The following is a 65390-nucleotide window of genomic DNA, read 5'->3' on the forward strand; positions in this document are numbered from 1 at the left end:
GCACAAACCAGGCAGCTCTATGGAAAACACCTTGCACAAAACATGGGCATTTTGTATCCAACTGCAGACTGACTACTTTGACAATGGAGTAGTGCATGTGCTGGCAGCTGTTGCTGAACTTCCAGGGCTTCTCATGGAAATATGTGGTTTGAGGTGCTTTCTCACAGGGATAACCCATCCTTATCCCACTTGGTCTCATGATTAGAAGAGGCTGAACAGCACAGGAAGATGAGGATGCCCAGCAAATATTTCTCTCTCCTGCCTTCTCTCACACTTCTCTCTCTCTCTTCCTTTCTTTCTTTTTCTTTCTCCTTCAGAAGTCTCCCAGCACTGGGAATTCATCTCTTGATTGTTGTGCTGCTCTTCAGGCATTCTCTAGAACATGCCTACGCAGCCCAGCAAGTCCAGTGAGATGTGACAACACACCATCACAACAGAAGTAAGGAAAGGACACAAGCCAGGAAGGCACTGGCTTATTTACAATGCACTGTGCTGTGTCCTGTGCATGTGAGCAGTGTGCACTGCCACCAGTGTTATGGCATGTAGAACAAAGCCATGTTGCTTAATTCAGTGGCCCAAGAGATCAGGAGAGCCTATTCTTGTTCAGTACCTACAAGCATTTTGGATTCTCCCATTCCTTTGGTTTCTGCACAGTACCATTGCACTCCTCTGTAAGTTTTCCCACAGCAGTTTGCACTCCAACTGGCAGCGCATGCAGGATTCCAGTCCAATTTTCATATGGCTCTTCCTGCCTATCACTGTTAACACAAAGCCCTTTTCAGAAGAGCCAAAGCCAGATCCCCTGCTGAGGAAAATTCCCTTTGGTCTTCTCCTCCCAGCAAAGCTTTGCTTTCTCACACTAGCCTGGAGCCTGGCCTGTGCTGTGCTACAACTTCCTATCAGGTACTCCTCGTTGCAGATAAACGCTCCCTTCCCCTTCCCAAAGCCTTTGGGGGTATCACCTATGACATTTGGATGAAGGTAGATTTGGTTATGGTAGAAGCATGCTCCAGGCATGCAGCATGGAGCCAGTCAAGCCTCTCTCTGCTGCTGCCTCCCCCGGTGGGTTTGGCTGAGTGGCAGTGCTTGCCTGTGCCTCCTCATTCCTGCTTGTACACTGGAGCATTCCCTGAGCCCACAGGGCCAAGGTGATGGTGTAAGCCTCTGTAATTGTAAGACCGGGAGAAATGCTTAGAAGGAAAATGCCATAGAAACACAGCATTATTGTAATGGACATTCTTTGTTTTTCTCATGAAACAACTAAAATCTGCAGAAGTAGCTACTTTGTAGAAGGCGCTATCGCCATGAGTAAGTGCCAATGGGTATATATGGATACACGGGGGAGAGGGAGCAGTGACAGCAAGTGTACGTGAGGCTTTTAGCAAAGAACCAGCACAGAACCTCTCAGCCCAGGAGCCGTCGTGATCCTGGCAAGAGGCATGTCACGATTTCCTGTCCCCAAGAGCATCGAGACTTCCTGCAAGCTTTTAGGTGGATGGCTTCCCAGTGTATCCCCTCACGGCCACCTCACTGTGGCCGGAGGCACTGGAGTGGGGCTGACATCTCCATTCCAGTAATGAAATGTTCTTGGCATGGCTCCAGTCCCCTAGGAATTCCCATCAGAAATGCAGATAGGAGAGTGAGGGGGAGATCAGAGCTTGGGAGGGAATTACATGAGCTTGTTGTGCCTCAGTTTCTCCAACCCCCTGCTGGGATAACACAGTTTCCCTGCGCTCCTCTGTTTAGCCAGGTTTCCAGAGCGTTGCACGCTGATGGCTGTGGCAGAGCTGCATCGTGTTCTAATGATACTGTTTCTTATAGTGCTTTTCAACCCAGATTCTCACCGTTAACTCCTACGTAAAGGCAGCGACAGATCTCTTTAAGAACTGCCGGTGACTTTTCCCACGCCGTGCTTGTAACTGTGGCAGCAGAGGTCTCCTTCCTCAGAGCTCTCCCTACTTTCCCACTAGCGGAAAAGAGGGCAAGGCCAAGCCTGAAGAGCACGGGCGGCTCTCCTCACGTTGCCGGTGCTCTTCCACAGGTCAGGCACCGGGATCGGGTGGCCGGCAGCCCCGAGTGAGGGGAGCGTGCGGCTAGAAAGGGCCGGCCAGGGAAGATGGGGCTGGGGCTGCTGCCATCGAGGGGAGGTGCTGCTCATCCCAGGTTTAAATCCCGGGTTGAGGGGGGCTGAGCCCCGGTGGTGGCCTCATACCCTCCTCCCCTGGGAGGCCGGAGGGTGCGTGGGGGCTCCATAGGGGCAGGCTGGCCTCCTGCCATGTAGAGAGGCCAATAAGCGACCTGGTTCCCGCGGATGTGGGTCACCCGCTCCCGGCGCTCTGCGAACCAGGCCGCCCGGTGGGGCAGCCCCCGGGGGGGGGGGGGGGGTACGGGAGGGGAGCGCCTGCAGAGCCCCCCCTCGCCCTCCCTCCCGAGGGGTCCAACGCCGGCGCGGCGCGGTCCGGTCCGCGGGTGCGGAGCGGGGCCGGGGCCGGTGATTCGCAGCTCCGGGGGCGGCGGGTGCCCGGCTGATGCATATTCATGATGTGATGTCAGAGGGGGAGCACAGCGCGCCGTGACCGCCCGAGAGCGCCATTTCCTGGAGGAGGAGGCGGCGGCGGCGGTGGCTGAGGAGCGGCGGGCGGAACCGGGCGGGGGAGCCGCCGAGCGGCTGCGCGCCGGCAGGGGGAGACCGACCGGCGGCGGGGACCGGACCGGACCCAGCGGGACCGAACCGATCGCCCCTGCGGAGCCTCCCGGAGCTCGCCCCGGCCGGAGCTGCAGCCAGAAGTTTGGGTCCCCGCAGCCTCCCCGGGGAGCCCGTCGGAGGGAGGCGGTGCGGGGCTGCCGCTGTCGCCGTCGCCGCCTGCGCGGGCGGTGGGAGCCCCCCGCGGCGCGCCGGGAGCTGTGGGGAGGATGGTGGTGCGGGAGCGATGGAGCTGAAGCGGAGCATGGCGATCCCGCGGCTGCTCTTGCTGGGACTGTGGGCTGCGGCGCTCCGGGACGTCGCCACCGTGGCAGGTGAGCGGGGCTGACAGCCCGCCGGCGGCAGCGGGGAAGGGCGGCGGGGCAGTGCCCCCCGACACCCCTGGGCACGGCGGGACGAGCTGCGGGGCCGTGCGGGGAGACCGCTCCCAGCCCCCGGACGGGTTCCCCCGTGGGCAGCCCCCTCCTCGCCGCCTGTACAGGTGCCGGCGGCCCGCTGAAGGCGAGCACAGCGCCGGGGGACCGGGCACCGGTCTCCGGACAGGGCGTCCTGGAACAGCGCCGGGGTGCGGGGTCCGGCCGAAGTGGCGGCTGCGGACCCTTGGGCAGCCACAGGTGGGGATCGGGACGGTCCCGTCCCCTTTTCCCCCCGCCGGGTGCGGGGGGCTCTGCTGCATGTGCAGGTCCAGGGGCTGCTCGGGAGCCGGCAGTGCCCGGTGTGGAGCTCGGGCTGTGCGGGGTGCTGCGAGCCTCGCCCGCCCGCCTGCGAGTACGGAGGAGTGAGTCGCAGCCCAAGTAATCCTCCTGGCTGTTTGCGGTGGCATTACTCTGGTGTGTGCCCAGCGCGGACCGTCGCCGGGGGAAGCCGGGCGCTAGCGCATTCCTGAGTGGCTTTTGTCGGCTTTTCCCTCCTGAACTCCCTTTCCGAAGTTTCACCCCCGAGTCGGCAGCGAGAGGCAGCGTGCGGAGCCTCCTGCCGCTTCACCGGGAGCTGCGGCTCCGCGGGGAGCCTGCGGTGGCACCGGGAGGGAGAGGCGGCGGTGCGGGCTGCATCCCCAGGTCAGGGTCCTGAGGAAGCGAAAAGCCTTTTCCTTGGTGTGCTTGAGAGCATCTTCCTCTCGCTCTCTGCTCCCAGAATAACTTCACTAAAGGCATACTTCTGTTCTGAGGAATCAATACTCAGACGTGGCAAGTTTAAAAACCAAACAGATACATCACGTATCTGACAACCGGTATGTTTGCTCGCTGTCAGTTCTAACGACTGCTTGATAAGAAATTTACGCAATTATTTCCTATCTATCCATTTGAAGTCCTACAGGTAGGCTTGGAGGAGCCTATTTGCTTGAGCTTGTTGCACTGGCAAGAATGTTATCAGATGAGAAATCGTGAGTGGGAGAGTAGAAGGAGGAATAGGTGGAAATTAAAATCCATATTGGCATTCTATGTGCTTCTTCCTGATACCTGCAGGAAGAGATGCTGCAGCTAGAACTGAATTATTGGCAAAACCCTGTGAATTTATTAAAACCCCCTGATCTGTGTTTTCTTCGTTTCAGTTGACCTTATATTGTAGAGGGGTTATATTTGGGTGATGTGGAGAATTACAACTCGGGCTGAACACTTGTACTCTATGTTAATTTCCGACATCATTAATTCGTAAGGGAACCGAGAAGCATAAAGGGTCTCTAACAACTCTTCTTTGTTTAACGTGTGGATAACTCTTTCAGCAGGGCAGTCTGAGGCGAGCTGAGTAGTTTGCTCTTCCACTAAGGCACCTGCAATGACAGTGTCAGTCAGGCTGTGCATGTGTTCATCAGCCTGGCACCATCCGTTTGCTTTAACACAGAGCTACTGTGAAGCTTTTGTGTTTTATTCCAGTATTGTGAGTGGTGGAAGGGAGGGTGCTTTCTGGCATGCACTGGGACCTGTCACTCATGTTACCAATGAGTGAAGTAATGCAAGGTTAGATCATCCTCACCCAAAGTGATTAAATCCTTAACCCAGCAAACACGCTGTACCAACTAAACTGAAATGATCGTTTTACCAGTTTAACAGTGCTCTCTGTGAATCTGTTCAATTAACAACAGCAGATAGAGAGGGGAAAGACTCAACTTGTTGAAATCAGCCATTAATAGACTGGGGGGTCTCAGTAAGGAAAGGAGTAGGGGTCTTCTGCCTGCGTTCTGGGATTGCTCCCGGAGCAGTGGTACTCCACCAGGAGTTAAAGAGCACAGTGTTATTCCCGGGTACCAGCTGCCAGTGGCAGAGCTGCTCCCACAGTGCTGGTGTCCCTTCTCCAGCAGTTACACCCATGCTGTGTGTCCCTCTGCCCGGTGAGGAGGCTCCTCGTGGCTGTGTGAGGGTGGTGTTTGGGCAGGGAGGGAAGTGGCACATGAGAAATCTTGGTATTTGATCACTGGTAATGCTGTAACAGAGCAAGAGCAACAGGGCTGCTTGCTTTAGCAGCACTCTGCGTTTCACAACTGGTGTTTGGGCTCTGTAGGGTTGGTGAAACATCAGTGAGAAGCTGACCAGGCAGTGAACTGGGTGAAGTTGTCATGGGCTGTGATACGTTTCCGGACGAGAGTGATGGAGTTGTTTCTTTTTTGTCTGAAGGATGTGGAAGCCACTGCCAGGGCATAATATTGAACTTGGCCAGACCTGTTCTGGTCTGTCAGTCCTGTGCCACCGCATAGGAAATGGCCACTCTCCCTAACAAAACTGGCTTTACATTCATTTCCCACTTCCCACCTTCCTGCTTTCCCATGGTCTCCTTTGATCTTCTCGTTCCTCTTTTATATGCCTTTCTTTCTTAAATGCACTTACATAGCTGGCTTCCGTGTTTTCTCATGGTAATGCATTTCATATATTCACTTCTGCTTGAGGGAAACACTCCCTGTCCACCCACACATGCAGCAGTGCTCGAGGTCAAATCCTGATCGCTTCTGTGTCAACATCAACCCGAGCCGCTCCACCGACTCTGGCTCTGCTGCTGTGGGGTCTCGGCTCTGTAGCTCCGGGTACAACGTGGCCCTTTGGCTGGGCTGAAGGCTCAGGGAGTCTCATTGGAGAGCACACCCACATCACGCGATAGAAATATCTGTTCTGTAAACAGTTCTGCTCCTTGGCGGGACGTGCTGTGGAGTAGGCTTTGCTTTCATGGGTTTCACAAATTGCAGAGCTCGCTGTAGCGCAGGGGAACAGCGTACGCTGAATAATGAGATGTAATTGATTCTTCCTCCTGTCCCGGCTCTTTGCAAAGACATACAATGGAGCAAGCACAGTGATTTCTTAGCAGCGCAGGAACCCCGTAGTTGAAATTGCAGCCTGGGAAAGAGAGGGAGGTGTGGTACCGTGCTGAGGGAACACGCTTGGAGCTGTGGGATCACTGGCACAGCAAAGCTCCCAGTGTTTCCGTCCAGCTCCGCTCTGCAGAAGCTCGCTCTGCTGTTACACAACTTGAAAGAAGCCCCACGTGTACATTGACCCACGCTTTCCTCCAGTGTGCTTTCAGTGCTTGCTTTTAACTATTGCTTAGCAGGCGTAGTATAGCAGTGCCGAGACTAACAGACCCCTCTCTGCAGCGTGTGCTGGTAGGGTATGTAACCCCAGACCACCAACCTAGAGTAATGTGCTGTACTCCAACCCCCCTTCTTCTGGGGGTGGGGCGGAGTAGTATTTTTCTTTTAGGTATGAAATTTACAGGATCTCCAATCAAATTAAAGGTGTCCCAGGGCCAACCCGTGAAACTAAATTGCAGCCTCGAGGGAACGGAAGATCCCGAAATGTTGTGGATCAAGGACGGAGCAGTGGTGCAAAGCGTAGACCAGGTGTACATTCCAGTAGATGAAGAGCACTGGATCGGCTTCCTCAGGTACAACAGATGCAGGGAAGGAAGGATACTGTGGAAACTATTGCACAGTTTTCTGCTGTCAGCTATATCTGTGCAACTGCAGTGCCCTCGGCAGGGCAGGGCCCTTCGCTCTGCAGTTCAGCACGTGGCAAGGGCATAACTGAGAGCAGAACTGAAGCCACTTGAGGGCTGAGATTTTATGCACTAGATCCATATTGGTTTCCTGACTGCTGTGGTGACAGGCGCTTTGCTAATGCTTGTGGTGCTTGAGACGTGACTTCAAGGTGAAAGGATGTTCTTACCTTGTTTGTTCATCTTGTTCTGCTGTGCAGCAGGAAGACTAAGGTCTGACTTACATAAATAGGTTTTCTCTTTCGTACTCATTCCCTTCTCTTACTCACTCTCTTGAGCTCTCAGTCTGCCTAAAGAGTAAGGGTTGTTAATTGAAGTGAGACTCCTAGGATTACATCCCTTTCCTTTCTTTGGGGAGAAGGGCTGGTTACCTGAACCATCCCTGGGTCGTTTTGCAGAGACTTTCCTAATGCATTTACACTACATGGTATCAGTCCTGCCCTGCTCAGAGGCACAAAACTCTTCTGCAAAACAGCTCTCTGTGCCTTTGTTTCAGCAGAAGAGGGATGTCAGCTACTTACAGAAGTACCAAGTTAAACAAGACCCAGGGTTCTGCTCTGGCTTTTTCTATGCATAAAGAGAGCTTGTACAAGCAAACACACCATCACCATGAGGACTCAAAAGTGGTGATTGAGGATCAATCTTCCCTGAGCTCCAGCTTCATCTCCTGTTAGTTTTCTTGGACTGACATTGCACAGAGCTTCCAATTCAAGCAACTAAAGGTCTCTGTGCTAAAGCTTGTCTGCAAGAAACATTTTGATAGGGAAATAACCTGTGCCCAAGAAAATCATTGCCTTATAGTGTGTCTGTCTTGAAATGACACCATTTACTGCTCCCCTGTTCTATTCGCTAACTCTCTTTGCTCTCTGCAATCTCTCAACCTGATCTCCTTTTTCATCTCTCATTTTCCTGCACTGAGAACTTTCTGCAGCACCAGGGCTAAGTTAGGGTGCTAAATCCAGATGTGTCTGTATCTCTTTCTCCTTTTTTCTTTCTTCTCCTAAAGTGATAATTTCTACCACCCTCTGTGTAAGACTTTGCTGCACTTGCTGTGTTTCAGAACATGGGGCTGGATGGGCAGGACAGCTGATGCCATCTGAAGGTACCGCTCTGAAAACCAGGGTCCATTCTGTGCATTTTCAAACACTCTCCCTTTTCTGTCTTCCTTCCTGAGATGTTCTTTCCTTTCCTCAAGGCAAACTGCTAGCGTTAGAAAGGTGGGCATCAGATCTGCTGAGGATCCCTGCATGGCAGCAAGCACATGGGTGCACTTCCCATGGGGGGCAGTCCACTTCTGTACATTGACAAGCACTCAGAAGCACAGTGGTGCCTTGGGTAGCTGAGACCTTGTTGCTTTGGGACCACATTCTGCCCTAATTCACCACACTAGGCTTGTGCTGCTAACAGCAGTGAGGATGCTGCAGATTTCCAGCAGTGGAGCAAGGAGCAGAATTTCTACCCTGAGCTGGAGGTCTATGACCTGAATGCAAGTCCCCATGGCTGCCTTCCCCTGCTTGGGTGCATCTTCTCAGATGGGGAGCTGTTGCTGAGCAAGGGACAACACAAAAGTGTTCGTAGGGTGAGGTCCTGTGCTGGAATAAGCCAGCATAACCCCTTGAAATCATTAACCAAGAGGCCCAAGGAGCGTGAGGCGCTCTTGGGGTAAGAATAACACCAAGTGCAGCTGAGGTGAGGGGGGCTCTTTTCTGACCCATCTGCTGCTGTATGAGGCTGTCACCAGTCCTGTCACCTCACTGGGGCAGAGCAACCGGGCTGGTTGGAGGTTTGTGATTTGGAGCTTCTTGCTAGCTCAGACACTGCAGGTCAAGCTGCCACTCTTGAAGGCTAGCTAGAGTCGTGGTCCAGGATCCAGATGACCAACCCCTTCTGTTCTCGGAGGACACAAACGATGGGGTTTCTGCAAGGATGTTTCAGAGGAAGGCTGTCTGCTCTGCTGAGGATTCCTTCTACCCACTTGCCGCGTGCTTTGTGCTGGCTGGCTGTTGCCCCCCTCTCCAGAGCTGGCTGTGTCTCAGTAGGTGTTGTCCATGCTCCTGGTTTGCCAAACACTGAAGGGTCCTTTGGGGCAAAAACATGCTTTATCCACGTAAAATATCGATCTGGCTTTTGACTTTTTTCAGCTTGAAATCCGTCGAGCGGACAGATTCTGGGAAGTACTGGTGCCAGGTTGAGAACGGGGGGAAGAAGGAAGAATCACAGCAAGTGTGGCTCATAGTGGAAGGTAAGGAGGAGTAGTAGTGCTGGTTTCCTTTCAGGGCTGACCCACCAATATGCTCTAGGTGGAAGTGGTGAGAGCAGATTGCTCATGACAGGCTTCTTGGCTCTGAACCTTTGCTGCTAACTGCAGTGAGATTGCTACAGAGCAGGAGTAAGAATAGGAGAGCAGCTTCAAGGAGGGGAGCTGTTAGTTCTTATTCTGGTTTTGGCACGTTAGGAAACAAGATCCTTTCATGCACACACATTTCCTTCCAGCCCCTCAATCCATTGTTTTCATCTCCAAATAATTCATAGAATGATGGGATAGTTCAAGTTGACAGGGATCCATGGGGACTATGTGGTCCAACCCACTTCTCAAAGCAGAATCACTGCTTGGTTCTGTGTATCAGGCAAACAGGTCTTTGAGGGCAAGGAACTCTTTTAGCCCCGTTCTGAGTTTCAGAAGGGCTGTACATCAGCAGTTCATAGCTGTGACTGTTCCGTGTGGCACTGTTTCATCCAGTCTTATCTGATAAAGAATGACTTCTACATGGTTGCCCAAAAGTCACCTAGAGGAGCACGGGTTGGTGGCTTCTTACTGCCTCCAGTTTCATTTCCCTTGAGTCATGACTCTGTTAATAGTCATAGGATGGCTTAATATTTGATGAGGAAGTTAACAGTGCACTTGCAGGAAGAAGTGGCTTTTCGAATGTGATTGGTAATGTTTTGGTCCAGCGCTGAATCAGCAGTCTTAGAGAGGGGGAGCAAAGAGGGTGCTGTGGGAGGTGATGTGGTCTGGGTGCTGTACAGCAAAGCGCTCAGAGCACTGATAACATCCATAGCAGTTCTCACAGGAAGAGGGACTCTTACCTGGTGCAATTTCAACTGGAAATCATTGTTTACAGCTGAAAACTCTCTCTACTGTGTAGTGTTTCCATTTCTATTCCAGCCACCATGGCCTGCTCCAAAGGTGGCTGCGTTTGCATGGTGCGTGCATTGGGAGTGATGGGGTCGCTCAGTGTGCTAAGCCATCTGAAAAGACAGAGGAGCCCTGGAGGGCGCAGGCAGCAAGTGTCAGAGTCACAACAAGCAGCTGCAGCTATGTAAGGGGGAGTGTTAAGAACGAAGGCCAAAGCTTACAGCAGTTGACGAAATGCAACTAATGGCCTTTATGAGAAAAGCAAGCACAGCAGAAGCTGGTTAAACTTGAACTGAGCTTGTAAGGATCTGAAAAGGGAGTTACTGGGGAAAATTAATAAATAACAAATAGTGATAAGGGTCGGGTGTTTGAAAATGTGTCAGCTGTTAGCATGAGAAAGCACAGGGAATGCAAAAGCCTATCAGTCCCTTCACTGTTATCTGTGTGTGCTTCTTCTCTGGGCGTACCAGCTTTGTCTAGAGGTGGTTGCTGTATTGATAACAGCTGTTGACATCTCCCAGACTGGAGCTTTACTCTGATTGTTTGCACCCTTTAGTAGGTGCTGACACCCTGTTTGTGTGCCACAAACAAGTGTGAGCTATTGGTGAACTAATTTAAAGTGAGCTTAAATGGGTTTTGATGCTGTCTAATATCAGCCTTGAGATACACGTAGGTAGTCTGTATCAGGCAGAATTTGTAGTGATGGTGTTTGAACTGGCTTTGTAATACAGCTCAAATGTTTGCTCCTATGAAACACTCAGGATTTACAAAATAAACCCCAAATTAGTCTGAAACTGTTTTCTGGTTTAGAAAGGAGACTCTGGCCTTCCAAGGACATGACGGCATTTGATGCCCGGAGAGGTAATTGAAGAGGCACACTGCAGAGTGTGAACATCTTCAAAGCATGGATTATGTTTCTTACAGAGCTTGCCCTCTGAAATTACACCCCTGGCTGTGCCCTGTTCCTGAGCTGCTGGCCCCTGTTGTGGCTGCAGTCACACTTGTATGGACACGTCTCCATCCACAAACTGAGCTGTAGGAACAGAATCAGCCCTGTAGGTTGGATGCTGGTGTGGAACAGGGAACAGACAAGCTCATTTCCCTTCTTTGCCATTGATGTCCTGGTGGCTGCTCCTTGCCCCTATAGTGTATCTGTGAAGGGTGGTGCAGGCACTGATTTCTTGTGCAAGGAACTGCAGGGCTGAATGGGCAATGGACAGTGAGGTATCCAGGTAACACACATACGGGCACAGTGCAAGTTCCTGAGCTGGATGAGTCAGCTGCACACCCTGAACTAGGAGAGTGCTTAATTGTGGTCTTGTCTGATCTGGTTAGCTGCTCCCAGAGCGAGAAAACCTGCCGAGCTGGGCAGGATCCTCCCAAAAGGCTACCTTGGGTGTCATGGTAAAGGGACATGAGGCAGGGATCTGCTCGCAAGAAGAAGAAACGATGGTATTTTCTCTCCTAATCTCCCTTGGAGAAGGAGGGCAAAGCAGATGGAGATGTCACAGCTGGAATATGGGAAGTGTGTTCACTTTTAGTGTTCACGTATGACTGCAATAAAAAACCATGAAATAAAACGTGTAAGCACAAACAAGCAGTAAATCACGATGATGGATTTACCTGTCCTGAGCATTACCTTTGCACAGATAGGTGCCAGCATTCCCAAAGTGACCTGTTTTGAGACCTGTTCATTTACTTGTGACTCCAAAGGGAGTGTCAAGGAGGTGAGGAAGGCACAAAGAAACTGCCCCCTGAAAGACACAGTGGCTGGACAGGCTGAGGACACCAGTTTCTCAGGGCCTTCAACTCTTCTACCAGCCACCAGAAGCACACACTGGGTCCTGCAGGGACAGCACTGGTGCTGATGGCTGGTGGGTTTTGTGTTACTCGTTTGGAGCACTGAAACTGCAAGAGCATTGCCTATAAAAGGAACCACACGTCTGGATGTGTTGGGTTACTCTCAGCTATTGCCGCTTAGAGATGACCTGAGGCAGTTAGCACTGCAGCTGTGTTTTGTTCCCTATGGGCCTCATAGAAGGCTGGTTGTACCAAGCGGGAATCTTTGCACAGATAGTTATCAAGGAAGGTATGTGCATGGATCGCCTTGAGCTCTGAAACAAATTACCCCTAACTCCAAGGCAGGAGTTCTTGTGGTGTTGGAGAGTGCTGGAAGGTGGCTCCACTCAATTAAGCTGTGGAGAGAGCATTATAAATGATCCCAGTCTAACATCAGGGCAGATTCTTTCCTCATTCATTGGAACAGCCACTAGTTCAACACAGTCACAAGCTCCAGTTTTTCATGCATGTCAAGGAGTATCTTGCAGCCGGATTAGGGGTCTTTTAAAGTGATATTTGTCACCATTGAAGTTATTGACTGTTGCCTCTTTAAACTCCAGTCTCTCCAGCTGAAAAATTGAGCAAATACTGCCACTAAAACTACTTCATCTGGGAGACTTGAGGGAGACTCAGTGGAAAAGGTTTTTCAAAGGCATTTTGGGAAGCAAGCACTCTTATCTCTGACTTCTAGTGGGAGTATGTAAATGTTCCTGCCCTGAGGTGCTCCAGTGTATCTGACCCCTGGTTCTTGTGAAGGGTAAGCTCCTTCATAAGAGGGAGTCGGATTAGGCACGGGCATGGCCGATGGGTGTCCTGTATTGGGCACTGGTATCAGTGGAAATAAACAGAAGACAGGAATCTTTCCAGTTATTATCACTTGTCTGTTGCTTTTCTAGGTGTGCCCTACTTTACTGTGGAACCCGAGGATGTGTCCGTGTCCCCTAATGTCCCATTTCATATGGCCTGTGCTGCTGTTGGTCCCCCTGAACCAGTGACAATTGTCTGGTGGATGGGAGACTCTAGAGTGGGGCTTCCAGACATCTCCCCCTCCATCTTAAACGTGTCAGGTAAGGCTGCTACCAATCATGGGGATCACTCTGAGCATCAGAAGAAGCAGAGAGCTCTCTTCTGATCATGCCTGTACATTGAGAGTTGAGAGATACCGATCATCACATACAAAGCCAGATCATCTGAGAGGTGATTGCTGCTTTGTGTATTTTCTGCTGGCTTGAGGCACACAGGCTCTTACAGGGTTTGGGTGGGACTGGTAATGGGATAAGGATGCTACAGGATACATTCATTCATTGGGTGCTTCTTTTGTTCCACCTCATGGAAGGTGTTCATGATTATATTAAGTGACTCAGTTGGTGACATTTAGCTTGATGGCATTCACATGCAAAATCATGCTTCTGCGCACAGCCATGTCACACACACTGCTTTCCTCTTCTCCCGCTCTCTGTTCTTGCATGCCTGCTGGAAGCTGTAATTGTTGAAACCTGACTGCCTCATGTAATTGACACTTTTAGTGCAGTTATACTGGTGCTGAAGTGAGCTGGTTGATGTCCTCAGAGACCAAAGTTTGCCCTACAGCAGGCACGAGGTGCATGGTGGTAAGCCTGCCTTCCCCAGCAGTGCCAGCTGCAGAACTTGGGAGCCAGTGTCCGTCCTTCTCTCCAGCCCACTTTCAGGGAAGGGCAATGTATCTCTACCAGGACCTGATTGCAGCTATTATTGTAGTTACCTCCTGCAGGTAACTTCAGTTAGTGGTTGAACAGCTTTGTGATACTTCTTCTCTTTGCTGTATTTTATTGTTCTCAGCAGCCCTGAGCCAAAGTTAACTGTTCAGAAAGAAAAGGTTTTATGACATGTCTGGGGCCTCTTCATCAGTGTTAATACAGTTACACCCAGGGGGAGTTTCTTTCTCTGCATCTTTGGCCATCCTTTTTTGCTATCTAGTCCTATTCAGCTTTCCCTTAGAACTTAATTTATATGCAAATCAAAACCTGATTTTGTGATTTGCAGTGGTTTATAATCTGCTCCCTCTCTTACGTAGCCACTCAATGCTCTTCCAAATTGGAAATGAAAACTGCTCCCTTATGATATAATCTGCCTGTTGAAATGAGAACTGGAAAGATTGATACTCAAAAGGGGAAACACAATAAAGAAATAAGTCTCCCTTCTTCCAGTGAACTCATCCCATGGTGCCCCACACAACTTCTGTCATTGTGGGGCAGTGGCACAGAGGCCTGAAGAAGGGCATCTGCTCCTAGTGATTCTCCAAATGAATTGCTATTATATATAGTCATCATCAGTGCCTTTCTTTGCCCTTTTAGTGTTCTTTGAGATACTCCTTGTCTTTGCAAAAACATGTAGCAAACTCAAGCTACATGGTTAGATTGCCAAAGCATGTCAAAAATGATGGGAAGAAAACAAGGATTGCTAGCTAAAGAAAATATCATATTCTGAAGGAAATAATAATAAAGTACTGGCTAGAAAGCAAACATTTAGAAGGTTCAGCAAGCAGTTGGTTTGGTTTACAGGCTTGTTGGTTTTGGAAAGCAGAGCTGGTAATGGTGCTAGAGAGCAAGGAGATCTTGGTTTGTGGTGTGTTTCGTATTTTCCTCAGGGCAGGGCTGTGTTTGGTTCTGTCTTTGGGACATGCCTACCACGTCAGTTTGTGCTCTGCTCTGCTGCCTGGCCTTCTGCCTCCTGGCAGCATTTTCCTCTGGTTCACTGGGGTGAATAGAAGGAGCTAAAATACTTTGCTCTTTCATCTCAAAGCAGTCCCTCCTCTCTTCCACTACATCTTCTTTGCAGTGATGTTAATCTCAGGCTTGGGAGTTGAATCAAAGGGCAAAGACAGACACTGTACAAGCTGCTCCATGCAGCTCTGAAATCTTTTTCCTTCCTAAACTGGATCATAGAATCCTAGAACCATAGAACAGTTTGGGTTGGAAATGACCTTAAGATCATCTGGTTCCAACTCCTTGCCATAGGCAGAGATACCTCACACTAAACCATGTCACCCAAGGCTCTGTCCAACCTGACCTTGAACACTGCCAGGGATGGAGCATTCACAACCTCCCTGGGCAACACATTCCAGTGCCTCACCACCCTTACAATAAAGAACTTCCTCCTTATATCCAATCTAAACTTCCCCTGTTTAAGTTTGAACCCATTACCCCTTGTCCTGTCACTACAGTCCCTAATGAAGAGTCCCTCCCCAGCATCCCTGTAGGCCCCCTTCAGATACTGGATGTTGATAGCATACTGAACATCCCTCGAATAGCCTTGTAAGGCAGCTGAGGGCCCAGTCAAGTGAAAACATAGGCTGGACACATTTCTCCAGGCAGCTTTGTAGCTCTGTCTCAGTTCTGATTAATTCTATCTGAGTCTTGGAGCAGCCAGACATTGGTATGTTGCCACATTCAGGCCCTGTTGGATGGATGCTCACAGAAGCGAGGGAGCATAATCCTCACTTGTGTAATATCATCCCTGGAAAGCGCCTCAGTGTTCATGCCGTAGCATTATACTTCAACTTCTTTGCATATCTTCAGAAGTCTGATGCAAGGTGAGGGACAGGTGAGCATTAGCTTGGAATCTGCAGCATCTAGCTGGAGATTTGCCTTATAGCCCAGTTAGAATATGGTTGTTGCTCAGGTGTCAGGCTGAAGTCCAGAGCATTGGTTGTTGTATAAGCTCATAGCTCAGCATGATCCTTGCTCCAAAGATGCTCACTAGGATGTGGGAAGTGGACATCTATCAGCTGAGCTGCTTTTCTGCCAGATTCACCCTTCTTTTTCAGCACTTTCTGAAGCTCCCAGGGAAGCTTTTCTACATTCCACGCTCACTCCATTAAAACTGTGTTTAGCACATTAATTACATTGAATTCCACGTGCCTTTGATTGACACCCAGCTCAGCCCGCCAATTGCTCGTGCAGCTTGAGCTGGATGTCACACATAATTGAAATTCTGCTGAAGGCTGAAGGTTGAAGCTGGATTATGTTGCTGTTTGTGTTTCCTTCCCTTGGCTGATCTCCAGGTATTAATCAAAGCACAGTTTTCTCCTGCGAAGCTCACAACGTTAAGGGATTGTCTTCATCTCGGACTGCCACTGTTCAAATTAAAGGTGAGAGAGTACAAGAGAACGGGCAAGGGACTCGGGTTTGCTCTCTGGGGAGGGAATGTAGGGCTCCTAAATGCAAAGGGATGTCTCAAAGCTGCCAGCAACCAGCACCAGTTGGAGCTCTCAGCAGTCAAAACAGTGCTTTGTGCTCTAACAGCAGTTCCCATTTCCTGTGTGGGGCCATATCCTCTTGAAAATGGGAGACAGATCTGGAAATAGGATGTCAAATAACATTTTTTCCTGGAAAAGGAGTGAGTCAGAGTAGTCAAATTGCTTGTGAGAGATTAAGCTAGATATAAATCTGTATCTGGGGAAATGTTTCCTTCCTGGAGATAGATGGGTCTTGTTAGAGCTACAGGCCGTTGCTTCTACTTGCTTCACTTGGCATCACATCTGATGCTTTAAGAAGACAAGGAAGGTGGTCACTGGTGGCTGGTAAAGTCTGCTCATCCACATCGGTTTTATGGGTTTGATTTTTTTAACTCTTTGCTCTTTAAAAACTCATTAAAAATACATAATTCGTAACCTTTGCATGACCAGTTGCCATTTGGAGGTCCCTAAGTTGATGTCTGATTCCTCTGTTCCTCCGGGTGACTGAAACAGGGATGATCAGAGCAATCAGCTCTTCCCCTCCTCTTCATGTTGAGATGCTTCTACACTTGAATTTTTAGTCATATTTTAATGCACATTAAATGACACGATTATCACTTCCAGGAGAGGCATGTCACAAAAATTGTTTCCTCCAAGTAGCAGCTTATTGCTCAGTGTGAGTAAGGGCACGCATTTATGTCTGTATCAGAACTCGCAGTTGTATTAGCTAATATTCATTAAAGGGTACCTTCAAATCCAGCTGTACATCTAGTGTTTGTACAGTGTATTTTTCTTCAGGACATTGTGGTTACTGCTGTGCCAAGAATGCAGTCTGCTGGACTAGTAAGATTTATAACTTAATTTAAAAATGTTTGGAGTTGTTGCCTTAAAGGCTCGTCTACGCAGGGGAATTAGTTTTTGTGGAATATATCTTCTATGGATATTTTTATCCTGGGATAAAATGTAGTTCACAAAGCTATTATGCTTAAAAAAAAATCTCATCAAGCCATAATTTGAAATAACATTTAGCATAAACAAGCTGCTTTTTTTAATGTTAACACAGATGATTTTAATCTCCCTTAATGTATGAATACAATGATGGGGTAAAGGCCTCGAATTCTTGCATTTCCAGCAATTACATTTAGCCAGAAGTGTTCCATGAGGGCCAATTATCAGCTAATGAATCAACAAACCTACTTGGGAGGGATGTTTCACTGTCACACAGTTGTGTGTGCACACACACACTTTTAGGGCTAAGGAAGAGCAAGCTTAAGTGATTCAGCAAATGTTGCCCCAGTATGTGGGGGAGATAAAAGCTGGATCTTAAATGGCAAGTCCAGTGCTATAGCTGTAGACGTTCTCACTGTAATACCTCAAAGGTATGTCTGAAAGAGGGGTTATACACTTGGGGAAGTGATGAGGCTCTTCGAAAGAGCAGAAGTTTTGAAGACCTGTTACAGCCCCTGTTACAATTAAAGCCAAGCTCCTAGCAAGGACATCAGTAGAAACAGGAGCAGGTCCAGATAATGTTTGTTTTGTCTTTGATTCTATGAACATGTAGGCTTCAATGATATCACTCCCAGGAGTAGCTGTCCATACACGCACGAACCTCTCTTACCCAGATCCATCTGTTATTGAGGACTCATGTCTTTCTACAATTTATTAAACCATTTGTTTCTTCTATGTTTCCAGAGGCAAATATTTTTGCTAGGACATTTACAAACTGTCAACGTTTCTTCCTATTTGCTGCTGTTGTTGTTCATTATCTATTCTCTGTAGTGCCCACAATGTGCTGGGTATACTCCAAGCAGAAAATTACTGTTATTGTAGCCCACAGTCCCAAGCCATGTACAAAGCCCCATTGTTCCAGCCACTCTACAAGCACAGAGGAAGTTAAGCCTCATTATGTTAACACTCAAGGTCCTGTATTCAGACTGGCTTTGCTCTATCTACTTCATGTGTGTGGCTAAGGCTTTGAGGGTCGTATCCTGTGTTTCAGAGCACAAAAGGAAACAACCACCCACAGGTTTTTCTCCAATGGTTGATGGGGAAATGCAATTTGTAGATGGGACAGATGCAGCTTTAAGGGAAGGTTCTAGCAAGCCAACCCTCTTCACTGGCTGTCTCTATTGCTGACTGGATGTTGGCAGTTCATTATTTATTCTCACTGATGGTATAGCTAATATCTCCCTTTGCCCTGCCATCCAGTGTTGAAAAATTACATGTTCCTAAACCCAAAAGTTAGAAGTGCATTTACAAAAGACTTGAATTAAAGGCAGTGTTTCAATGGTATCCAAGTAAGCAGTAAAAGCAAGCTTTTTTCCCCCCCAAAAAAGCTTACAAACCTGACTACCCAACATCAAAAGGGAAAGAAACCAAGACAGAAAAGTCTTAAGTTGACTCACAAAGGCCTTTTACAAAGGTCTTGCAAAGAACTCATTGCCCATCTTCCATCCCAGACCTTGCTCTGCTGCCCAACCTCTCACCCACAAACGCTTCTTATCTTGGTGGCAGACCCCTGCCTTGTGTCCTGGTAACTCATTGACTGGATAACAAAGGCTTTATAGGGTTAATCTGTGCACCATCTATTCCTTGCCCCATACTCTCCTCTAGGCCATCCGTAGAGACTTAGGAGGGGTCTTTGGTCAATGCATTTCTTCTACAGAATGGTCCTATGGAGAAGCTAAAGGCAGTATTGTGGTTGCCCTCGGTGCAGTGAGAGACAAAGGTGCTCTCTAGCAGAATACAAGCTGCAGATGGAGGTATCCTGGTTTGCAATTACTTTTCCACTGCTGCTTTCCACTGGGTACCACTCAGGAGAGGTGGGAAATGCAGCCAGTCGCAGACCTTGTCCTGAGGACCACTGGGATTGTGAAAGAGGACTCTTGAGGGTACAGTTTGTGGAGGTGCTGCAGGAGAAGTATTGCAGCAGCAGCAAAGGATTGTTTAAAATGAGCACAAGGTTGAGGAAGAGGTTGGTGTTCATGAAGCCAGTAATTTGCAGGAGTGGGGTGCCTAAATGAGAACAGACATTTGGGGCTGAAGAAGAGATAGTGAGGGTTATATGGGAAAGAACAAGAAGTAACTATGTGGAATTATAGTGGGAGGAAAAGAGAGGGCAAAGGGAAGCATTGAGGACCCTAAAAGGAAGCGGAGAGCTCAGGTTGATGTGACAGCACACTGGATGCCCTGCAGTGATGGACGTGTCTGGTCAGAGCGAGAGGAGGGGGGCAGTGCTCTGGTGCTGCTCTGTGCTGGTAGGAAGTACAAACATCCCACTACATTGCCAGTTTGGGAATCCTGGTTTTGTTCCTGGCTCTGCCGTTAATTTGCAGTGTGGTATGAGCTGTGTATCAGACACCCCTTTGCCTCTAATCTCCCCTCTATAAAACAGTGCTTTTGAAGCCTGAAGGAGGCACAGTTTTCAGTCCAGGCTCCTTCCCAGGGTGTTTCAGGGTTTGTAATGGTTTTGGAGTGAGAACCAGGGGAGGGATTTTAAAGCCTCATTTGGTTCACAATGTAGGTCCACAGGCCATTGTATGCCCAGGGCTGGGTCATTCATTGCAATGGAGGGGGCAGGGAAGAGGGCTGAGTAGCAAAGGTGTAAACATCGCACACTGGTACTGCTATCAAAGAGGTTAACCTCTCCCTGTATGTAACAAGTAAGATACATACTACGAAAGAATGGGTGCCAATAGCTTGTTCAATGTTAAAATAATAGTTTAATTCACAACAGCCGGGGGCACTCTCTAAAGATGTGATATTGTTCCATTTCAGTTAGTGATTTCATTGCATAATTTCCAGCCTCAAGCCTCTGCCATTTCCATGTGAATACCTGCTCGGTTCTGTGTATACTGAAAGGTCTCTTTGTTTCCTTTCTAGCCATGCCTCTCCAGCCTCTCAATGTAACTGTAAGCCAAGTCACCAGCAGCAATGCCAGTGTGGTCTGGGTGCCAGGATTTGATGGCCGTGCACCCCTCCATTCTTGCACTCTTCAGGTATGGCCCCTCTGGATTGTCCCCTGCCCTGCATGAAGAATGGGACTCCCCAGAGCCACGATATTGCTTGGGCCATCTTTTGCTCTCCTAACTGCTATGTAGTAGTGTTTGAATTCATATTCCATAGCTTTAAAACATGGAAACTTAACAGGATGCACTCAGGGCATATATAGGTGCCAAAGAGCAAGGCATGAAGCTTTGAGCATCAAGTATCCAGTTGAGAATTTGAGACTGGCCCCATTCTCCCTCCCTGCACATCAGTTATCACTTAATTTGCTCCATGACAGCTACTCTGTGCAGGGTATTACACAGCAGCACATATGAAGCACTCTATGGCAAGTGCCCCTGAGTATCTGCAGAGCATGGAGCAGTTGCCCTGTGATAACTTGTTCCAGTGCAGTGCAGTCCCATGCCAGCTCAGCCCTGTGCTTTGTGGTGCCAAGGGAAAAGTTGGAATCCACACATACCAGTGAGCCTAAGGGACAAGGAGCTTGCAAAATGTAGGATGTAGTACAGGAAAGGTGGGAATGATGTCGGCAGAAGACACAGACACATTGAGCTTTTTCATACAAGTTCAGGCCTATTTGTATGTTTCAGTGTAATTTTAAGCCCTACCTCTAAATCTTGGCTGATTTTCCCTTGTCAAAGACCATAGAATCAAAGGTGATGTTTTAGCTCTACCAGGTGCTGAGAAATCAACATCGTTGGAAAACTGGACTGCTTCTTTCGGTTCCTGGGGGAAAAGTACCCGTCTAACATCAGGCAGAGGTAGTTTCTAGTACTGCACACTTAAAACAGCTGGTAATAGTGTGTCATGAAGACATGGTGGCTCCTGAAGTAGGCTGTGTAAACACAACCAGGCACATTCCCCGTGAATTTGTCTGCCAGGTGTCAGTATTGGGCCCCTGTGCTTTCCCTACCCGATTACAACATGAGCTGGAGTGGAATTTCTATGGGGTGTTGCCAGCTACATAGAAGAGGATTACAAACACAAGGTACACTGGAAGCAGCCTAGGTAATTTACTTGCAATCCTCTTTTTATTTGGCAAAGAAACCAGAGATTTCATGCTCTGATGTTTATTCCCTTTCCTAAGTAAAAGAAACCATCATCTTGTCTTAATTCAGTGGCAGAAACAGTGCCTGAATAGAGCTGGCCCTAGTCTCTGGGCTTTGTTGCTGCTTCTGTTCTTGTTCGCAGTTGAAAATGGTGTTCTTCCTCCTTTTTACAATGCGAGCTATCTCCAGTTGGAACAGCCTATTCACTCTGGCTGGCATGCAGCAATGCTAATCACCCTGGGGTTTGAGTTCCCCCTCACTTTTGGCAGGGGTAAGGATGAGGGGGATGGGACATGTGGAAAAGATGTCGGATCAGAGCAGCTCAGTTTCTGTCCACTCAGCAGTCTCTCACCCCTTTTCTAAGCCTTTTCTATTCTATTTGGGGAGGACGAAGTTCCTGCGCCTGGATGGGGGAGCAGGGTAACTTGGCAGTAACCCTCCATGCTTCCTCTGTATCCCACAATGAGAGGTTTTGGGAGAGGCATTGACCTACATTTCCATGTGAAAATGATCATGCTCCTGGATCCCCATGATCCCTCTTGTGTTCGCAGCCTCCCAGAAAGCGAAGGGTTATTGAGACTTGGCTGTGGTTTTCTGGCACTCAGGAATTGCAGAGGGTGCCCCAAGAACACCATGTTCAGGCAGGCAGATTGCTTCTGGGGACAGGGTAGGGAATCACCACGCTCACTGCCTGTTAAACACAAGCCGTGTTCCAGGGCATGAGGGGGACAGATGTAAGAGCACCGACTCTTCAGACTGTTGAACGGAAACACACATCATCAAGCTGACAGGGTTTAACACAAAAGTCTGCTTGTTTTTTCCCTGCTTTGGATGACACTGATAATGACAACAATATGCTTTTCTGTTAAGGAAACTTGAGATGCTTCCGTTTTCTAGCCAAATAAATCAGTGGGCCAAAAGTGTGCGTGAGAGTGAGCAGAAGGGCAGGGAGAAAGGCTGCTGTATATAAAGCATAGAAAGTCCACGTGTGTGTTTCACTTGTCAGTACATCTTGCTTTTAATCCCAGCTTTGCTATTTCATATGCACTTGAGAAGGAAGATAGGCTGAGCCTGGCAGCTATGCAGTGATTTCTGCTATTGTCAGTACAAAAGCAGGAGCACTGAACCCGTCTGTGCACTGAAAGCACACAGTGATATCAGATTTAAATTAACATTCATGTTGCTTCCAAGTTCAGATTGGGTGGAGGGAAAAGAGAAGGGTTGCAGAAGGTTCTTTCCAGTTTAACTTGAAACAGCCGAATCAAGCCACCAGTGCCTGCCATGCCTTTAATCCACTACAAAACTGGAAACATACAAAAAGGAGCTGAGAAAAAGGTGACACTTGGCTAGAGGGAGGTTGATATCGCCCAGGTTTAGACACGTCTCAGAAGCCAACCATAGCACTCAATGCAATGAGCACATTTAGTCTCTAAAGGAAATAATAATCAACTGTAGAATTTGTAACACAGGTAAGGAAATGTTTTTAAACATGGAACCAAACTTTCAACTGCTGAAAAGTGGTCCTGCCAGAAAGTGGTGTCACTGAAACCAAATAAAGGCTCCTGATTCTTGGTCTGACAATTCCTTTTCCATGTTTTAAACATCACTGGTGCCATATCTATTCTTACACATTCCTAAATTAAACATGGAATGGATCCTTATACCTGTGGACCTGTTAGTCATACAGTGTATAGTAACAATCTTCTCTGTTTCACTCTCGGCACAGGTAGCTGAGTCACCAGATGGCCAGGAGGTCTCCACTGAAGTCACCCCAGTGCCTCCCTTTGCCTATGGCGTGCAAGGCCTGAAGCACTCCACCAACTACAGTGTTCGTGTGCAGTGCAGCAATGAGATGGGCAGCTCCCCTTTCACCGACAGGGTTTATTTCCAGACCCTGGAGCTTGGTAAGCAAATAGCAGACAAGAACAGGAAAGTAGCTCCGAATCTGAAAAAGTGACAATGATAAATTTCATTGTATTCCTCCTTGCTAATTTGGGAATGCAGGAAATGTTATATATGCATTATGTGTGGAGACCTTGTAGCAGCCTTCCGGTATGTGAAGAGGGCCTACAAGGGTGCTGGGGAAGGACTCTTCATTAGGGACTGTAGCGATAGGACAAGGAGTAATGAGTTAAAACTTAAACAGGGGAAGTTTAGATTGGTTATAAGGAGGAAGTTCTTTATTGTAAGGGTGATGAGGCACTGGAATGGGTTGCCCAGGGAGGTTGTGAATGCTCCATCCCTGTCGGTGTTCAAGGCCAGGCTGGACGAAGCCTTGCATGTCATGGTTTAGTGTGAGGTGTCCCTGCCCATGGCAGGGGGATTGGAACTGGATGATCTTAAGGTCCTTTCCAACCCTGACTATTCCATGATTCTATACTATCATATTGCTTGTCCACTCCAAGGGTCTTGTAACACCTACCATAATAATATGCAGTCAAATGTGGTTAACATCAGTGATGCACAGTCACAGGGTTTCTTCATGCTGGGCATATGCTCCACTAACTCTGAGGGCATTGAGGTCTTGGAAAGAAATGAGATTCTGACCAACCTTATTTTGTCCTCTTGAAGCAATCATAGTGCTGGTGGCTTGCAGAAGTTATTCTCTCCCTTCTCACTCTCTCTTCCAGCTGACCTCAGGAAAGAGGGTAAAACTGTCTTTGCAGCCATTTTCAGTGTGGATAGCAACTGTGTTCTGTCCTCTGCTTTCAGCTCCAAGCAGCACCCCACAAAATATCCATGTTACTCAAAGAGATCCTGGTCTGATTCTGGAGTGGGAAGGTGTGTCTCCAGATGTGCTCAAAGAAAACGTCCTGGGATACAGGCTGGAGTGGATTCAGGATAATGTAACTCAGGTAACAGCTTGAGAGGAGAGATGAACCGTTGGGATCAGAACTGGAGAATGTCCACATTTTCTATGAGTTAGGGTTCCTCATCCCTTATCCACACTAGGCAACTAGACTGCTGGTATTGCTTTTGTGTAAATGGATCTATTTCTCATTATTTGGCCTTAAGAATTAGGCCCATTTCTCCCTTCCTGGCATATTCAGAATTCCTTCACTTGACTGTTCATCTGCAGACAGACCAATTCTCTGCCATTCCTTGTACAACAAGGATAACACAGAGAGAATTTCATTCGCCTCTGTCTCTTCCTAAGTGCTGTCCCGAAGGCAGCTCAGACAGACAGTGCATAATATGGGCTTTCTCTGTCCTGTGACTGGGACTTGGCTTTCCAAATCCTAGCAGCAAAGGTGTATTTAGCAAGTGAATGAGTTGTGCTGTAAATCACAGGAAGAAGGTGGTGGATTTATTCCTTTCATTTACAGTATGTAGGGAGTTGAAAGGATCCTGTCAGGGTGCAAGGCATTTCATTTCTTCTTCACCATTGACCTTTCCCAGGTATCTACCTGCCTTTGAAGTTCACAGCATTTCTTATGGTTTCTCACTTCTTAATATGTATTTAGCCAGTGCTTATTAATGATGAACAAGCCTATAATAATAGACAGCTAGAGGGAAAAGAGACTTACTTCCTTTTCCTTTCTGCATGCCCCATTTCATTCTAGGTCAGCACCACTGACTTTGACAATGTTTTGAGTTCCCATTGAATTTATATTGTGCCTGTGGTGGCAGGCAGATCTTCAGGGGTTTACTGCAAATTATGTGTATGAAGAAAATCCATATGTTGGCCTTGTCATCCTAAGTGAAAACTGGCCATGAAATTCAGAAACCGTGTGGGATTTGGTCAACAAGTTAAAACAGACAGACTCCTCCCCTGGATTAAAACTGTCAGATGCTTTGCTATATGCTAGCGCACTTTTGTGTTTAAACCACAAGAAGGAGGTGTATCTTTTAATAGCAAAATAATCCCCACATTTCTATAGCAGCTCTCATGGAAGGACCTCAAAGGAAAAAATCACTAAACCTCATCTCTTCCACATACCCTGGGAAACTGGGAAAAATAGCAGTATTTTTGAAGAGAAACCCAAGATGGTATCCCATGGCAAAACTGAGCAGGACCAGACCCCAAACCTTGCATCACAATTCCCAACCCTTGTAGCACCAATGAAGTACACCATCATGGCTTGGTGTAGTTTTAAAGGTGACATTTTGGACTGGATTCCTTTGAAAACACCTTACAGTTTGTTACCGTTTGCTCTCAGGGCGAGATGATCGTGCAGGATACAAAAGCTAATCTCACCACATGGAACCCTCTCAAAGACCTGATCATCAGGGTGTGTGTGCTGAACACTGCAGGATGCGGGCCCTGGAGTGACCTCTTCCTGCTTGAAGCCCAAGAGGTCATGGGTGAGTGTCCATTGCCTTCCCTTCTCTTTGGGGAAGAAAGGCAGAAGTGCTGGGGCTGCTGGTTCTCTCTGACTCTTCTCTTTTCAGTGCTTACAGCTGACTGGGCCACGTGCCTTTATAGAGCAGACTTCATCAAGCAGAGTACAAATAAAATCATATTTAAAGAGCTGGTACAAACAAAACATCTTCTGACCACTACTGAGTGTTCTTCAACAGGATTTGCTGTGTTAGTGCAGAGCAGGGCAATAGGAGACGCAACAGAAAAGGTGCAAAGGAAGATCTGAAATTCTTCATTTAGGCTAAAGCCACACACATTTATAAGAGTAAACGTGGTAAAATCTCTAACATAGTTCCTCTTCTTTGGTTTAATTTGAAGCCGTTCCTGACTAGTTTCAGTTGAGCCTGATTTAAACCATGGCCACATGGGGGTTTGTAATGTTTTTACTGAATGTGTTCATATTAAACCAGTTTAGCTCTCTCCATGGAAAAGCTGAGCTACTGGTGGAAGAGAGAGATGACGGTACAGAAGCTGTATCATGCAATCTGGACCAGGTGGAAGGGTTTGTTGGGAGCAAAGAACAAGCCATGCATGTGTAGAGTGCATTCCTAGTGATAAAGGGCAATTAGGCTCATCTCTGCTGGTTTTCTTGCTGCTTGGATTTCACAGTGAATGGGAAGTGAGAGTCAGGCTGTAGAGAAGGGCAAGATGTTCTATGGGGAGATGGGCAGAAGGGAGAAAAGAATGAAAGACACTGTAAAACAACTAGGAGGAAGACATTCCGAAGGAAAATATGGATTGGTGATAAGTCAGTGAGGTGCCAACATGCAAAAACCCCAGAGTCTCCTGATGTTTTGTTCCCTGTGACAGGATGAGGCAGCAGTCTCTCATATCTGATGCTCACCCTCCTGTTGCTGTTTTCTTCCCATTCCACATGTCTTTTGAGGAATCATATGGACAATGATCCCTCCACACTTAGGGATGGTAGTAGAAATACTGAGTGGGGTTCTGAGGCCAGCAGGATGTGGGGAATAGGGACAGGGTAACAGGAGAGAACTGTAGCCTTATTTGCAGTAGTGTATCTAATCCTGGTTTTAATGTGCACATTACTCAGGCCCTTTGGCAACCGGGTTTCTGTGATGAAGTCAGCACTGGTGGCTATGTGTAAGCACATACTCACTGTGGGATCAAAGCCCTCACATTATTTAAAGGAGAATGAAGGGTGCAGAGGTCCAGAGCTGACTCTATGAGAGGCTGGACATTGGCTCCATCAATATTTTTCCTCCTGCTTTTTGCTCATTTATTTTCTGTGGTACCTGAATACAGAGAAAAGTATCTGAAAGGACTAGAATATCCCTTTGGAAACTGGCCAGCACTGCTAGAAGCACCAGGGAATGTGTAGCATTTTACATGGAGCTGGAATGGGATAAACCTGAAAGCTCAATATGCTTTCTTGGTTTTACATACAAACGACTTCAAAGAAAGTAGCATAAGAAGTGATGCTCGTTTTGGCCAAATGCTGAAAGTACACGTCTATTTCTTCACACACATAACAGGCTGGAAATAAAGGTTCACTGTGGAAACACTGACAGGCCTTGAACATCAGAGCTGCAGAAAGGCTGCAGTTTTGTTTCAGGCCTAGTAGAAAATATAAGTTGCTTCCTTTCCTACAATAGCAAACTGGCACTGGTTGCCTTCTGTGAGAAATGCCAGGGGTGGTTTCTGACTGGCTCCCAGTGCGGCAGTGAGGATGACTAAGCTTGTATAAACTTTAAATCATATTTCTCATCACAGCAAAGCCAGTCAGAGCACCACCCAGCTTATGCAGAGATCTTGTGCACCATTAACAAAGATGACTTTCATATTTCCAGTAGAAACATCTCTCATTGCAGAGAGGAACAGAACGGTCTAATAGCTTTTTCCCATCTGTAATCTTCACGACTGTATGCAGGAGAAGACTCTGGGATTACGCTCTTTGTACATCTTTGTGATGTAAAACCTGCTACAGAAATAAAGGGGGTTCTTTCATCATCAAAGGGCTCCTAAATACTCAATCACATCTAATACTGTCTTCTCTCTGCCTTGTGCAGTCTTAAGGCATATGCGTGTTGGAAAATAGGGATGCACGAGATGGGAAGGAGACAGCTGAGGGAGGAGAGGCAACTCAGTCTTGGGCTGCAGCTATCTTCTGTCTCAGTGGCAGTAGGGGGAAGCAATGGTCTGTGGGGCAGAGGGGAAGCAGTGAATTCCTACATTCATTTCTGTTTCTGACACATTTGCTATGAACTGTGGGATGTGCTCCTGATTCCTTCAGTTCAGAAACAGGGAGAATAATTTAGTTTTGTGGTTATTTTGTTTTCATCCATCCTCCTTTTGAGGGACTCCCCAAAAGGTGACTTAAATCCCTGCTCTCTCCCCAGGCCAGCTAGCAGAGAGAGACTAGAAAATAGGCTGAGAGAGGTTTGTCTCACCATAAGGGGAGGGAAACCTCATGGTTTCAGAGAAGACATTTTACATCCATGTTGTTAGTTGTTTCTGCCCTGATAGTTTGGCAGGAACAGCCCAAACGATTGGTTTGGGAATTGTGGAGAGGGTTGGAGTTACCATTTTGTTCCACTTCTGTTTCTGATCCATCTCCCTCCTCATAAGCAGCCTTGAAGGCTGGGGTCAAAAGGTGCAGCAAGAGGGAGTATCATGAAACCCAGAGCCTATAAAGCTCTGTGAGTCACTGATAAGATGCTGGGAAATAGATGCTAAAGCTCTGGTAATTTGTCTCAAGTGGAGAAGTACCAGTTCTGCTTCCTCAGTGGTCCAGAATTCTGTTTCCTTAAGCTCTACCTGTTAATTAATTGCTTCTAAAAAACTTGGATGATAAGGCTCTACAATGTTACTAGCAATTAAGCCTTAGAAGCCTTTTGCTTGCCGGGACTCTGCCAGTAGGGATGACTGACTCCTTTTCACATACATCTATGGAGAGGTTCACTCAAATCTCAGCCCATTAACCTAACATCTGTTTTAAGGGCAGATTTACTTACACTCTGATGACATATAACGTAATAGGATTACATACATTGTCAAAGTTGATTCTTCCTTAGCTCTGGTAAAGCACAATCAACTGCTGAAGATGAGCATGGAAGCATGAAGATGAAGGAAGGGTTTAAGGACCTGTTACCTGTTTGGGGATATGAAGGCTATACTAGATTTTAATAAACCCATACAAATTAACATTTAATATTTAGTAATTGTATTTGGAGAAGAAATCTCTTGGGGAATTGGGTTAATTTCTCTGTTGTTTGCCAAGCATAGATAGTATTCTTTTATTCATAACCATTTGCTTATCTTCCTCTCCTGGCAGCTTGCTCAGATTGGCAGCATCTCCATTTCTTCTGTAGACAGTTGTAGTCAAAATCATACATATCCTGGGAGCAGATATTAGACCAAAACTGGAACCTGCACACTGGATAACTTATTTCTTACCTTGCAGGGGACCTTTTAAAATGCACCTTTTCTTTGGTAGAGACACATTGAGAAGTTACAACCAACCAACCAACAGCATTGGGAAGTTACAGCCAATACCAGTCCCATGGAGTGACTTCTTGGGGGGGGGTTGGAAGTGTAAATATTTGCCATGAGGCAATTGTCTTTCTCTATTGTCTTTCAACGTGTTATCTGGTTGGCATTCAGGCAGTACTGAGTAGCCTGGTCAAGGTCCTGCTGCTTGCCTCAAATAGGACAAGGTGAAACCCACGCACAAAATGCTTGTATTAAGCAGCCTTTTTGTTGTGAGAGTCCAGTTTCAAGTGCCCCAGATCATGAGCTCATGTAAAGTAACATAATGTGGAACACCAAGTGCCTTTTTCTTTCTTGAGGCTCACAACGAAGAACAGATTCTGATAACTGGATGCATCTGCTCTGCTTTTGCTGTGTGAAACAGCTAGATTTTCTGATGATCGACCGAGTAGCTGTTTATGCCAAATTCCAGTGTACAATAACCCACTGTGTACACCAGACCCAGCAGCATGGCTTTTCCATTGAAAAGCAAATAGAAGAAATGTCCCAGTATGGTCTGTTTACTGTTGACAGTCTTCTATTTCCTGACTGGTGTTTTCTCCATCATCTAGGTGGCCAGAGACAACCTCCTTATGGAACGTCCTGGGTCCCTGTGGCATTGGGCATTCTCACAGCTCTGGTCACGGCTGTTGCCCTGGCTCTTATTCTTCTTAGGAAAAGAAGAAAGGAAACTCGGTTTGGGTAAGGGAGGTTCTCCTTGTGTTGGTTAGACAGAACACTGAAAATACAGTAGAAAAATGTTATATCAATAGCTAGGCTTTAATAGAATATGGAAATATAAACTACATATGGAAATATAAACTAGAGAAACATAATTCTGTAAGTTCTTAGCATTGTTGCTTAAGAGACTCAAAGAGAAAAGACCCACAGATGAATCATTTTCTGTGTTCTTCAGGACTGGGCCCTTTATCCCACGCCAGTTTTCAGGCTAGCAGCTTCTTGTAACTTCCTGACTGCCCAGAGCTCTCTGGGTCTCCAGGAAAGTCTCCTTTCCATCACCTCTGACACTTGGCTGTGGGCTGCTCCCTGCTGCAAGCAAGGTTCCTGTTCTTTTCAGGCTCCCACAAACCTCTCACAACAGCATCTCTGTTTATGTGTCTCATGCAACGTGCCCCAACCTGAGCACTCAGGATAATTGATTCCCCTCTTTCCGAGGGCTCTCACCTCCTCCAAGTGCATCAACAAGGCAGCATAAACCCATCATTCCTCCTCTTTGACTCTTTAACAAAACAGTCTGTAGTATTTTTATGGCAAGGGATAAGAAATCATCTGTACTGTTCAAGACACCCTTTTAGAAGTGATTGGTCCTGTAAGTAACCATGGTCCTTCTGTGTCTTTTTTGCCTTCCAGCCATGCCTTTGGCAGTGTGGTTGGCAGAGGGGATCCAGCAGTCCATTTCAGAGCTGCCAGGTCTTTCAATAGGGAGGGTCCAGAGCTCATTGAAGCAACATGTAAGTAAAACGATGTTAGTGATTCTGCTTGAGAAGCTGTGTTCATGCACGTATTATTTTGTTTTCCCTGACACTGATGGTTTTGGACCAAGAACATGCGATCAGTTTACAAAGAGAATTAGACAGTGTGGGTGGCAGAGGTGAAAGGCCAGAATTGCTGTTGCCATACCAATTACAGAGCACTTGCTAATTACAGATACAGTCATTGGGTATATTAGTGGGAGGCATAAATTCACCACTCCCCTGCCCCAGTTTCACACTACTGTGACTCCTTCTACTGTAATATTATGCAACAGTGAGATAAATATGGCTCAACAATAACAGCATGCTTTAAACTCGGTGCTGAGCTGTGTTACAAGCATGAACCAATTTATATGCCAGGAATTCGTAACTTCTCAAACAGGAGGTTGAGTACCAGGAATGGCCAGAGTTAAGAGGATCCTTTTCTGTCTCTATGTTCAGTAATGCTATGGCTCTCTGTAGCTGTGTTGCATGGCTGGGTTACAATGATGAAGTTTGCTTCTCTGGGTTTAGATGCCCCTCCATTAAATCTAGTGACCATAAAGAGTTGGACATTGTGTTGTCCTCTCAGCCAGGTACTGTGAGACTTGTACTTACAATAGTCTGAGAGACAGTCATTGAAAACTGGTGCAGCTCCATCAGTTTAAATGAGGCTGTGTAAACCAGTGTCTATCAAATGTCCTTTCTCATTGGATTTTGTCTTCTCAGGGTTATTTACAGTACTTCTGTATTGCTGTTGCTCTTGGTGTGTTCAAGGATGGTGTTATCACAACCTTTCCCTTTCAGTGCTGTTGGTGAGGCTAGAGGACATGGAAGGGAGCTCTGTCTTTTTCAGGTTTTCATGCTTACAGTATGGGAATCATATTGGAGATGGAGATTAGAACAGGTGACTCTTGATATTGTGAGAGAACATTCAAGTGTCCCTTATTTGACTCTTCCTTTGTTTTTCTTTCCAGTGGAGAGTGTAGGAATCAGTGATGAGCTGAAGACGAAACTCAAAGATGTTCTAATCCAGGAACAGCAGTTCACCTTGGGAAGAATGTTGGGCAAGGGTAAGAATCAAAACGGAACAAGTCTTCACACTGAAAGTCCCACATGTGTTCCCTTTACTGTTGAGCAGAGAGAAGCAATTATAAGCAGCCTGTTTTCTCTCTCTCTGCTTGTAGATGTCAATTTAAATAGACCTTTCCCTTCCGCAGAGATAAAACATTTCAAAGGTTTAGCATAACTAAGAGGATATTGGCTAAGCCATTCCTATAATACGGCTCTACGGAGTCATGGACTGTAGTCTATGCTCAGCTTTCCAAAATACTATTGATTCATTGGTGTGTGAATCTCAGAGATTTAAACAAAGGAATATTCAATTAAACTTCTGCTCTTTCTACTAACAAAGTAGTGCTACAGAATTACTTCCACTTAAGTAAGCATGCATCAAGTATTAAATGGGCTGAGGCAATAGGGAGACAGAAGTGATCTACCTCAAATACTCCAACCCCTCATAAAGTATGTATGTTGATTCAGATATTCTCAATGCCTGGGGTGGTTTGACTGTCGATTTCAGTTTGGGCTCTTAGAGAGGCCCCTTTGGAACATTTATCCTCATTAGTTCAGGTCCTTAGGAGCTCTTCTGACTGTGGATGTCCATCTGGATGTCCCACACAGGTGCTTCATCCATTTCTTTGAGGTTTTCAGCTCAGGAGGGATGGGCAGAGTAAAGGTGGGGCTGCTTCTCATTTAGCTTTAGCTAAAAGATTTGCTGAGAAACCCTGTGTGAAAAGATGGTTTTAAATTTAGATTTCCCAAATGGCAGGCAGGCCAGAGTGCTAACTGTTGAATCATCCTTCCCTGTTTCTCAGTCTGAAGGCAATCTCTGGAAATAAGTGAAAACACATAATGGTAAAGGCAGTAACTAAGATGGGAGCATAAGTCAGGGGTTATAAGTAAAAGGAAGCTAAAGTATTTGACTTCCTTCTTCTTTATAAGTAGCTTCATTGCAGTTTTCTTTGACCCTTTCCCACTGAGAGCATTCTTTTGCTCCATCCCTCCTAGAACAAATGCATTTCTTTCAGAGCAGGAAGATGACCTTCCTGCAGAAGTGGTCTCAGAGGGCTTAACAATGCTAAGTAATCAAACAGGTCTTTCATCTGTGTCAGGTTTTGGCCAGTTTCTGGGATCCTGCTTCAACCAGGTTGTCCCCATGACAGGTAACTGGAAATTAGCTGCAGTGAGGTCCCTGGGAATGGCCTTGGTGGGAGGATGCAGCTGGCAGGATCTGGTCTGTGTTGTCAGCCCTGTTTCCCCAACCCCACAGTTAGCATACAGGTTCTAATATAGAATAGCTGTATTGCCTCAGGCTCTGCTGACTCTACAGCTGAGAAACAGCTCCGTAATACAGAAGCAGCACAGAAGAGCCTTTGCTCCTTCCAATTTTCCTCTCTTGTGGTCAGATCCACTGGTCTTAGTTATTGTGAAATAGGCATGTGCCACGCAGTAATGAAGGACACTGCTGACAGGCTAATGGAAAGATAATACTTTCAGGGTAAGTGTCCTGAGTGCCATGGTTTGCTTCCTTTTTTTCAGTACTAGAGTTCCTCATACTGCTGCATTTTTGATGGGGTAAGCAGTTACAAAATTAGGAAGAGCAAATCTAGCATTGTCCATCTGATACGGGATTGACTTCTTTCCCTCTTGTTTTCCTCTGTTTTCTGGACTGCTAGCACAGTGACCTCTGTTTACTGGTAGTGATACCTCTTCTAGGTATATATAGGCTGAAAGCTGCTGGTTGGAACTGCAGAATACAAAATGAAGCTGGTAGCTGCATTTCCTAAGGTTATTCAGCTTTGCTAGTGACCCTTGGAGTGAACCTGCTGTGAATCATACTTTCTTTACAAGAAGCTGTTTCCTCATTGCCTGCTCTGGTCACTTCACAGGGGAGTTTGGGTCAGTTCGAGAGGCACTACTGAAGCTAGATGATGGCTCTTTCCAGAAAGTGGCAGTGAAGATGCTGAAAGGTAAGTGGGAGCTGAGCTAACTGAAGTACTTCAGAGAAGAGAGCTTGGAAGGATTAAATGCTATCTGTCCTATTCTCCATGAAACATCCCCCAATGCTCTTTACTCCTCTCTGAGCTTCCCACTCAACCACTCTACCCATGTTGTCTCCTATCCCTTTCATGTCAGTCTTGTAGTAGAAGCTTTCCAGAGAAAGACCTATACCACCTTAGATGCTTATATGGCACCTAGTGTGCAGTGAACGTGACCAAAACCAAATCATAGCTATAACTTCTGTGCATAGAGAATCTTGTTTAGTTGCTTGATTCAACACAGCGCTACATCACATGGCATAGACAGCTTAGAGAGGTCTGCTTTGCCCCAGTAATTCAGCAGTGAAAGACAGCATTCCTCCAAGCATATATCCTAGAATAAACAGAAGAGTGTTTGGGCTAAATGAGCTAACTGATGAGCTAACTCATCTTAGTCAAGCATATTTGAATAAATAGTCTAACTCCCTTCTGAATTGTCATTTGTTGAGTGTACATAACTAACACGTTCATCAGACAGAAGTCTTAACAAGAAAAGCAATTAACAGATAGGTATAAGTCAAAGCAAGTACGTGTGTATATGTACGTGTATATATATTAACCTATGTTATTTCACCCCTGTTGCCTCTAAAGCAGAAATGAACTGTGGCTGACTTAAAGCAGAGTCACACTCACTTATCTCTGGAGCTGAGTTTGGCTGCCACAGAATACCAGTTTATACTAAATATCCTAGTACCACATTAGTGTAAGTTGCATCACCAGTTTCAACAGTGATTCTAATCAATTTGCGAGCTTTTGTGTAGTCTCACTGTCTACCTTCAGGCATGTACCTTGGAAACTGTCACCCTCCAGGAGCACCTTCCTTCTCCATTGACTGTAAAAAGGGAATCTACCTTTCTCTTCTTAATCATATTTAAATGACTTGCCTAAAGCAAATAATGTGAATACTCCCCTACATATCTGAGTCTGATCTTGCTGCGAGACTGAAGGATTCCTGCTAAATTCAACAGCAGCAGTGGGCGAAGTAGTCCACTGAGTTAATTCTTTCTTATAGTGATATAATTCCATAAATCTGGAGTTATAGCACTGAGAAATAATTTAGTGCAACTTTATGCTGATGTATGTCACTGCTGAATTAGGTCCAAGCTCTCCAGCAGTGTGGGGCTTTAAATCGTAGCTCTAGCACTTCAGAAGACTCAGTTGTGCTAAGAGACATAAAAGCATAGCTCTTTCATGCCATCCTTATGAGAGATGAGCTGGGGTTTGCCGTGCCAGCCAGGGGCTCCAGGCCATCTCCTCAGTTTCAACATTCTCTTTTATTTTATGTGATGTCTCCCTCGCATTGCAGTTTAAGTTCTTTTTAGCTAATTAATTTCTTACATCTTTAACCCACACATGCTCTGCATGGCTTCCAAGGGAAGCTGTCACTGAGAAAAGAGATTCTAATCAGCAGGTCGTTACTCTGCTAAGAACCAGTTTACCAGATGTCTCTGGTGTGTACTTACTGCTCCCATCCCAGGAGAAAGTGTCAGGCTCTGCTTTTGTTGTCAATGGGCTCATCAAGCTGTAGGTCTGAGAGGATGAGCTGTGCCACAAAGAACAAGGGTCTGATAATCATTATGTGTAAAGTCCCTCGAAGCCACCCACAAAGGAAGCAAAACTTACAGTCACTTTCTTCCCAGCGGATATCTTCACCTCGACTGACATTGAGGAGTTCCTGCGAGAGGCTGCATGCATGAAGGAGTTTGACCACCCCCATGTCACTAAACTGATCGGTAAGCCAGCGTTGTTGCTTGTGCCACAGAGCTCCTCCTGTTCCTTCACAGTCCCACACAGGCTCACACACACCCTCACTGCTGTACAACAGCAGTGCTACCACAGCCACCTCCGTGCTGCCTGAAGTCCTGCATGCACCAGCACTCTTCCTGGGCCTAGAGGGAGTTGGGGTGTGTGTGAGTGCTCACGATGCTTGCCTTCATACACCAGTAGTAAGCATCTTTTAAGCCATTTCTTTGATCTTGCAAGTATGACTCAGGCTGGCTGAGGTATGTCTAAACTGCTGTGAATTGTGGACAGATGGGCTGGTAGACATATAGAGCGAATGGAGATTGTGCGGTTTCAAAGTAAGGAACCAAGATATTTGTTTGTGGGATGGCACTATGGGACAGACAATATACAGAATGTGGAGATTGCTCTGCAGAGACTGAGGTTTGGGGCTGGCCGGTCTGGAGTGGTCCTAGAAACATTTATAGCTGGTCCTGCCAGGAGAGCTGAGAGGCAGTGATGCCTCTGTAAACAGGGTTAGAGGTATATTAACACCTCCTGGCGTGAAGCCATGCAGAGAAGCTTGGAGCATGGAACCTTCCCATCAAAACTGTATTTTCCTCCAGTTTTGTAAGAGAAAAGGCACAGCAGCCTGTCAGATCCCCCTTGGGACTGATGTGTTTGCTAAAACCACCTTGCTATGTGTGTCGTCATTAGGAGTCAGTCTGCGGAGCCGTCCCAAGGGCCGTCTCCCAATTCCCATGGTGATCCTGCCCTTCATGAAGCATGGAGACCTTCATGCTTTTCTGCTGATGTCACGGATTGGGGAAAACCCTTTTGTAAGTGTTTTACTGTAGAATTCCTTCTGGGAGGGTATGGAATTTCAGAGAATGTACTCAGATCTATTCAGGGTTGGTCTCCCCAAGGCGTTGGCATTTGACTGGATTTTAATAGAGAAAGCTGTGAGACCTGATGTTGCAGTATTTCCTTCCATGCATGTTGAGAACCAACTCTTCCATTCCATCCCCAACCTGTTTCCCCCATCCCTGCTCAGTCAGCCAGCAGAAAACCTTGCAGTTTTGCCATACATGCTTGCAAGTTTCCAGGAAGAGAACTTGAACATCAGTTCAGTTCAGACATCAGTTTGATAGGTGGACCACTTGGTGGATAAAGAACTGGATGGATGGCTGCATGCAAAGAGTTGTGGTCAATGGCTCAATGTCCAGCTGGAGACCAGTAACGAGTGGTGTCCCTCAAGGATTCGTGTTGGGACTGGTCTTGTTTAACATCTTTGTTGGTGACATGGACAGTGGGATTGAGTGCACCCTCAGCAAGTTTGCTGATGACACCAAGCTGTGTGGTTCGGTTGATACGCTGGAGGGAAGGAATGCCATCCAGAGGGACCTTGACACGCTTGTGAGGTGGGCTGATGCCAACCTCATGAAGTTTAACCATGCCAAGTGCAAGGTCCTACATCTGGGTCGGAGCAATCCCAGGCACAGCTACAGGTTGAGCAGAGAAGAGATTCAGAGCAGCCCTGAGGAGAAGGACTTGGGGGTGTTGGTTGATGAGAAAATTAACATGAGCCAGCTTCAGTGTGTGCTTACAGCCCAGAAAGCAACCGTATCCTGGGCTGCATCAAAAGGAGTGTGACCAGCAGGTCAAAGGAGGTGATCCTGCCCCTCTGCTCTGCTCTTGTGAGACCTCACTTGGAGTATTGTGTGCTGTTCTGGTGTCCTCAACATGAAAAGGACATGGAACTGTTGGAACAAGTCCAGAGGAGGCCACGAGGATGATCAGGGACTGGAACACCTCCTGTATGAAGACAGACTGAGAAAGTTGGGGCTGTTCAGCCTGGAGAAGAGAAGGCTTCGTGGAGACCTCATAGCAGCCTTCCAGTATCTGAAGGGGGCCTGTAGGAATGCTGTTGAGGGACTCTTCATCAGGGTCTGTAGTGACAGGACAAGGGGTAATGGGTTGAAAGTTAAACAGGGGAAGTTTAGACTGGATATAAGGAAGAAATTCTTTACTGTGAGGGTGGTGAGGTACTAGAATGGGTTGCCCAGGGAAGTTGTGAATGCTCCATCCCTGGCAGTGTTCAAGGCGAGGCTGGACAGAGCCTTGGGTGCCATGGTTTAGTGTGAGGTGTCCCTGTCCGTGGCAGGGGGGTTGGAACGAAATGATCTTAAGGTCCTTTCCAACCTGAACTATTCAGTGATTCTGTAACTGTTATTTCTTTCAGAACTTGCCTGTTCAGACACTGCTCAAGTTTATGATCGATATTGCCAGTGGGATGGAATACTTGAGCTCAAAAAACTTCATACACAGGGATCTTGCAGCTCGGAACTGCATGTAAGTGGTCTGTGTAAGGACCAGAGTGGGTGAGAGCGGGATAAAAAGTCTTTTGTGTGATAGAAGTGGAGACATGTCCCATCCAAGGATGCTGGTCCTTGCATTTAAGTGACCACAGACATAGGGGAGCCATGGCCATGGGGGTAGGGGTGTGTGGGGGCAGCGCTGGGACCATGGAGTGATCCCTGAAGTCCCATTGAGCTTCCAAGTTGACCCTATTTATAAGGAACTTTTCCATCATGTTCTGCACATACAGTTTCATAGAGTTGTACAATTGTCATTAGTCACTCAAATGACTGTGTGTCAGCATGGGCTATTTGTTCCACAATATAATGTAACCAAGAGGAGAGAAGGGGTTTGGCTGTGTTAGGAGAAAGGGACTTTCACTGTAGCCTGAAGTCTGTATTTCTTGTATCTATTTTGAGGACTTGATTATCACAATATAAGAAATGTAGAATTTCCCTGAAAGCCTGTGGAGAACGCCTTTAGAAATAACTGCAGGGTGAGCACACTGTATGATCCCACATTGCTGTTCTTGTCCCCAAACTGCCTTGCCTGCTTCGAAGGGAAGAAAAGTCCTTTTCTTATCCTTTCCACTCTGCTTCTCCTCTGAGAACAGAGTAAAGAGCTGTCAGACAGAAATCTGCCTCTGAACAAAACCACGACAACCGGTAAAATCCTCAGCAAGACACAGATTTCCAAAGGCATTTGAATTCCCAGATGCACAGACAGGAGCCTGGTGTTCACAATGAAGAATGACGGGTTAGCCTGCTTTGGCATTTACCAGAAACCCATACTGATTTCCTATTTTTAAACAACCAGAAAATGCAGACTTCCTCCAGAGGAAGCTGAATGCCTGTTTCAGCACATCTTCTGGGAAAAGCAGGGAGTCCTTTATGAGGCCTGGGAGCATGAAGCCTTTGTGGGCTTTACTTGCACTGTGTGTCTAGGTTTAAGTAGTGACAGAGCAGTTTAGACCATTAACCAGGCCTGGAGACAAGATGTGGCAGATCTAGTTTGAGCACTTGTAACAGCCAGTTTAGGCAAGCAGCCTGTGGTGCTTGGTTGCCTATACAGTGCATGCCTTAGTGACAGCAGTGAGCACTGCAGGTGTCCTCTGGCAATCCTGGATACTATGGAAAGTACCTGAGTTCGCCTTGCGTAACAGACTGAGCACAGCCATTTCCTTACTTCCTTAGTCCTAATTATCTCCCTGTTAGTCCCAAGGAACTGATTTGAGGCCACTACACTATTTCACATTGGTCATCATGTAGATGAAGTCATCATCCTTCTGTGTAATGCTTGGTGATCTGTATACCTCAGTTCCCTGGACATAACAGGGCTCTGTGTTTTGCCTGAGGTGGCCTCTAAATGCTTCCCTCAGTCATGGAAACTTTCCCTTAGGTTGGATGAGAACATGAACGTGAGTGTTGCAGACTTTGGGCTTTCTAAGAAGATCTACAGCGGAGACTACTACCGCCAGGGCTGTGCCTCCAAGCTGCCAGTGAAGTGGCTTGCTCTGGAAAGCCTGGCAGACAATCTGTACACAACACACAGCGATGTGGTGAGTTTTGCTCGGGTGCATTTGGGAATCACTTGTATTCCTGCCATAGTGGAGGAATCCTGTATTCATTGAAGGTGGGAAAAGGCCCTGGTCACAGGAAGGGGAGTTTGTCTTGTATTTGAGGGACAGTGCTACCTGTCTTGGGCACTGTCAGAACTCAAGACTAAAAATATGTGCAAGTGGTTTACAGCAGAAGTCATGAACCTTTTTCCTCTTGTACTTTGGTCCTTCATTTTTCAGTGCTTATCCCCATGCTCTCATTCACCTTTCCCCATCTCCTTTTTCTTTTCCTCTCTTTATGCTCTCTCTTCTTTCTTACTCTTGTTCCTTTTCCTTTCTCTTCTGCGTGACAATTTGAAGGTGACATTTGCAATGCCTTAACCCACACGCTCATGTGCAAGTGCAGCCAAGGTGCGCTCTATCCTACAGAAGGTACTGGTGGAACTTCATAGATCATGAATATATCAGTGCTTAGACATCCCCCTGTAACTTTACCCCTGCAGAGTGAGGCCGAACCCATTCACCTGGAAGTTTTGCTTCCTTTCATTTTATCTGGGGTTGTGTTTGTTTGGTTTTGAGGTTTTTTTGGTTTTGGTTGTTAGTTCTGATACCTTCTCCCCTCTTCCTTGCTGCTGTTTGGTCTGGTTTCACACTAGGTTTGTCCTTCAGGCCTGGGGACTTGCCTTCCCAGTTATCCCTGTCACAGCATTGCTGAAGAGCTCACCAAGAGTATCTTGTAACTTGGCTGCTCTGTTGCCCAGTGATTTCTGTAACCACTGTGGACAGTGTTTAGTGGCTGGTGACTGCTAGCTCAGCCAGTTCACCATAGACACTGGACAGGCTTTTGCTTATGAAAATAATCATTTTTTGCACCTAGCAAACCTTGTGGTTTAATTCAAATGTACGAGTACAACTGTTGCAGTGTAGAACACAAATGAACATGAGCCAAAAGTGGTTTGTTCCTTGCCCTGCTTATTGCCTAAACTGCTTTCGTTTGTGCCTGTGCATTTCCAGCAACTCAGAATCTGGCTCAATGAATTAAACTGATCTGTGAGTCCCAGAAAAAATCTTCTTACAGCTGGGAACCACAAAACTGATCTCTTAAGAACCATGAGATGCTTGGGAGAGGTCTGCAGGTGGAAGACCGCAGTAACTCCCAGATCTTTCTGTGTTCCACTGCAGGATAGGGCCAGGCAGAGCCTTCAGCTGTCTCCCAGCACGATGTGTCATTTCTTTGTTTTCTAGCTAGAGACAGTCCTTGCATCACTGTTGCTCACATAACACTACCCCAGGCTGGGAGGGTTGGCACAGCCTGAGCACACTGAAACCTCAGCCCAGCGAGCCAGGGACTGTCTGTTCACTTGTTCTGTGTGCTGTTCCCTTGCAGTGGGCGTTCGGGGTGACCATGTGGGAGATCGTGACCCGAGGGCAAACCCCTTATGCTGGCATTGAGAATGCAGAAATCTACAACTACCTCATCAGCGGGAACAGGCTCAAGCAGCCACCGGAGTGCCTGGAAGATGTGTGAGTACTTCCTTGCCCTGCTGACATATGATTCCTTGAGAAGCTTGGCTCACTGGAAGGAAACAGGGGCAGCTGGCTGGGATGCTGATCTGAATCCAACCACTTTCCAGTACACAGAGGCATTCACAAGGAAGTCTCTGGGTTAGCTACCAGATACTCTCTGCTGGCAGAGCTCCCTGGAACCTGTGGTAGCTGCACAAGCAGCTAACTTGGCTCAAGGGTTTGAACAGTGTCAACATAAGCAGCTCTTGGCTTTGTGGGAACTATAAGCCTATTTCCAGAAACTCACTGCTCCCTACCTTCTCAGGCCTGTATCTGAGAAAGGAGATGAGTTTCATAGCACACTCATGGCACACACATAGCTGAATAGAAAAGCAATCTAGCAAGATGACAGGGAAACGAGATTGCAGAGGCAGTGGCCTCATGGACAACATGCGGACACTCTTTCCTTCGTCTTCCCCCCTGCTCTGATATTAGGTGGATTATTTCATGCAGTTTCCTTTCTCCTGCATTTTTCCACATAGGGAATAATCCGTACTCTTGCCATTAAAGCTGTACAATTTTATCTTTTCAGCAGTTCATTTAAACTCCTTCTTATTTTTAAACGAAAACATCATTACATCGCTGCTTAAATACATCATGTATTTGCAGCTTGACTGCTGCGAGTAGCTTTGGTTGCAAGCTGAGGAGCTTATGGCCATAGGATGTTATAGACACCAAAAGTAGAGGAGAGATTAAAAAGTCTTATAGGCATTGAAGGAAAATCCATCAAAGACTACTAAAAATGTACAGCCTCCATTTTGAGAGGCCCTTGATCTACAGGTTATTGAGACCTGAGAGAATATACCAGAAAGACCTCACTACAGTGTTCACACTCGGTTTATGTGCTTTCTCTGAGTGTCTGATACTGGCTACTGTCAGAGGCAGGGTACTGGGACAAATGGACTATTTGTCCTAATTTATTACAGCCAGTAGTTTTCTGCCTTTCTTCAAATGAATTTCTGCTGTTTGCCAGGGAGGATAAGAGGGAATAGTGCCACAGAATAGCAAGTTTTCATGTTATCTGGAGCATTCAGAGTTATTTCTACTGTTTGTGAGGGACATAAATCAGGATTAAGATGACTGAACCATAGAAGCTTTCTGTAAAACTAGTGTGAGATCAAAACCAATCTTGTAGAGCTGATAGCAAGCAAGGGACACAACAAGTAAAATAAAAGCCATCATGAAACACTTTATTGCCCAGTAAAGGCCATATCAGATTTTTCCCATTTACAAGTTGAACTGAGGTTCATTTGTTTGTGGTGTTTTTCAGTGCCAGCACTGTGCTTTATTCCTGCTCCCTGCAGAACTGGCAACAATAACGCCATAGGAACGCAGCTGCCAGTCTTGTGGGTGATGCACAAAGAGGAGGAGGACAATGGCTCCGGCTGTGCTCCAGCCCAGTGGGCTCCAGAGAGAGGCCAGCCAGCACAGGGGAGCAGAGCTCCTCACCCCTTGCCCAGCACAGGCCATCAGAGCCAGCAACGTCCTGTGGAAAGGCTTTATCAGGGCCTGTTCCAATAGGACAAGGGGTGATGGTTTAAATTAAAGAGGGGAGATTAAGATTGGGTGTAAGGATGACATTCTTTACAAGGGTGGTAAAATCCTGGCACGGGTTGCCCAGGGAAGTGGTGGATGCTCCATCCTTGGATGTGGTTCTGGGCAGCCTGAGCTAGTTGAAGATGTCCCTGCTCATTTCATGGGGGTTGGACTAGATGAATTTTGAGGGTCCCTTCCAAACCAAACCATTCTATGGTTCTATAGTTCTGTCTCCTCACACTGGCCCTCACACAACCAGAGCTGAAGTGATGGGTGTTTGACTTCAGGACAGGACCTAAGGCTGGTAACATCACTGAACACATCTGCATCAGCATGGTGCCTTCATGGTAGAAAGGCTGTTTCAGCATCCCTCTTCCAGCAGTGAAGCTGTTGTCTGTTCCTCCACAGCCCTCCACTGTGTCTTTTTCCAGTCTCAGTGTCAACCTGTTGGGAAGCAACACTGGCACAGGGAGCCCTGAGCTAACACGATGTGAAAAATAAGACTCTGGAAATAACTCGCACCTCCCACAGTTGGATCCTTGTTTTGTTTCTTCCTGTGTTTTGTCTGCTCTTGAACTACAGTTTGGAGGGATGGATTCAACCACAGCAGAGATTGTTCAGGATGGGGTTTTTGTGAATAAATTCAAAAGCTATTACCAAACGGTGTCACATTCCTCTTCTAGCTCTCCAGAGACGGTGGAATGGGGTTTTATCAAGAAGCGCAGCATCCTTTGGCATGGCTTTGGGGTTTTTTGTCACTGTCTAAATAATGATTTTGACCAAAATGAGAATGTGAAGGAACAAAGAATTATGTCCTGTCACCTATGCAAGGCCAAAGCAGATAGGGTTTGAGGAAAGTGTCTGTGTTTCTAAAGATGAACTGTGCAGCACCCCTGTTCAGAGGTGCAGGGGTGGCTGCTCTGCTTCTCACTGCTCTTGTTGCCTTCTATTTTGCAGCTATGATCTCATGTGCAGATGTTGGCATCCTGAGCCCAAGCTACGCCCCAGCTTTGCAGTGCTCCGATACCAGCTGGAAATGATTCGGGGGAGGATGTCCATACTCTCCTCCAGTCAAGATCCTCTCTATGTCAATATTGGGAAGGACAAAGAGGCGTCTGCAAGTGACCCTGCCCTGCATGCCTCCTCTGGGAACACGGACGGTGAAGAGACCATTGGTGGGGCAGCTGCTGCTGTCACAAGTGACTATCGCTACATCATGAGCCCTTTGTGCCTTGGAGATGATGCTGAGGGTGAAAGGCATCCAGATGGGCAGGAAGGGGAGAACAGAAGCCTTCTGTATGAGCTGGAGACAGAGGGAGAGAAAAGTTGTTAGCCTGTACATAGCAGTGACACTGCTTCCCTGGGATGGGATGTGGTGCTGTATTACCTGGGGCTCTGTTACCAGATATGGAATGGCTTTGAACAGCAGTGGCCAGAGCTCTTGGGCAGCTTCTGTGGCTTTCACCCCCTGTGTGGGCTGCAGTGGCAGATGGCATGGAAGGACTGAAACCCTAACAGCACCTTGGATTTGGGGGAAGGAGGGCGGTAGGGTTGCAGGTTGCATCCCACTGGAAGGAGCTCAAAGCTAAGGTGGGCAGAGTGTGTGCTCTGCTCCTCACTGACTGCTGGATCAGAGCTGAGTACACCTTCTGTTCAGTCTGTGCTCGCTCTTGTGTAGATGTTGTCTTCGATCCTGGCTGCGTGACTTCGGGACTGGTACCTCTGAAAACACTAATGGGTATTTACACTCATTCAGGACAAGAGGGCAGAATTCCCCTTGTGTTCACTCAGCAGTACTGCCGAGACCTGTACTGCCGAGACTTGTTGCCTACCTCAGTGGTTCTCAAACTGATCTGCGGATCTGCTTCTACCCCGTACTGAGTTCTAACATCTGGTTTATTTCATGCAGTGGCGGTTGCTGCTCCCTCAGTCTGGGCTCTTTTAAGAGTTTCAGACGTTTTGATGAGCGATGAAATTATAAAAAATGAAAATGCAGCATCCTTCTTTGCCCCACGTACCTATTTTATGTCTTTCTTTTTCTTCTGTTTGATGCCAATTCAGGCCTGACCAGACTTGCAGCTGGCATTAAAATGGGAAGGGAAGGAAAGCAGCTGGCATGTGTGAGGGCAGAATCCAACTTCAAAGGGATGGAAAGGAAAGGCTGTAGAGAAGACTTAGCAGAATGGGGAAACTGCTAATTAATGCTAAGTGCTGCCCTCCAGGAGAGGAAGGAGACAGCTCAGATGATACAGAATGGCAGGATTCCTTCAGGTTAAGCCGGAGCAGGATTCAGCATTTGCTTTTAAATAGGGTTCATTTAATCTCTATCAGTCCTATGACTTTTTCAAACCAAGTGCTGTAGCTGCTGCAGTAAAGCTGTGAAATTGGTGTTGGGAAGGTGTGTGTGAGCTGGAGGAAAGGGGCCATTGGGGAGATCTCTTTCTGAAGAGACAGTCCTCATGATGAAAAAGCTTGAGAACCACTGGCCTTCCTGTTTAGGAGGTCTTCTGGCACGCTGTAAAAGTCACATCAGAACATAAACTAGTATCACTGCAGCCTTCCAGACAGGGCAAAATGGTTTTGCTCTCCGCATTTGGTTTTGCTTTCCAATCAGCATGTCTGACTCACTATAACTGCAAACGCTTGTGTGGTTTTTAATAATTTAATATTTTACTGTAAATCAGCATTTGTTTTGTGCAGTGGTTCCCAGCAAGGAAGCGCAGTTACATCTTATCCTACTTATCCGAAATATTTTCTAGATCTTCATTTCTTTTCTTTCCAGTGCACTGAAAACTCAGCAGTATCACAAGACTTGGGATTCCACATTGCTCCTCCTCAGAAACAAATACCACAAATGTCATTTGCTGAGCTGGCAAAGATGGGACCAGTAAGTCTAATGAGACTGCAGACTTGGTATAAAAACACTCCACCCTTTGATGTCCAGTATTTGCTTATTGTAAAGTTTGGGGCTAACTACAAAATTCAGGTCCAGTTTCAGCCCTTAGTGAGAACACTTCCTAGGGAAGGGAAATTTCAGCTGGGGGCTTGGGCATGGGTCCTTTCTGTAAAGTTTCCTACTGACCAGCAATGTCCTACAGATGTCTCCAGAAGTTCAGTGCAGTTTCTAAGCTGGAGATACAAACTGCACCATCTTATGCCCCAGGCAGCACAGGGTTTTCTCTTCATTTAGCTGGAATGGTATAAATGCAGGTGAGAAGAAAACACATAACAAAGGGTAACAGAAACCTGCGTGGTGCAGGTTATGGTGAGGGCAGAAGGCTATGCTCCCTGCAGCTGCCTGGGAAGCGCAGATGTACATAGAGACTCTAACTTTGGGAAGCATGTCTTTAGTTTTTATGCATTTTTTAATAATAAAACATGTACTGTGTCTGAGTCCCAGCCTCTTACCTGTGGCAGAGTTTGCGATGATGCTCACTTAATGGGTGGGAGCGTAGTGAATCTGACAGCCCCAGCTGAAAGCCATCACCAAGCACAATGAAGTTACTTCTTGGAGGCAGAGAACATGTTTGGCCTCTGCAGATGGCAGTTACTCTGCATTGCTCCAACCTTGAGACTGTGAAGGCTGAAATGTGATGGGTATGGACCAGTGGTTCCACAAAGAAATAGGCTCTGCAGCCACCACTGTATAGGGGCCTGGGGAGAAGCCCTTATTGGTATGTGCTGCACCATACCTGGGAATGCAAAGCCTCTGCACCAGTTCCTCCCTGAAGACTGGCCTGCACCCACCAAACCACTGGCAGTTCTCTCTGTGCAGGAGAGGTTTGGAGGTGGTGGGTAAAATTCAGCTGCTGAGTCAAATGTTCCAAGCACAACATAAAAGAGCCCCTGGATTCCCAGCTCGCAGAGAAGAAAAGGTGTACCTCACGCTTTTAGTCTTCATCAGCAAACAGCACATTGCACGCCCTCTGCCTGCCAGCTCACACAGAGAGGAAGAGTGATGGTAAACGGTACAAGCGCTCACCCCCCCCCATCTGCAATGCAGGAAAAACGACTTCCGAAGCACGAAGTGGCTGATTTAGTTAATATTTTAAGGTTCCGTTGCTCAGTGATGTCCCTTGGATCCGTTCAGATGATGATTTAATCCTGTCGCATGCAAGCCTGGTCAGGTCAGGTACAAATTAGGCTGTGTTGTGCGTGGGAGAAGCAACACAAGAAGAAGAGCCAGTTAGAAAAGAGGTAGGGAAGGAGAGGTAGGACGAGCTGGGAAGACAGCAAACAAGGGAGCTGGAAAGCAGAGATGAGGAGTTTTATATGTGAAATGCCGGAACAGAGAAGTCATTGTCCCAGCTGGGACCTGGCAAGAGTCTGAGATGGGGCCTGGCTTTGTGTTTTGGTGAAGGATATGGCCCTGGTGCTCTGCAGGGTGTTGCTCTTGAGTTGTGCAGAGGCTGTATACAGCTGCCCTGACTCTGTGACTCTAGCCCAACCTTTCTGACTTAGGCAGCAGCCTGGCACACTGGTTTCCCAGCTAAACCAAATGTTTCCCCCCCAAACCACCCTTTTCCCTGCCTCAGTACAACAGTGCAGTCCCTCCCATCCTCCCAAGCAGATGAGCTTTAAGGCCCCTTCTAACCCAAGCCATTCTATGGTTCTAACACAGGCTCAAGCCACACAAGGCAGTTACCAGCTGGGTTGTGAGGCAGCGTGACCCCACAGTGCTGAGCATGGTCAGAGCAGAACCTCACAGCATCATCTGTGTTGTGCTGGGGTAGCTAATGCATAAGGAGAGATGCTCCCACCAGCCCTAGTGCCATGGCTGACAGACAAGCCCTAGACCATGGGCTGCACTGGCAGCTCTGCCTGCAGATACAGGGATGCTCTGGTCTGATCCAATACCTGCACACTGGGGAATAGCGTAGTCAGGGCTGACGGCTCAGCAGGTGGTTGTAGTGAGCCAATATACCTCAGAGCTAATGTACAGCTACCCTGGGACCTGCCTCATTCCTTCCTGACCTGTGTTGGGAGAGAAGTCTTACAGTCTTGCTGTAGTAAAAACACCTCCTGAAGCCAAATGCAATTAATTTTGAGTAGAAGCTCGAGCCTGGCTGACTGGAGAAAGGAACAATATTTGCACATAGGTATTGTCCTGATTTACATTCATTTTGCTGACAGTATTCATTCTCCCCAGCTACTCAACAGGCACCAACTTCTACAAATTCTCATCTTTTTTTACAAGGGATTTCTGTCAAGGACCCTCATACATGGTCCTAATTTTATGCTGATTTGCTATTTAACTTTTTATATGCTCCTGTAAAATAATGAGTTCTACAAACACTAGGAGCAAAGGAAGACTGGTGTCCTATGGATTTGCTTCCCACAGGGGATTGAACACCCCAGCTGAGCTTGCCCCTAGATGAGGTACTTGCAAGAGCTTTTCCCTTGGTGGGGTCTCTGATGTCTAATACAAAGTCACCGAACTTCCAGTTGCGGTGAAGGTACCGATGTGACACTAAGGGGGTCTGCCATACATGGCCTGTTTTCCAGAAACCTGTAGGAAGTTCATCATCCTTCAGTTCTCAATCTTCCCATCACATTTGGCTGAAATGACACAGTGGATTCAAAAGCTATTAGGGCCAACACATGTAGCTGGTGATCAGAAAGCTTTGTTACCATGGGAAACCAAGCTAAAAATCAATTACTTAGTCCAAGAGCAGAAAAGACCAATGGACATGGTTTATGATTGCATTTGCTCTGTCATAGAAAATGAACTCTGCGTCAGAATGAATCAGACCTCAATCACTGCACTGAGGACTAATGCCCAAAGAAAGATGATTGACTCCTTACTTATTAATTACTTTGTAGATTCTCCAACTTGAGGCATGCAAAGCCAAGTCATTCCCAAGTGTGGTTGGGCTGGGGAAATAGAACACATTTTGGTCACGTTTGACAACAGGATCTGAATTAGAAGGCAGGTTTTTCAGCATCACGGCTGCTGGCTGCCACTGAGCCCAGCTCTTGAGGTGAGTGCACTCACGAGCCACAAGCCACAGTTTGGAAAGCATCTGAACAGCTTTGATTTCCACCAATCTCTTTTCACTGTCTTAAAATAGAACAGAAATAAATGTTTGACCTCTGGAAATAGGTGGTGCTTGTTGATTTAGGTTTTAGTAAGTTCAATAGGGATTTTATGGCATGGCACTAGTTTCTAGAAGAGTCTTTGCAGCAGCTGGCTCTTTTCAGCGTGTGGTGTGAGGAAGCAGGAATTCATGAAGAGGAAAGAGATCTAATAGGGAATATAAGGTATCTCACTATATGCTGATATATATATGCCACCAGTAAAGATGGCAAAAAGCTGGAGCTGAAAGAAAATGAGGTGGGGCATTGGAGAGAAGCACCCTCTGTGCACTGTAACATGGCAATTAGTGCAGCAACTTCAGCAGGTGCCTGCTTTCTTCATTAATATATAAGACAAGGACCCTGGCTGCTGTCATTATCTGAGCTGCATAGGAGACTGCTGCTGGCTTTTTACTTCTGCTCCACCAATGAATGTCTCTGCAACAGCCACCTTTGTGCGATGCGAGTGTTAACCAGAGCGGAGCCCTCTGGTCACACACTGCTGCCTCTCCTTGTTTGTTCTTATTAAATTACCTTAAAAGAAGCTAAAAGAAAACAAGGTTTGCATTGCTAGACAATGTGCAGCAGCATGCCTGCACTAATATCAGATAAGGTTCAGACCTAATTAATACATTTTCTGGCATTATTTGTCTGCATTATCCCTCCTCTTGCACAAAGATACACAAGGAGAAACAGGAGCAGAAATAGTTTGCAGGCATACAAGAAGGGACTGAGCTTTAATAGCCTTTTGTTGCCTGTGAACCTTGTACCCAAGCTGCAGGGTGTTAGTGCAAAGGAAGATGCAACCTGGGGGCTATGCAGGGGAAGCAAATTGCGCCCTGGAATGAAGCAGGCTCTTCACTATTGCCAGAACCCTTGGTTGTAACAAACCCCTTGTCAAACCCTGACGTCAAGGCTTGGCATTTACTCAGCAGGCAGCTGGGGGTATTTAAGACTTATTTGCCCACTGTTCATTTGCTCCTATCTGCTGGAATCAGGGATCCCAGCACCCGGGTCTGGTGCTGCTGAGGGTAGCGAAGGCAGCAGGAGATGCACGGAAAGGATGCAGCAGGGGCACGTGTTCCTACCAGCACTGCTGTGGGGGTGGAAATCTCCGGCAGAGCCAACAGCCGGTGACTTCTCACACTCCTCCTCTCCCCGTCTGATTCACTCCAGCTTTGTCTGCCAACACTCCCGGCTGCGCAGTGCACTCGGATGGAAGCTGATGCGCTGGGCTGCACCTGAGGCAACGGCTGGGCTCACTGTGCAGAATGGCTCCCATGACTTCCACCTATTGATGAAATCGTGCTGGGTCACCACTGAAATTGCTCAGGGCCAATTTTTTTCTGCGGGCATCAGCAGGCAAGGATCCAAATGAGAGGAGCAGACCTATTTATAGCAGAAAATAACATGGCTCCGTGTTTCTCCTTTTTTCACCTCTTAATATACTCCAGGAAATGTTGCTGGTTTGCTGAGCTCTGTCAAGCTGTTGGTGGGGGGGCTGTGATGCTGTAACTGAAGACCACTGTTGGCCCGCATGGACCTTATTTATTATAGAACCATAGAATGGTTTGGATTGGAAGGGACCTCAAAGCCCATCCAGTTCCAACTCCCCTGCCATGGGCAGGGATACCTTCCACTAGAGCAAGTTGTTCAAAGCCCCATCCAGCCTGGCCTTGAACACTGTGAGGATCTGGGGATTCATGCTCTTGTACCTGACCATCGTTGTCCCAATGGAGCAGAACTTATCCCAGAGGCCTCCTGCACCACGGGCCTGAATCACCCCCTGCTGATACTGGTGTAAATCAGTGAGAATGGCACCGAGATCATCGGAGGTTATTTCCTGGCATGAAAATAACACAACTGAGGGAAGCAGCACATAGTGTGTAATCTGGAAACGCACCCAGCCTGCCTTTACACCATGCTCTGCCCTCTCCCGGGTGAAGATGGTTTGCTGGCTTGACGTTGGTTTTTCTCCTCGTGCCTGTTCAGCTGCCAAAGTGTTATTTAGCACTGCTGAGCCCTGATGCTGATCCCACAGCAGGAGCAACGCACAGCAGTTCACGGAAGTCCATGGGATGATGCCGTCACAAGGCTGGCAAGGGTTCAACATCGTGCTTTACAGCTTGCCTGTTTCCAGGCTAATTTCTATTGGCATCAGAAATCTGTGAATGTAGAAAATCTGCACTTGCCTTTGTTCCAGGAAGGCTCTAATGAGAAAAAAATTAACGGATTTGTTTTCTCAGTAAACACCTTATAAATGGTCTGGGCAACAGAGTGTCACTAACAGTGAACAAAGATGTTCTTAGCTCAACATCAGTGTGGATGGGGATAACATCTGAGAGAAGACAGGGCTTTCTGTGCATTAGCAGGATGAGGTGTATCTCTGCCTCCCAACAACATTCTATTGCAAGTGGAAGCAAGGCACTGCCTTGTTTTCACCATACCTTTCCCTTGGTGCAGATGAACCCACAGACAATGGTGACTGTTCAGTTTCTTCCCACTTGAGCTTTTTTCTTGCACCTCACACTACAGCTTCATGTCTTCTTGCAGCAATGCAAGGCAGGAGGGGGAGGCTTCAGGGCAAGGCTACAGCCATTTTTATGTCTAGGGTCTCCCAAAGCTGCTTTGAATGGGGATATTGCAGCATGAGAACGACTGGCTTCACATATCTCGGGAATCATCAGCACTTCCAGCTTACAAGGAAATAATTCTTAGAGCTGGCCAGCGGTTTTGGCACTTACAGGAAGGTCAGCACTGGAATCAGGGGGCTCAAAACCACAGCTGCTTTTGCACTGCTGCTGACAGATGCATGCAAGGGGCTTGGCAGCTGATGCTTTCTGCTCCGTATCCAGAGCAGCTCCCCTCATCTGGATCAAGAGCAATCAGTGCTTGGTTCCCTGCAGTGTCTTCTGCAACAGGATCTGAGTGTACAGAGGACAGTGTCCTCTTGCGAGGGCATCTGTGTGTATGGAGCACTGAGAAACTCCAGCGCTGGAGCCATCAGTGGCCATGCACAATGCCTGCCACCGGCCCTCATGAAACCAGGGTTGGGGATCCAGCCTTGATCTCCTCCTGGCTGTGCAATGTCTTCCACAGGATGTTTCAGGAAAGATTTATCTCCCTCCCCTGCCCCCATTTATTAAAAGGTCTCAGATTTATGCTGTTGCGATAACAGCCTGCCTTCAGGGAGCTGTGCCTGCATCCTCCTTCCTTGCTGCTTTGATGGGAGGAAGATTTAAGTCCTTGCCTTTGGAGTTACTCATTACAGTAGGGAAGAGCAGCACAAAGCCAGGTGCCTGGGGATGGTGGGTTTTAGTCATTCAAGCAGGGAAGGGTTTGTTAGGCTGCTGTTCAGAACGAGAGAAGGAAAAAGACTGGGATAATTGACAAGGTTTATCACAGCAAAAGAGCCAAGCCTCCACTGAAAAAAAGCAGCTGGGAGACACAGTAAGGCTGGAAAAGCAGCATAGGGATGGCTGTTTGCTGTTCCCTCAGGGAGTGATGATCTTGAGCCAAGATCATCTGCCCAAAGGCAGTTGTTCCTGTTAGGAACTGGCCCACAGCAAGAAAGCCAAGTGCAAGTGTGTCACCACAGATGCATTCCTGGGAAGTTTCTGCCTTAAGTAAACACCGAGCCAGGAGTGCACTGCAGAGAGAGGAGCTGGAGCTGGCAGCTCCCCTTGTCTGGGTGCTGCAGTGCATCTCTCTGTAGACAGACAGAAGGTGAGGGGCTGAAGTGCAGTCCCGTTTGTACCCTGCCTTCTTTGATCTGGGGAGGGCAACAGTTTGGGAACCGAGAGGTTGCAATTGTCCCTGTCCCTGTGGAGGAAAGCTGGGAGAGAAAACCCTGTGGAGGACTTGGCCAACCTCCACTCTTCTCTAAAACAGAAAGCAGGAGCCCAGACTCAGCAGTGCAGGCTCTTACACGTGTCCAGAGACAGAGATCTCTTCACCAACCACTGACCACTGACTAGGAAGATATAAGAAGGAAGGCTAATAGAGGAGCCAGTCTGAAGACCCCAGGTGAGCTCTTGGTTGGCTGTGTTACATCTGTGATACAGAACCAGCAATAAAGCTAGGGCAGGCCTTCCACTTCTGCTGTTTCTCTTTGCAGAATTATTGAAGTAAATGTGGCCAGGCCTTCCTCCTAACCTCACCTCTTCCATCCCAGTGGCTGATCCCTGGCCCCAGGCTTCGGAAAGAAGAACCTTTCTTGCTGTGCAATTCCACTGCTTCCTTTGCAGCCCTGGTGACATTAAGCATAAAAGTCTAAAAGGTATAAAAGCAAGGTTCAGGTTTAAGTCATGACGATGATGCACAACAGCAGCGGCTCCATGTGTAACCAAGACAACTGATCCTTTTTAAAACTTTGCCCAATAAAAACAACACTAGGGAACTCTTAGAAAGACACCCTTCCTATGCATTCAGATAAGATGGTCCTTATTTGGGATGTAAAATTGACACTAGAGAGCTAGTAAATGCCAGCTTCACAATTATCTCAGTATTCTTTATCTGGCTCCCATGTGCGTAACAGTGATTTCATGAGAAGTTCACGCATTATTTTCTTCATATGACCCTGACTCATTCAGTGCCCAGGAAGTTGCATCCTTACTTCTGACATTTTGCAGACTTTCAGTGATTGATTTAAAGCATTTCAATAACATACTTCAAACGCAAGGGTGGTGGTGGTGGTTGTTAAATGTAATTGTTGTTGTTTAAATGTAATTATTTTTACCTTGTGACTAATTATAAGTGGATATTCATAATGGAGGGACAAAATTGATTTATCCGGGCTGGAGTTCTGCAGTCATCAGGAATAAACACACCAGGTAATGAGTTTGGCAATAAAACACCAGCCTTAGGCACATACCAGATTTAGCGCCGCCCTTTCTCTTTGTATCACACTTCCTTCCTCCCACCACCTCAGCCCACATAAAACCTGTATGATTTCTTCCTCGAAAAAGATGTGCCTGTTTCTGCTCAGTTTTCTAAAGCATATGCCTTTATTTCCTAAATATGTTCCTCAGTGGGAACTCTCCTAATGGATCGGCAGGCCCACTTTATCACTCTTGCTGTGATGGGTGGGAATGGAAGAACTGAAAAGGCTGGGATTTGATTTAGGGAGCAGGGGAGGAGGCCCACGGTGAACAGTCACTGAACAGAAGAGAAGGGAGATGTGGGACAGTGAGTGGGAGCCTCTGAGTGAACTGATGGCGTGGAAGAGCAGTGTGGTTCCTCAGCAAGCACACCCCTGGAAGAACAGGTAGTGCTTTTCCCCCATTTTCCCCCTTTAAAGGATTTATTATTAAAGGAAAGGAGTGGGAGAAGAGGAATATTCTTTTCCTTACTTATTGTAGCTCTCTGAATCTCTAATGAACTCTAGCTTCACAATACTTAGCTTTAAAAAAACCCAAACTGATTAGCTAGAAGATTGTTCATCATGAAGAAAAAAAGCAGAGGGAATAAGCAGCAAAGAATTCTTCTGCAAAACCAACCTCAACACATAATTCAGGCACCTCTGCTTCAAATTACACGCACATCTTCAAATTAAGGCTTTCAAATCTGACTGGCATAGGAGCTTCTTCAGCAGAGCAGTCGTGAGATCTGCCTCTCTCAGATAAAGGATGGGTTTTGCACTTGGAGACCAAAACAACACTTTTCTTTTTGCTGTGTCACATGGTTGGCTCATTTCCATGATATTCATGCAAACACCATCAGCTTTCCTTCAAAAGTACTCCAGTTAAAATGTCATTTTCCCCCTGAGAAATAAATATCAATGACCTCCTTCCCCTGCATGTGTTACCATTCATTTGTCCAGAGCCCAAGCATCTTCAATTGTCTTTGCATTACTTCTTCATTCTTTCCTGGGGTTGCAACATGATTACATTTGATGGCAAATGGCAAATTTCATTTGTGTGATGTTTCCTCTGCTTGGCTTGTTAGCTAAAGCACATCTTGTGGCTGGGAATTGGGCACCAAATCCTTTATGGAGGCAGGGATTTCAAAGCAATGGTCTATCCTTCAATCTGTTCATGGACTTCAGACAAACAGAACCCAAACCCACCAGTGCTTACTCTGCTAGGTGAGACCCAAATGCTCACAAATGTTGGCTGCAAGACTGCAAACGCCCACAAAGGCTTAGCTTATGTACTGCTTAGTGTGTTTGCAACCTTCAACATTGGCATATGGATTCCTCCAAAATTCCTCTAATAGGTGAGGGAAGATATTTTTGAGCTTCTCAGTGACCTGGGAACCAAGCACTCAATTCAATATCAATTCCAAAGGAAGCTCGACTTTGTAGAAATATAAATCTATGCCCAATTAGATATCTCCCTTTTCACATCCCTCACAAACTCCTCAGCCATGTTGTCATAAATTCTCAGTGACATTTCCATGCCTGGGGAATCCTGATGCCTGCCTTGACTGAGCATCTTTCGAGGCCAAGACCTTCATTGCAGAAATTCTAGCCCAGGGCTATGTTGCAGTGCCATTTACCATCACCTCCTGTTTGCATTTTTAATTAGCTCCCAACACATGTGATCTGCCTATAGCGAAGTCAACCTGGAATTAGTTTGCAAGAGTGTGTAAGAGTCCTCACCTTGTTCTTTGTTGCAGCACTCTGTTACTGCACTCTGTTTGTTACAGTTGAAGACAAGTTCATCCAGCCTCAGGTGTCTGCCTTTGCCTCTGCTGCCTGTAGCTCAGGGGGGTTTGTTCTCATAGAATCATAGACAGGTATTGGTTGGAAGGGATCTTAAAGCTCATCCAGTTCCAATCCCCTGCCACGGGCAAGGACACCTTCCACTGGCGCAGGTTGCTCCAAGCCCCATCCAGCCTTGAACACTGCCAGGAATGGGGCACCCACAGCTTCTCTGGACAACATCCACATGGTTTTTAATTCAGCATTTGCTCCATTATGCTATTCTGGACCCAATATAGACTTTCTGGAGGGTGATCTCCAGAATCACCCGGTGTGTCAGCTGAACAGTGCTGTCGTATTTAGAGGTACTGCTGAGTATGTCCCTATGCAGAAGAGCTGTAGAGCCTTTGCTTAACTCCACTTGTGAGTAACACGGGTAGCTCCCTGCTAACCCGGTGCAGCTCTGCCAGGGCTCAGCACACACACCTGCCCTGGCAGCCCTGTGGGGACAGAGGTTTTGCACAGGCAGCACTGCACAGGTACGGAAACGTGTACGATCCACGTTAACAGCACCGCGGGCGCTCATGGGAGCTCCAATAATCACCAGCCCATCGCACTCCGGTGCGGACGAGCCCCGATGGGCGGAGTGGGGAGGGACGGACGAGGCATCGCGGACAGTAGCCGCGATACGCCCGGCGCCGCCCGTCCCCATTGCGGGGAGCCCCGAAGAAGCCGGCGCCAGGCCGGGCGGCGGCGAGCAGCGGCTTCTTGCGCCGTGAAGGCAGCACCGGAGCCGCGGGATGAGAGCGCCCACGGGAGGCGGCGGCGGGGATCGCGCTATCGAGTAGCCCCTCGGCAGCGGGATCGACCCCGGTGTCCGGTGTCCCCTCAGCGCCACCCGCGGGGGATCGAACCCGCGGCCGCCACCGGCGTCCGTGCGGCCCACGCGCGAGCGGCGTGTTCGCCTCGCGCAGGGGCGGGGGAGGGGCAGGAAGGGCGGGGAGCGGAAGCGCGTCTGCGGGCGCGGCGCTGGCGGGCGTCGTGAGGCGGAGGTACCGGTACCGGCACCGGCACCACCGCGGCCTGCGGCCCCGACACCTCCACACCGAGCGCCGCCCGCTCTGCCCCGCTCCCGGTGCCCATCTGGTGGGGGGGAGGGGGCGAGGCGGGGAAGGGAGGGGCGCACGTGATGGGGCGCAGCAGCCAATGAGGACGGCAGGAGGTGGCGCGTGGCAGGCGAAGGCCGCAGGAGCGTGGAGCGGGGCCCGGGTGGTGCTCGGCGGCGGCGGCGGCAGGCAGGTAAGTAGGTAGGAGCCGGTGCCCCCCGGGGCGCTGCCCGCCGGTCCCGTATGTCGTGTCCCCCCCCCCCTGCCCGTTCCCCTTCGTTTTCCCCTCCCCCGCCGCCGTCTTGAAGTTTTATTCGAGGAGGTGGTGTAAGGCGTGCGCGTCACGTGAGCGCGGCGGCCCAATCACATGGGCGCGCTCCCTTCCCTTGCAGGGCCGCTCTTGAGGCGAAGGGGGAGCGGGGCTGTCGGGTGCGTAGTGGCCGGGCGGGCTGCCCTCTGCCTGGCTTGACCCCGCGCCGCTCCGTACGGTGCCGTGGACGGACGGGCCAGGCAGTGCTGGCCGGCACTTGACGGGGGTCGTGGTAACAGGCCCGAGCCACCCCGCAGCTCCGCATCCGCGCTCCCCACCCGGGAAGGGTCGGGTGAGGCCCGGCCCCCAGCAGCTGCCGCTGCTCCGGGAGCGGGGAGGGGGGAAGAGGGGAAAGAGAGGCGTGGCCGGCGCCACCCGTGAGACGGGGCTGGGCCGCCCGCGCCCCGCCCCAGCTGAGCCCTTCCCGGCGCCGGGAGCCGCAGGAGGGTGGCTTGGGGCGGAGCGAAGCGGACCGGACGTTGGCCCGCGCGTGCGCTCCGGCACGTCGCGTGCGGCGGCCGTTGGTGGGGGGGGGTTGGTGCTCTCCCCGTGTTCTTCCTGCCCCGCACTCCCCTCACGCCCCGGTCTCGCCGCCGAGCGCTGCCCGCGCTCCTCCGCCCCGGTGCTCGCCGTTGTTCTGGTGTCTTCCAGCGGTCCCCTCGGCAAAGGCCGAGCCGAGGGCGCACCAACGTGGCGCAGGAGGCGGCCTCGTGTGGCGGGGCTGAGCGCTCGGCCCGCCGCGGCTGTCGCTGCCGCCGAGGGGAGCCGAGTACGTCAGTGCCCGGCCGTGCAGTGGCTGTTCGTGGCCTTAGGTAGCACGCTAGTTGGTAAGCAGTTTAAAAGGGGCTAAAAATGGTAAAGTGAGCTCGTTCTGCAGTTGGTAGGCATGAGGGGTTAGCAGTTATTTTGTCAGTCTGGTTAGATGAGTGGTTTCCAATAACGTGCTTTGAGTGTCATGCCTAGCTTCTTAAGGTGGCAGAGCTTATGCAGTCATACTGTCTTACTCCTAACGTAGAATCCCAGAATGGTTTAGGTTGGAGGGGACCTTAAAGCTCATCCAGTTCCAACCCCTTGCCATGGGCAGGGACGCCTGTTATACCAGGTTGCTCCAAGCCCCATCCACCCTGGCCTTGAACACTGCCAGGGATGGGGCAGCCACAGCTTCTTCGGGCCCCCTGTGCCAGCGCCTCAGCACCCTCACAGGGAAGAACTGTTTTTACTTAATATCTAATCTAAATCTCCCTGTGTCAGGTTAAAGCCATTCCCCTGTGTCCTGTCACTACAGGCCCTTGTAAAAAGTCCCTCTCCAGATTTCTTGTAGGCTCCTTTAGGCACTGGAAGACTGTAGTTTCCAAACTCATGGGTCATCTTTCATCATGCTTGATGAAATGATTAAAGCCCTGAAGATCTGAAGGCTTTGAAAACTGAAAGCTGTGTAAAGAAGAGGGCAGGCTGACAAATTAGCTTTGCCACTTGTGTGTGTTTTGCCTGTGCAGTTAACCGCACCCCTTCAGTGCCCTCAAGCGCAGTTCTTTAGTAGTCTGTATTGTGATCCAGTATGGGGAATTGATTCTGCTGGAAAAATGTTGCTGTGGGTGAGAATTTATATGTGTGTGTTTATGTGGGGAGGGGAATAAAGCATAGTTTTGGGGTCTGGCAGAGATGGGAAGTGTTTATTCACTTGCACAGTCCATCTGTCAGCAGCTGACTACGAACCTACTGTTTGCTCAGTGTTGGTGCAGGTGCTGTTGTGCCTCCTATGGGAGGGAAACGTGCAATTGGGGGAAACCAATATTAGTCCCACTTGTGACTAATGTTTGGTCATCTACCAGAAAACAAAAAATAAGAAAAAGAAATTCTTTGAACTTCTGCCACTTCTTCATTTACACTCAGATCAGCCAGATCACTTCTAAAGTACATGGCTGTATATGTTGGCTTTAAAAACCTAATTTCCTAAGGAATGGGAAATCCAAGGCATTCTTTCTGTAAACACAATGGAATAGATCTCTGCCTAGAGAAGTGAGAAAGAGCTGTCAGCTAAGAAGTGGCTGTTGTCCGTTTGCTGTTTCATACATAGCAGAGGATCTACTAAAAGATTCAGCCATGGTGTGCACATAGTGTCATTAGCTTTCCCACCAGCAAGTCTTACTTGATGCCTTGTTCTTCCATAAGTAAGGATGTGGTGTGCTGTGTGTTTTGAGTTTTTCTTGGGAGTGTGCATGCTGTTTGTTTGTTTAGTACTGGCTGGCTTTAGAACAAAGACTTGAATGATGGTGGTGGAGTTGCTGTTTTCTCTCTACAGAAAGATAATATGTATTTTCACTGGTGGATTCTGGCTGATTTGAGTATTTGTGATAAATCCTTGATTTATTTTTTTCTGAACTGGATAATGAAGAATTCATTAAGAAGGATATGGGTGAGAGGGATGATGAAAGCTTGTCATGGGAAGAAAACGAGTAGTTTTTTAGTTGATTTTTGTTTTTAATGAAGCCCAAACCTGAAAAGCAGTAAGGGATGTGAGCAGCATAAAAGCCAGAAAATGAATGTGGGAGCCAGATAAAACATATCTGCAATAAAAATACTTGCATAATTACTATGGTCACTATCTTCAGGAAAAGCCAATTTGGAGAATGACAAGATTGTGACCTAATTACTGTTGAACAAATACTTGTGATGATGGAATTGTGCTCTTTTGCTAACTCTTGCGGTACGGTGCTTTCTGCTAATAAGCTGTGGTCTGCCTGACCACAGGGTAAGTCAGTAAATCAATAACGAAGATGGATATAAACCTGGAACCCGTCACCAACAGTCTGGCACTTTAATTGGTGTAACTCTCCTTTTTACCATAACTTTAAAGGGCAGTAGAAATTCACTGGCAGTTCTAATTTGATGAGCCGCTGGTGACTCTGTAGCAATGAGTATTGCCATAAGACAACAGCCTAAAGAATAAGGTAGTCCTGAGCTCAGGTGAGGGCTTTTTTTACTTGCCTGGCTTGTTTTGCTGAATTTTCTTATATTTTGCTCTCTCTTTTGTTTTTGTTGGTTTTTTTTTTTTTCTATAATGTGGATAAGATGCCCCAGCTGAAGATTCATGTATGTGATAAACGCTTCTCCTGATGGCCATAAAGGGACTGAAATTCATCAAAATTATGTTATTTCTGCTCATTATGGCTTGGGTTTGCCAGTGTTGCGTGGCAAAAAGCATGAAACATTGCTTTCGTCTTCTGTAATTTTCAGTAGTTGAAGTGATAATATGCTGAAACAGGTAAACTCTTGGGAGATGGTGAATACTGTGCACTGTACATAGAATTAATGTTGTTAAAGCACCAGCTTTAAGGGGCACTGGAAGTTTGGACTCTTGTGGCAAATCTGATAAGTGAAGCTGCTGTTTCCTTCCTCCCCTCCCCAAGTTTTTGCCCTACTCCTCCAGCAGAAGCAAAAGCTTTTGCTGCGGTGTAGCTGACAGTTGATGAAGCACTTCCTGAACCACCTATTCATCCTGAAGTAGTCAGGGCTTCAGTGTTGAGTGGATTTGGTTTCAGTATAAAGTAATTGAGTAAGTTGGGTTTGAATATAAAGTAATGCTTTCGGCAGTGACCTGGTGGCGCCCAAGCTGTGTTATGCTTGCTGTGGGTTAGTTCGTTCTGTGTGTGGCTGAAGCATCTGTTTTAGTGTGTTTGCATCATGGAGGAAACCTAAACTGGAAAAGCAGATCTCTTGCTCTCTTCCCCATCTGCAACAGTCCCATTTCTTGCAATATTTTTTTTTTTATCTCAGACCTTTTAGCTAGATTCTGCTACTGGTTACATCTTAAATCTTCTTGACACTGCATTATACTTCCTTACTAAAGGAAGAACTTAAACTACTTCTCTGTCATAAATAAAATGATGAAAACCTTGGGGGCTTTTTTAAGTAGATTTGGGCTGAATTCTGTTGCCTAAGGACAGGAGTCTGGAGTTACAGATGCTGCAAGTTATTAGGCACATCTGTGTAGAGCAGGCATTCAACTCTGGGAGGGCAGTATTCTTTCTGGGGCCAGTTACAGACTAGAAAATGGGATTAGATACCTTTCTGTTGGCAGTTTAATCCAACCTGAAGCTTCAGAATAAACAGCCTTTCTTGTGGGATGCTACTGTGTTAATCATTCTCCAAAGTGGCAGAACATTGGATAAAGAAAGTATGGGTTTGTCCTTAAACCACGACAGTATTTTAACCCTTTTAGTGTGCACATTGCACAACACTTCTAATTATAATATCACTAGATTTTCAGGTCTTTAAAGTCCTTTTCTTATTTTAATGGCCAAAATTTGGGACTTTGTATGATGATCAGAGCTGCCTGGTCATGGTTAGGGATAAACTTGTAGACAAGGCTGTGCTGATTGCCTGCTGCTGGGGATGTAATTCCATGGACACAGTTGGTTTTGATAGCTGTTGTTTTCACCTAGAGGGTCTGGTTTCAGCTGGTGCTTGTTTTTAGCTAGGGAATTCCAGAGCTGAAAGCTTCCTTTATGCTCCAGTACTCCTCCAGTAGTAATGCCTTTCAGAGTATACTGTGTGACAGAATTGTCCTTTCGTGTATCTACTTGTGGAGTGGAGATCTTTGTATTCCAACTGAGAAGGGGATTGCTAACAAAAAAATGTAATCGGCATTGCGTTTATGTTTCCCACAGGTTGGCAACTGTTATGTTCCGCCTAACTATCTCTGCAACATATGTTGCTCTCCCACTTGCAGATCTTTAGCAAAGCTTGAGCCTTGTGACCCTCTGGATAGTGATCTGTTATGGAATCTTTTGCTCTGTGTTACTTGCAGTGTGTAGGCTTGAACAGGAGCTTTATGCCTGTAGGCATTACTGAGAGAAGGAATGTGATATCGATAGGATACCGAAGCACAGTTTGTGAAGACTAGTTCATTCTTACAAAGTGCTGCAGAGCAGGGAATGTGTTTGAAAGAAGCATTTTGGGAAAGAGGGTACTTCCTGGTAGTGAACTATAGCATTTCAAATGTAGCCATCAATTACTAATTAGTAAAAGGTAACTCACTCTGATCAAGGATGACAGTATTCACTTGGTGCAAAACAGTTAATTCTATGCTGCCAATTGGTGTTTGGCACAAATAGGGCCTTAAAACTGATGTATGTACTGATCTAAATGGGATGTAGTTCTTTGTTGCAGTATTGTTGTTTCTTGTTAGCTGTAAGCTGCTCAGAAGCAGCTTAAGGTGATGGAAATCTGCAGTACTGCTGTGGCTTTGATGAATCTGTTCTCTTGATAAACTAGAGATTCTGCTTGTGCTGCAGGCAAGGATTTATACCTGCATTGGGTAAAATGCTAGCAAAATCTCTGGCAATGTCAACAGTCTCTGGTGTTGCTTCTGTTATTGTCACTGGAACATGTGGCCTGTGGGCCATGAACATGACACTGTCTGCTGTTCAGTTCTGTGCAGCTGCTCTTAGTTGTGCATATGTCCCCCTAGCTGAAGAAAAAGACATTTCTGTAGTGTCACTGTTCAGAAATATATTGCTTAATACACGATATATCAATGTATCCTGTGGCCCTAAAATTTGATGACCGGTGTACCTTATACATATATGCCACAGGTAGAAAGTGATTGTTCTTGATCTATCTTGGACAGTGTGGCTTAGTTTTTTAATTGATGTAATTATTTCTGATTGAACTTGTTAAGTGAAAAATACTGTGCTGGATCCAAGAGCTTGAAGCTTCTGCAGTTCTGTTCCCCCAGGTATAACCAGTACTAAGGCTGAAAATGTGTACCCCATGGGCACAAGCACATAGAGCAGATGTGTACATGATACATACATGTATACATATTTGGCCACACAGATGAGCCAGGTACATGGCTACTCAGAGACAGCAACAACAGCCTTATCCTCTTTCCTTCCCTAGCTGAGCAGGATGGAGGTCTGCTAGGGAGGGTATGTGTGTGTATCTACATATACACACACATATATATGCATGTACATTGTCGATTCCCTCCAGCAGCCTGTCTTATACACGCTGTCTGCTCAGCAGCTGGTTCCTGGATCCCAGTCTTCCCAGTTGCTAGCTTCTGGATGCTAGAGCTCGCAGGCCACAGCCCTGCTCCAGGCTGGGTATGTGCTGTCTGGTCTTGGCTGGCTGGGACTACTCTGCTTCCTGGGTCCAGCACCCCTGTACCCACCGACCTTGCCCTATAGAGAGACCCCCATGTGCACACACAGAGCTAGTGGCACACCCTTGTCTCCCAGGTCCTTTGTTGAGGGGCAGGCACATACAGAAAATATTAATAGCTTTCTTGATTCCTTCCCTTTGGATCCCACTTGCGTTGTGAGACTTGAAAGCACTTGGCTGTTAGCATTGGCTTTTTCTTGTCCATATTTTAAAAACTTCCAAGATGGAACCATAATGTGAAGCTGTTTAGGGAATGACTGAACATGACCCTTAACAAAAAGATTACCATCTCTTTGTGGTGTTTGGTATCTCTTTCCATCTCATTCCTCTAAACCTTATCTTCTCTCCAGATCCACACCGCAGCATTTGGGGTGTTCCCCTTCCACTGTGCCAATCTTATTCAAGTATATGGAATTGTGTTTTAACCCAAACAGCAACTAAGCACCACACAGCTGCTCCTCGCTTCACCCCAATGGATGTAGGACAGGATAGTAAAAGTGAGAAAACTCATGGGTTGAGATAAAGACAGTTTAATAGGCAAAGCAAAACAAGGAATTCATTCACTGCTTACCATGGTTAGGCAGGTGTCCAGCCATCTCTGTGAAAGCAGGGCTCCACCACACATAATGGTTACTTGGGAGGACAAATGTTGTCACTCCACATGTTTGTTCCCCCCCTCTTCCTTCTTCTTCCCCCAGCTTTTACTGCTAAGCAGGATGTCACACAGTGTGGGATATCCCTTGGGTCACTTGGGGTCAGCTGTCCTGCCTGTGTCACCTCCCAGCTCTCATGTACTCCCAGCCTACTTGCTGGTGAGGCAGAAAAGGCCTTGACTCTGTGTGGGCACTGCTCAGCAGTAAGGAAAACATCCCTGTGTTAACAACACTGTTCTCAGCACACATCCGAAACATCACCCCACACAACTACTATGAAGAAAATGAATCCTTGTCCCAGCCCAAACCAGCACAGTGAGGTAACGCTTCCCTTTGCATCCTGTATAAGCTGCCACACATATCAAAATCACAACCTTACATTCTTTCACATGTGTAGAACTTTGTATTTCAGCAGTTTCTCTGTAAGGTGAATGTGTTCAATCCTCAGGTTTTTCAGTTTGAGTTCATTCTTCTAATTAAAAGGAAAAAAAAAACCCATGGTGTTCACTTACAGGCCTACCCATGTTACAGTTTTGATATATGTTTTTCAAGTGCCATAAAAACATCTTTTCTTTAGGTATGTGCATACTTTTCAGTTGCCAAGAATCCTTGAAAGGAGTGCTGGCCCCTGTGATGTTGCTCTTAGGATTCTGAAAATAGTCAAACCAAGAACAAAGGCGTGATTTGAGGTGTTGATTCAACTGCAGAACAGTTTTGTAGTAGGTGGCACTGTATGCCAAACTGTGGTCTATGGGTGACTCTGGGCTTTGGTGTCAGCTTACTGATGCCTTGGCTCTGACACTGCTGTGCAACTACCTGTCCCTTTATAATGGATCTAGTGTTGTAGAATAAATGTCTTTAAAGGTAAAAAGGAGGCTTGGGGTTGCCATTGAGGTGTTCACTTCCAGCCATGCTTTGTTTGGTGCTTATTCCCTTGACATTCAGAACTCTTGTTTTAGCAGGCTTATGCCTGGTTTGCAGAATGTGATTTCCTTGATGCATGTGAAGGGCTGTGCATGGCACGTTGCTGGGCAGGGTGCAGAGGCAGGGAAGGTTCCTGAGGTTATGCATAGTCACTGCTAGGCCAGGGTTGATTTGTTATCCAGTTTGTCAAACCTCACGTGGGATGCTAGGTCTGCCCGGGGCACGGTGACAGCGTGTGTTGGCTCCCGGAGGTCAGGGGCACTTGTGCGGCTTTGGTTGTGTAGGGACAAATTATGTCAGGTCAGTGCAGCCTCGCTCACAGGGATATAGCTGATAATGGTCCCGGCCTTGGCATTGCCTCCTCGGCTGACACTTCCCTCGGGACGAGGGGGTGCGGGCACCCGCGTTCCCGGCCCAGCGCCAGCTCTGCCCGGAGTCCGCGTGTGGCACGCGTGGTCCTTGCAGGGGAGGAGGCAGCGAGGGAGGGGGCAGCGAGGGAGGGGGCAGCTCTGCGCCGGGGCTAGCGGCGCGCTCCCGCATCGCCGCCCCTGCCCGGCCCAGGCAGCCGCCGGTGTCACGTCCCGCCGGCGCCGCCCCCCGGCCGTCGTTCGCCAGCGCTGGAGGTGTCCCCGCCGCCGGTCGAACCGGGGCCCGCAGCGGGGCCGCGGCAGCGGTGCCGTCGCTCGGAGCCCCGCGGGGCCTCGAAGGCGGTGCCGGCGGCCGGTGCTGCGGCGGCGCGCGCCCCTTCCAGAAGCTTCCCCGCACTCTGTGCCCTGCGGGCCCGGGCGCCGGACCCCGCGCTCGGCGCGGGCACGTGACGGGCAGGCGGGAGGGAGGGGGGCGCGAGCCGGTGGCGCGCCTGCGCGCGCTGCGGCGCGGTGACGTCAGCGCGGCGCGCACGCACGTTGTCCCCAGCTGGCGGACACACGGTCCGCGTGAGGAGGACGGAAGCGGGAGGGCCCCGCGCCTCGCCCCGCCGCACGGTAACGACCGCCGAGCGCTGCCGCGCCTCCTCCCGGGCCCGCCCGCGGGCTCCGCGCCGCTCCCCCCGCCCGCTTCCCCAACTGCGAAAATTAACACCCGCCGCAGCCACGAGGCCACGGGCCCGGGCCCGCGGGGCCGCTCCACGGACGCGACGCGACGCGCCGCTCTGCGGCCGCCTCGCCTGCGGCGGGGCCGCGCTGGGCTCCGGCCAAGAGCGGCGCGGCGGTTTCCCCACGTGCGCCGGCCCCGCTGCCCTCCGCCTCCAGCAGCCGGCGCTGGTTCCAGCCTCCGCCGCTCCCGGAAAGGCCTTGGCGGTCGCCTCCCCCCGTCCCGTGGCTTCCGGCTGGGGGCCGTCCGGCGGTGGCGGCAGGGCGGGGGGGGAGGAGGCGCTGCGAGCGACAAGTGCCGTGCTCGGCCCGCGGCCGTGACGCC

The 65390-nt window shown here is 47.8% G+C and overlaps 1 protein-coding gene across 1 annotated transcript; it reads left to right on the forward strand.

Annotated features, from left to right (window-relative positions):
* The first annotated feature begins 2664 nt into the window (after positions 1-2664).
* On the forward strand, positions 2665-45489 carry TYRO3 (TYRO3 protein tyrosine kinase). The gene is made up of 19 exons (XM_034061672.1): positions 2665-3018; positions 6391-6574; positions 8827-8927; positions 12557-12727; positions 15703-15789; positions 19759-19874; positions 22657-22834; positions 23643-23785; positions 25091-25235; positions 29355-29484; positions 30154-30254; positions 31232-31327; positions 33206-33286; positions 34996-35088; positions 35795-35916; positions 37320-37429; positions 38834-38993; positions 40381-40517; positions 43053-45489. Exons 1-19 carry the CDS (start codon positions 2931-2933, stop codon positions 43426-43428), a joined length of 2619 nt encoding a protein of 872 aa, XP_033917563.1. The 5' UTR covers positions 2665-2930; the 3' UTR covers positions 43429-45489.
* Positions 45490-65390: the final 19901 nt, after the last annotated feature.

Source organism: Melopsittacus undulatus, chromosome 4, assembly GCF_012275295.1.
Source record: "Melopsittacus undulatus isolate bMelUnd1 chromosome 4, bMelUnd1.mat.Z, whole genome shotgun sequence".
Lineage (NCBI taxonomy): Eukaryota > Metazoa > Chordata > Aves > Psittaciformes > Psittaculidae > Melopsittacus > Melopsittacus undulatus.

Bases quoted from the DNA above. Each gene is read 5' to 3' on its own strand.
- TYRO3 (XM_034061672.1), top strand. From the start codon at position 2,931: ATGGAGCTGAAGCGGAGCATGGCGATCCCGCGGCTGCTCTTGCTGGGA. The intron at 3,019-6,390 runs GTGAGCGGGGCT...TTTTTCTTTTAG, and splicing joins GGACGTCGCCACCGTGGCAG to GTATGAAATTTACAGGATCT. The intron at 37,430-38,833 runs GTAAGTGGTCTG...ACTTTCCCTTAG, and splicing joins CTTGCAGCTCGGAACTGCAT to GTTGGATGAGAACATGAACG.